General features: G+C 44.3%; 2 protein-coding genes across 3 annotated transcripts; both read left to right on the top strand.

Annotated features, from left to right (window-relative positions):
• The first annotated feature begins 17,850 nt into the window (after nucleotides 1-17,850).
• LOC122938983 (proto-oncogene Mas-like) lies at nucleotides 17,851-20,931 on the top strand. The gene is made up of 2 exons (XM_044294892.1): nucleotides 17,851-17,922; nucleotides 19,112-20,931. The coding sequence occupies exon 2, from the start codon at nucleotides 19,141-19,143 to the stop codon at nucleotides 20,134-20,136; it is 996 nt and encodes a 331-aa protein (XP_044150827.1). The 5' UTR covers nucleotides 17,851-17,922; nucleotides 19,112-19,140; the 3' UTR covers nucleotides 20,137-20,931.
• An 11,018-nt stretch (nucleotides 20,932-31,949) lies between these two features.
• LOC122938310 (mas-related G-protein coupled receptor member H-like) lies at nucleotides 31,950-71,599 on the top strand. 2 transcript variants are annotated; one of them, XM_044293731.1, is made up of 2 exons: nucleotides 31,950-32,032; nucleotides 69,992-71,599. In XM_044293731.1, exon 2 carries the CDS (start codon nucleotides 70,018-70,020, stop codon nucleotides 71,026-71,028), a length of 1,011 nt encoding a protein of 336 aa, XP_044149666.1. In that variant the 5' UTR covers nucleotides 31,950-32,032; nucleotides 69,992-70,017; the 3' UTR covers nucleotides 71,029-71,599. The 2 variants fall into 2 exon arrangements, with proteins under 2 accessions (XP_044149666.1, XP_044149667.1); XM_044293732.1 differs by lacking the exon at nucleotides 69,992-71,599 and adding an exon at nucleotides 49,229-51,783 and having other exon boundaries at nucleotides 31,953-32,032.
• The last annotated feature ends 490 nt before the right edge of the window (nucleotides 71,600-72,089 follow it).

Genomic DNA, 72,089 nt, shown 5'->3' with positions numbered 1-72,089 from the left:
ATGCTTCCAGTCAGTTAAGCAACACCCTCTCTTCCACCAAGTCCAGTCTCTGTAGCCGAGAGTCTGGTCAACCGAATACTCACTCTGATCATCCTTCCTCCCACCATGGAGAGGCTTGCCAAACGAGTGATCCTACACTCGGATATTCCGAGGAGCTCTTTCCAGCGCCACTATTACGTTTGGCCCTCATGCCCAGCACGCTTGAAGAGGGACCTGAGATATTGTGCCCTGATTCCCAACCTCTTAAGCCTTCACAGTCTCAAGAAGATGACGGCGATGAATGGCAATCATTTGTTCACGAGGTGGATGATGATGAGACACAGTTGTCAATCACTGAGGTTGTGGTTAGGTCAAGTCAGGAGGATGAGCAGAGTGAGGAAGTGAAAGAGGAGATGCTTGACGATGAGGTCACTGACCCAACATGGGAAGGTGAAAAAAGCCGAGCGAGGACAGCAGTACAGATGGGGATGGATCCGCAACACCGAAAAAGTCTGGAAGAGGCAGTGGGGTTGCAAAAGGGAGAAGTCGTCCCACACCAAACAGGCCCGCAACCGTTACACCGAACACCCCTATGCGTAAATCTACCTTGCCAAGGAATAGGTGTTTTGCACTAGGGCGCTTTTTTCATGAAAGTGCAGACGACAAAAGAGTGGTAGTTTGCAACCTGTGCAGTATCAAAATGAGCCAGGGCGTGAACACGAGAAACCTCACCACCACCAGCATGATCCGCCACATGGCATCCAAGCACCCTAACAAGTGGGCCGAACGCCTGGGTACACAATCTGGGTCTGCGGGTCACAACACTGCCTCCTTTTCCCCTGTGTTACGCACTGCTGGCCAATCCCCTGTCAAAGGCGCAGGCCCAGATGCCCCTCGCCCTGCACCTGGACCTTCGCATGAACCAGCAACAACATCCACTTCCCTGTCCCAGCACAGCATCCAAATGTCCATAACACAGTCATTTGAACGCAAGCGCAAATACCCACCCACAGGCCATAGCACTAAATGCACAACTTTCCAAATTACTGGCCCTTGAAATGTTGCCATTTAGGCTTCTGGACACTGAGGCCTTCCGCAGCCTGATGTTGGCGACCGTTCCTTGGTACGCAGTCCTCAGCCGCCACTATTTTTCACGGTGTGCCGTGCCCGCCTTACACCAGCATGTGACACAGAACATCACCCGTGCCTTGACCAATGCAGTTACTGGGAAGGTCCACTTAACTACGGACACATGGACAAGTGCTGGTGGCCAGGGACACTAAATTTCCCTGACTGCACACTGGGTGAATGTTGTGGAGGCCGGGAGTGAGTCATACCCTGGGATGGCACAGGTGCTACCCATGCCCAGGATTGCGGGCCCTACGTCCATCAGGGTCTCCACCAGCAGCTATGCTACTGGCTCTTACCCCCACTTCTCCTCCTCCTTCGCCGCCTCCTCCTCCACTTCCACCTCCAGCAGCAGTCAGCCATCAGTCGCTAGCTGGAAGCAGTGTAGCACTGCTGTGGTTAAGCATCAACAGGCCGTGTGCTGAAGCTGATCTGCTTGGGGACAAACAGCACACCGCCGCAGAGCTCTGGCAGGGTATAAGGGACCAGTCTGAGCTGTGGCTCTCACCACTCAACATACAACCAGGCATGGGTTGTGTCTGACAATGGCCGTAACTTGGTGGCGGCTTTGCAGCTTGGCAACCTGACACACATCCCATTCCTAGCCCACGTCTTAAACTTAGTGGTTCAGCGGTTTATCAAAACCTATACCCAAAGCTACTAGTAAAGGCCCATTTCTGCAAGTCGGTCACAGCTTCAGCCGGTGTCGCGGCTGTTTGTGAGCAACAAGAGTATACAAAGAACAAAGAGCTACTGACCGGACCCAAACTAGGGAATAGAAAGGGTGACCCCTGTCAGACTGCTAAAGCACATGCCCGGATCCAAATGGTGGAACGAGGCATGCCCGCGTACCTAAGACTGATGACCACTGTAACCCCTACAATAGTGGAAGGGGCATGGCCACCGGTGCCCTGCTCAGTATATGGAGGGAACCGTGGCCACCTCAGATCCAGTCAGAAAATAACCAGGTACACAACATAGTCTGCACACTTAGCTGAAGGAGCTGCAGCCGCAGAGAAGACGGATCCAAGGACAGCTGGCAATATCCGGAGTGCTTGCTGCAGCAGAACACAGGTCCAGTGAACTGATAGCTTACAAGTGAAGATACTCAGGCAAGAGCTACAACTGAAATGAGAAATATAATCCACGCCCTACAATAGGAGGAGGGGTGATTTAAAGGCAGGGAAATCAAATGCAGGAGGAACAGCTGGGAGTAAAGACCTCATCACAGGGGTGGAGAAACATCGCAGTGAGAACTCCTCCAAGCTCTACGTGACATCATCACAGGGGTGGAGAAACAGAGCAGTGAGAACTCCTCCAAACTCTAAGTGACATCATCACAGGGGTGGAGAAACAGAGCTGTGAGAACATCTCAAAGCTCTGGTAGTGACAGTACCCCCCCCCCCCCCTACGGGTGGACTCCGAGGACCCACCTTCTCAGGATGAGCCCTATGAAATGCCCTGATGAGGCGAGTGGCTTTAATGTCCGACACCGGAACCCACATCCTCTCCTCAGGACCATAACCCTTCCAATGAACGAGGTACTGAAGAGAACCGCGGACAATGCGAGAGTCCACAATTCTGGAAACCTCAAACTCCAGATTGCCATCAACCAAAATCGGAGGAGGAGGCAAAGAGGAGGGTACCGTGGGCTGGACATATGGTTTTAAGAGAGATCTGTGAAATACATTATGTATCTTCCAAACCCGTGGAAGATCAAGACGGAAGGCAACAGGATTGATGACTGACAAAATTTTATTAGCCCAATAAACTTGGGACCCAATTTCCAGGAGGGAACCTTCAGTTTAATATTTCTTGTAGACAACCACACCAGATCACCCACATTCAGGTCCGGACCAGGCACACGTCTCTTATCAGCCACACGCTTATACTTCTCACTCATCTTTCTAAGATTACTCTGAATCTTTTGCCAAATGGTAGACAAAGACGAGGAAAATCTCTCCTCCTCAGGTAAACCAGAAAGAGCCCCTCCCGAGAATGTCCCAAACTGCGGATGGAACCCATATGCACCAAAGAATGGTGACTTATCAGAAGATTCCTGACGACGGTTGTTCAAAGCAAACTCAGCAAGAGGGAGAAATGAACACCAATCCTCCTGGTTCTCTGCCACAAAACAGTGCAAATATGTCTCCAGATTCTGATTGAGGCGCTCAGTCTGACCATTCGACTGCGGGTGAAAAGCAGAAGAGAAGGACAGCCGAACCCCCAGGCGGGAACAGAAAGCCTTCCAGAACCTGGACACAAACTGCGTGCCTCTATCGGAAACAATATCAGAGGGAATGCCGTGCAATTTAACAATATGGTCGACAAAAGCTTGCGCCAACGTTTTAGCATTGGGTAAACCAGGGAAAGGAACGAAATGAGCCATCTTGCTAAAACGGTCCACGACCACCAGGATCACCGACTTCCCCGAGGAACGAGGAAGATCCATGATAAAGTCCATGGACAGGTGTGTCCAAGGACGGGAAGGTATGGGTAACGGGAGAAGGGAACCTGAAAGTTGTGGACGAGGGACCTTAGCGTGAGCGCACGTCTCACAAGCAGCCACAAAACCCTCCACCGACTTACGAAGAGCCGGCCACCAAAATCTCCGAGCAATGAGATCTACCGTGGCTCTACTCCCGGGATGACCAGCAAGAACCGTATCATGATGCTCCTTGAAGAGTTTGTGACGTAGCTCAGGAGGCACGAACAACTTCCCAGAAGGACAACGGGCAGGTGCCTCAGTCTGGGCAGCCTGGACCTCGGCCTCCAAATCGGAATATAGAGCAGAAACAACTACCCCCTCCGCCAAAATGAGTTTCCTCCTCCCGGAAAACAGAGAGAGAGAGCATCAGCCTTCACATTTTTGATCCCAGGGCGGAATGTAACGACAAAATTGAATCTGGAGAAGAACAGAGACCATCTGGCCTGTCTCGGATTCATATGCCTGGCCGACTCCAAGTATGCCAGATTCTTATAGTCGGTAAAAACGGTGATAGGGTGCCTGGCCCCCTCCAACCAATGGCGCCATTTCTCGAAAGCCAACTTGATGGCCAACAACTCCCTATCTCCCACATCATAGTTTCTCTCTGCCGGGGAGAGTTTTTTAGAGAAAAAGGCACAGGGTCGCCATTTGGCAGGAGAAGGGCCCTGGGACAAAACTGCACCCACACCCACCTCGGAAGCATCCACCTCAACAATAAAAGGTAAGGAAACATCGGGATGCACCAAGACGGGAGCAGACGCAAAACTCTTTATTCTTAGAAAAGGCTGCAAGTGCCTCCTCCGACCAAGAGGAAAAATCCGCCCCCTTTTTTGTCATGTCAGTAAGGGGTTTGACAACAGAGGAATAATTCAAAATGAACTTTCTGTAGTAGTTCGCAAAACCCAGAAAGCGCATCAATGCCTTCTGATTCTCAGGAAGCTCCCACTCAAGTACAGCACGGACCTTCTCCGGATCCATGCGAAAACCAGAAGCAGAGAGGAGAAAACCCAGAAATTGAATCTCCGGTACCATAAAAAGACATTTCTCCAGCTTGGCGTACAATTTATTTTCCCGCAGAATCTGCAGAACCTGAAAAAGATGATCCTGATGGGTCTGAACATCAGGGGAAAAAAATCAAAATATCATCAAGATACACCAATACAAATTTCCCCATTAAATGGTAGAAAATACTATTAACAAAATGCTGAAAGACGGCCGGAGCATTCATCAGGCCGAAAGGCATAACGAGGTTCTCGAAATGCCCGTTAGGGGTATTAAAGGCCGTTTTCCATTGATCCCCCTCTCTGACCCTGACCAGGTTGTACGCGCCTCTCAAATCCAATTTGGAAAAGACCTTGGCCCCAACAATTTGGTTGAAGAGGTCCGGGATCAGAGGAAGGGGATAGGGATCGCGAATCGTGATACGGTTCAGCTCCCTAAAATCTAGGCAAGGTCTCAGAGAGCCATCTTTTTTTTAAACAAAAAAAAAAACCCGCGGCAACAGGTGACTTTGAGGGACGAATATGCCCCTTATCGAGACTCTCGGAGATATAGGTTCGCATTGCGATTCTTTCCGGTTGTGAGAGATTGTAGAGGCGTGCTTTTGGCAGCTTGGCGCCGGGAATGAGGTTAATGGGACAGTCAAACTCCCGGTGAGGAGGTAGCTCCTGAACACCGCTCTCGGAAAACACGTCCGAGAAATCAGAGAGAAATGATGGCACAGTTTTAGTAGACACCTCTGCAAAAGTCGCTGTGAGACAATTCTCTCTACAAAAGTCACTCCACTCATTTATTTGCCTTCCTTGCCAATCAATAGTGGGGTTATGTCTAGTGAGCCAGGGTAACCCCAAAACTAGAGGAGAAGGCAATCCGTTAAGGACAAAACAAGATATATCCTCCACATGAGTGTCACCTACAGCTAGCTGGATATTGTGAACAATGCCCTTCAGAGATCTCTGCGAGAGTGGAGCAGAGTCAATAGCAAAAACAGGTATATCTTTTTCTAATGTGCAAACCTGAAAACCATGCATGGCTACAAATTGAGTGTCAATAAGATTGACGGCCGCTCCACTATCGACAAAAATCTCACAAGAAATGACTTTGCTCTCTAGCGCCACCCTGGCAGACAGGAGAAAACGGGAACTGCAGGTCAGAGGAAAAGCATCAATTCCTACATCAACTTTGCCCAAAGTAGAATGAAGAATAGCAGATGAAGCAGAATTTGATGATTTACCTCTTGAGGTTTTTCTCTTATTATCGCTCTTAGTACAGTTCAGGAATCTCCTAGACGGACAAACATTTGCCAAATGACCTATGCCCCCACAACAAAAACACACCATATTCTGAGAACTAAATCCTCTTTTATCAGGGGCAAGTCGACCTAGCTGCATGGGCTCCTCCTCAGAGGGGAGTGAGACAGGATGAGGCCCCTGCACACTGAATGAGTCCGCACCATTGCCCCTAGACTGACAATGGCTGGACAGAGAGGTCTCGTTTCTTTCTCTTAGACGCCTGTCAAGGCGTACCGCCAATGACATGGCAGACTCTAAGGACGTTGGTCTCTCATGGAAAGCAAACGCATCTTTCAATCTCTCTGAGAGACCATGACAGAACTGACTCCGGAGTGCAGCATCATTCCAACCTGAATCAGCTGCCCATCTCCGAAATTCAGAACAATAAAGCTCCGCAGACAGTTTGTTCTGGCATAAAACACGTAAGTTCGATTCGGCCAGAGCAACACGATCCGGGTCATCATATATCTGCCCCAGGGCCACAAAAAATCTTTCCACGGATCGAAGGGAGGGATCCCCTGATGGCAGTGAAAAAGCCCAAGTCTGAGCATTACCCCTGAGCAGGGAGATGACAATCCTCACCCTCTGCTCCTCCTTACCAGAGGAGTGGGGACACAAGCAAAAATGGAGTTTGCATGCCTCTCTGAAGCGAACAAAATTCTCACTGCCCCCGGAGAACGTTTCCGGAAGTGAGACCTTTGGTTCGCAACAGACTCCATGAGCCGGAGCAGAGCCCAATGCTTGAAGCTGAGTCATAGATTGACGGAGATCCGCTACTTCCAAAGAAAGACCCTGCATGCGGTCAATCAGGCCAGAAAGCGGATCCATGTCAAAAAGGACGGTTTTGGTGGATTATAATGTCACGGCTGTTTGTGAGCAACAAGAGTATACACAGAACAAAGAGCTACTGACCGGACCCAAACTAGGGAAGATAAAGGGTGACCCCTGTCAGACCCTCAAAGCTCTCCCTATGCTGCTAAAGCACATGCCCGGATCCAAATGGTGGAACGAGGCATGCCCACGTACCTAAGACTGATGACCACTGTAACCCCTACAATAGTGGAAGGGGCACGACCACCGGTGCCCTGCTCAGTACATGGAGGGAACCGTGGCCATCTCAGATCCAGTCAGAAAATAACCAGGTACACAACAATGTCTGCACACATAGCTGAAGGAGCTGCAGCCGCAGAGAAGACGGATCCAAGGACAGCTGGCAATATCCGGAGTGCTTGCTGCTGCAGCAGAACACAGGTCCAGTGAACTGATAGCTTACAAGTGAAGATACTCAGGCAAGAGCTACAACTGAAATGAGAAATATAATCCACGCCCTACAATAGGAGGAGGGGTGATTTAAAGGCAGGGAAATCAAATGCAGGAGGAACAGCTGGGAGTAAAGACCTCATCACAGGGGTGGAGAAACATCGCAGTGAGAACTCCTCCAAGCTCTACGTGACATCATCACAGGGGTGGAGAAACAGAGCAGTGAGAACTCCTCCAAACTCTAAGTGACATCATCACAGGGGTGGAGAAACAGAGCTGTGAGAACGTCTCAAAGCTCTGGTAGTGACAGCCGGTCTGTCAACGCTGCAGCAGCCCTTGCGGCTTCCAGCTCACCAACTGTTGTGCGAAGTGAGCACGTACTGGAACTCTACGTTCCACATGTTGGCCAGGCTTTGTGAGCAGCAGAGTGCAGTTGTGGAATACCAGCTGCAACATGGTCGTCGCCTTTCGAGTCAACTGCCACTATTCACAAGCAAGGATGCATTGATGTCAGACCTCTGTGAGGTTTTAAAAAACTTTGATGAATCCACACAGATGGTTAGTGGCGATAACGCTATTATTAGCGTAACCATCCCACTGCTGTGTCTACTCAAACGATCGCTGCTCACAATTAAGGACGACGCTCTGAATATGGCAGATGAGGAAATGGGGGAGCAGATTACACAGGGTGAAAGCCAGACCACCTACAGTTCGTCTTCTCAGCGTGAATTGGACCATGAAGAGGAGAAGGAGCTGGAGACAGTTGCCTCTGCTCCAGAGGGTAGTACCCATGTAACTTTAATTCCATCTGTTCAGTGTGGATGGGCAGAAGAGGAGGATAAGGAGGACATGGAGAGTCATCCTGATGTTGACATCGACGTCTTCATGTCTTCATGTTAGGCTGCCTTTCCCACGACCCTCACATTATACGCATTTTAGATAACACGGATTACTGGGTGTTCACCCTTCTCGACCCCCGCTACAAAGAAAACTTCTCATCTCTCATTCCTGTGGTGGAGAAGACGAGTAAAACGGTGTAATACCAGAAGGTACTTGTTGAGAGATTGCTCCAAAATTTTCCATTTGACAGCGTGGACGGCAGAGTCCGTACTTCCTTAGACAACCGAGGAATGGAGACAAGGGGAACACACAGCAGTTCCAACAAAGGCAGGCCAACACTCTCCAAGGCATGGTACACTTTCATGACACCCTGCCAGCAACCTCACCCTGAAGCGCGGCTTAGTGGTACAAGGAGGGAAAAGTTTTGCAAAATGGTGAAGGAATATATAGCAGGCCGTGTCAGCGTCCTAAATGATCCCTCAGTGCCTTACAGCTGGACCCGTGGCACGAACTTGCGCTCTACGCCTTGGGGGTGCTGGTCTGCACTGCCGCCAGCATTTTGTCTGAGCGTGTATTTAGTGCTGCTGGTGGCATTATAACAGATAAGCATAAGCGCTTGTCCACTTGCAATGCGGACAGGTTGACTCAGATAAAAATGATCAACCAATATTAACCGGACAGAATAAATATCGAATAAATTGAAAAAACTGACCCCCAAGGAGTCATAATAATCACCAAAAAATGAAACTGACTTTTGTATATATGAAAATCCAAAAGACTTTATTATAGATATATATGAACAATACATACATGCATGATAAAAGAAGGCAGCACAAGGCAGGACACACAGATGAGGAGCAGGACCCAAGGAGAGGCCGGGAGATCAGTGCACGAAAATAACAACAGGGAAAAAAGAATGCTAGCTAAAAAAGCATACCTCAAAACCTCATGACAGCAACGCCCCAAACAAAGTGCAAAGGAGGCAATTGTAGAGATTGAGGTTAAAGTACAAGGACAAGATTAAACATACCCTGAGTGGTGCAAAGATCTCTTCGCCGACTCCTGACCCAACGCCGTTTCGCCAGTAAACCTGGCTTCTTCCGGGGATAAAAATGAACAAGGCCTGGATTGCCCCTGACAGAGGAGAGCTGAGCTGATGATGAACATCAAGGCAATTTCAATCTATAATTTATAATGTACTCAATCTACTGTAGTATATTCCCATGCACCTTTTCCACCATAAAAAAGAGTATATGGTTGAATCTTGTTTTCTCCTCCTCATCCCGATTGTATATAATCCCTCCAATTAGCTCAACTGCAGGCCCTCAACAATTTTTTTTTATTGGGTCAGCTGAACAGCATGCACTCGCATATAATGTTTTAGAGCATCAGCTGTACAGCATGCACTCGCATATAATGTTTTAGAGCGTCAGCTCACCTGATGGCACTTGCAAATAATGTTTTAGAGCATCAGCTGAACAACATGCACTTGAAAATAATTTTTAGAGGGTCAGCTCACCTAAAGGCACTGGCAAATAATGTTTTAGAGCGTCAGCTGAACAACATGCACTTGAAAATAATGTTTTAGACTGTCAGCTGTACAGCATGCACTCGCATATAATGTTTTAGAGCGTCAGCTCACCTGCAGGCACTCACATATAATGTTTTACATCGTCAGATCACCAGCAGGCACTCACATATAATGTTTTAGAGCATCAGCTCACCAGCAGGCCCTCAACCCTAATGTTTTAGAGGGTCAGATCAGCAGCAGGCCCTCACATATAATGTTTTACAGGGTCAGCTCAACGGCAGGCCCTTGCATATAATGTTTTACAGGGTCAGCTCAACTGCAGGCCCTCACATATAATGTTTTAAAGGGTCAGCTCAACTGCAGGCCCTCGCATATAATGTTTTACAGGGTCAGCTCAACTGCAGGCCCTTACCTAAAATCTTTTACAGGGTCAGCTCAACTGCAGGCTCTTGCATATAATGTTTTACAGGGTCAGCTCAACTGCAGGCCCTCGCATATTATGTTTTACAGGGTCAGCTCACCTGCAGGCCCTCACCTACAATCGTTTACAGGGTCAGCTCACCTTCTGATGATGACAGCGAAGTCTTGCCTGTTGGTAGTCTGGCACACATGGCTGACTTAATGTTAAGCTGCCTTTTCCATGACCCGTGCATTATACGCATTTTAGACAACATGAATTACTGGTTGTTAACCCTTCTCGACCCCTGCTACAAAGATAACTTCTCATCTCTCATTCCTCTGGTGGAGAGGACAAGCAAAACGGTGCTATACCAGAAGGTCCTTGTTGAAAAATTGCTCCAAAGTTGATAGGGCAGACATCCAAATGGATAGTCGCCGTCACGTGAACATGCCATCACCTAGAAGTTATCTAGAGTTAACAAAGCGGCAGCAGGCCCTCACCTACAAGTCCAGTTTCAGTAGCCAAGAGTCTGGTCAACACAATCCTCACCATGATGGCACACTGGGTGAACGTTGTGGAGGCCGGGAGCAAATTGGCTGCTGGCACCAGACTTGCCCTCCAATAGATCCTCGTTAACGGAAAGTGTACTCATTCCAATAATAGGGCCGCTTAGGAGTGCTGTATTGTTATTTATCGCCACTACCTCCCCAAGTCGGGAGTGGGCAATTGCTGCGCGCCTGCTGCCTTCTTTTGATTCATCTGCTTTAATAACTTGACCCACCGTCTCTGGGTGGTTCACAATTTCACAACAAAAATGGGGCAACAACAGCCAATCAGATTTCAGCCATTGACCTTCCTTGGATGTGGTATCCCTTTCTCAAGCTCCCTCTCCGGCATTGAACCCTGATTCCCCGTTACCTGTGATCACCATGGTAGGCGCAGAAAACAACATCGAAAGTTGACAGGGCAGACATCCAAATGGATAGTCGCCGTCACGGGTGCGTGCAATCGCCCAGAGTTATCTAGAGTCACCAATGCCGCAGCAGGCCCTCGCCCCTAAGTTTTTAGATGGTCAGATCAGCAGGCCCTTGCTCCAAATGTTTTTGAGGGTCACCAGCAGGCCATCAATCATAATTTTTCAAGGGTGTGTATGATGCCCCCCTTGTAATTTTTGGCAGGCCTTTCACTTAGTGCATAGGCTTTATGAGTGTAGGAGTCCCACTACCTGAACAATTGTACCACAGTGTGAATGAGGCCCTCCTTTATGTGATATACAGGCTGTTTCGGAGTGCCTCTTGCATGTAATTTTTTGCAGAGCTTGCACTTTATATACAATTGAATATACTGGAAAGAATGTTTCCTAACAATTTTTCCTGTAAAATAGATTTTTTGGGGGGTTTTGTCAGTCTGTAAAAGTGACGTAAAACTCGGACAACATGGTTCCCAGCAGCGACATTGGTGTACAAGATGCATCCAGACATGGTCCCCCTGCTGTTCCTGATCGATTTCAGAGGTGTTTCCATCACTTTCAGATCTTTTCCTATGAACCAGGCACCCTCCCCTCATCCGAGCAGGGGGTGCCGGGTCGCCTCCCATTGACTTCCATTATACTCAGGTGCTCGGCCGAGCACGTGGATATTGCGATGTGTTCAGACCGAACACTCGAACACACGAACACTTTGGTGCTCGCTCATCACTAATATGTTCTAAAGCCTTTTTTGGCATGTATTAGTAGAAAAAAATAAGGGCTTATTTGTCGTTCAGCGGTGCGGTTATCTGTTCTAAAGCATTTGGCATGTATAAGTGGAGGAAAAAAGGGCTTATTTGCCGTTGTGTGGTGAAGTGAGAAAATTACACAATTTTTTGGGGTGTATTAATTTCCTTTTTATTTATTTGATCTAACCGTATGTCAGACAGAGAAATGACAGGCCCTGCACAGGGGAGGGGCAGAGGCCTTAATGTTTCTGGCGCAGGCACAGGTCACAGCATAGTAAGGGTGTGTGGCAGCTGGGGTCACTTCGAGAGGCCAGAGCTCCCGGTGTCATCTAGCGGTCATGTCTTCACCATCAACCAAGCGGTTCTTGAATGGTTGACTCGGTCATCCACTTCATCCCAAGTGACATCAGACACCCCCAACCAAGAGTCGTTGGGTTCGTTAGACACAACCCTTAGTTGGCATGGCCTGGGAGCAGGCCCTGTGCCCTCAACCTGCCTCTGTCCTTTTCTGTTCCCTCAGCCAGACAAGTATTATATGCTGTGGACTCAACTCCACTACACAGCAAGGACGAGCTACTAGAGGAAAGTCAGCAGCTACTGCCTAGCCAGGATCTGGAGGAGACATCTGCCTCTTCCTCCGGTAGGTGGACAAGTAATGATGAGGATAGTGGCGTGGGAGCCAGTGTTGTGAGTGGTCAGGCTCCTGGCACAGAGACCTTTGATGAGGACATCAGTGACGTGCGTTTTCTTCCCTATTGTCACTGCCACTGGGGGGGTGGCACCCCCTGGTGGCGAGTTTGAACAGTGCACCACCGCCCATTTACCATGTGCTTTTAATTAGATAGATTGTACAGCTGTATTCTACTTTGCCCATATTGCAGGCTGACAGCCTGGGAGAGGCATTATTAGAAGCCACCTTGTCGTCTGGTAGATGGGCCCAACATATTTTTGATCACTTATATGTGCAAAGAGCTTCTAACTGCCCTTGCAGTAAGTATGGCCACCAAGAAGCTATTTTTTATTCAGTGTTTGCTTATATCTTTGTGCAATTGATTAGCAGTGTGCCGTTACTTATAGTTCTAACAATCCATTAGTGACGTGCAGACAGTACTCAATGATGATGTAGCCCATCGCAATTGGGAGCCGGGTGACGAAGGGGCTTCATCATCATCTGGAGAAGAGGGTGGCAGCTTGTGCGTGAGGCAGCGGAGGAGCCAGCAAATCGGGAGCGTGGCCGGGAGTCAGCAGGGGGCAGCAGTGGGAGTTCGGGAGCCAAATGTGCCTGGGGAATACCACCCGCTTCGCAGGAGCCTACCTGCCTGGAAAGTAGTGGTGCAGGGGTTCATGGAGGCAGCGGCAGTAGCAGTCAGTCAGTGCAAAGTGTTGAGGGTAAAGTCACCTACTCGGCAGTGTGGCAGTTTTTTGTTAAGCCACCGGAGGAGGTGAACATGGCCATTTGCCGAATCTGTGGGCAGGGTGCCGATGTTGTCACCTCGGCCCTGCGTCAACATATGCAGCATCACCATAAAGTGGCCTGGGAGAACTGTGGCTCCAATGTGGTGGTCCAGGCTGCCGCAGCAACAGCTGCGTCACCCAGTGGCACGCACCAGATTTCAGGCAGTCAAGGCTCCACCACCTCAGCCGAAGGGAGCTGTCTGTCCTTCCCATCATCTAACGGTCCTGATGCTCCTGCTCCTCACCCTCCTACTCCTCGTCAGTCATTCCATCAGCATGCGACGGAAGAGATTGCCAAGAGATAACAGTATGTGTGCACTCATCCAACGGCGCAGAAGCTGAACGTGCTCCTGGCTAAGTTGCTGGTGCAGCAGCCCCTCCCCTTCCAAGTGGTGGACTCTGCACCTTTCAGAGAACTGATCGCTTGTGCCGAGCCGAGGTGGAGAGTCCCAAGCCATAATTTCTTAGCCAGAAATGCAGTACCAGCCCTGCACAAATATCTAGAACAGAAGGTGGGCCAGTCTTTGAGCCTGTCGGTGTCTGCCAAAGTGCAAGGCAGTGCTGACGTGTGGAGCTGTAACTACGTCAAGGACAATATATGTCCTTTATGGCCCACTGGGGAAATATGGTTCCTGCCCAGCCAAATCAGCAACTTGGCCAGTTGATGCCGCTTCCGCCTCCACATTCTCACGCTGTTGGTCCTGCAACAATGTCTGCCTCTGCCTCCTCATCCACCACCGTGTCCTCAACCTCCACTGCAGACACAATTCACAGTGCTCCTCCAGCATACCACATGTGCAGGGCACGGCGGTGTCACACTGTTCTACACCTTGTTTGCCTGGGCAAATGAGGTCACACGGGGAGGAAATGCTCTGTGACCTTCATCAAGAAATCGAATCCTGGCTTTCTCTGCGACAACTCAAAATCGGAACCATGGTGACCGACAACAGGAAGAACATGGTGTCAGTGCTGTGTCAAGTAGGGCTGAGCCATGCTCCCTGCATGGCACACGTGTTCAGTCTGGTTGTGAAGTGGTTTCTGAAGTCTTCCAGCCATCTGCAAGACATTCTAAAAATGGCCGGAAAACTTTGCATGCACTTTAGTCACTCGTACACTGCAAAGCACACCCTCCTTGAGCTGCAGCAGCAGAACGGCGTCCCCCAACATACTGTATGCTGATATGCGACGTTTCCACTCATTGGAATTCCACCCTCCATATGTTGGAACAACTATACGAACAGAGAAAGGCCATAAACGATTTCTTGATCATCCAAGCGGACAGGGGTACTCCCCTGTGTAACTTTGATGTCAGCAAGTGGCAGCTCATGCTTGACACCTGCCCTTTCAGGATGCCACGTTATTGGGTCAGTCGCTAGGACTACGGGATGAACAATGTCATTCCAATGCTTCATATCCTGGAACAGATGCTGGTAAATCTGGTTGGTCAGGGGACTGGAGACGTGGCGCCTACAACTCACGGCCACATGAGCTCTGTGGGGGCCTAACTGGAGGAGGAGGACATTGGAGCACAAGCAATGTGCAGCGAAATGAGTGTTTTTCCTACCCAGGTGACAGGAAAGGAGGAGCAGGAGCAGCCGGAAGAGCAAGAGGGAGATGAGAAGATGACCCAGGCACACCATGGCAGTGGAGATGGAGGGAGGGGGTCCCTCCGAGTCACTTGCGCAAATGGCCCTCTGCATGTTCACTTGCTTGGGTAGTGACAGCCAAATTGTCACTATTTGGCAGAGGGATGACTTCTGGATCTCCACCTTGTTGGACTCTCGCTACAGGTCCAAAATGGGGGCCTTTTTATACCCGCTGAGAGGGAGGAAAAACTGAACTACTATAGGGACATCCTATGTAGTCAGTTGGCCGCTGCCTATGTGTGCCATCGTCCATCCACTTGCATGTCTGACCCGGGGCCCCCCCTATGTGCTCTCATTCCACTGCCATAGCTGCTGTGGTGGGTAGGAGCAGTACCAGCTCCATCAGCAGCTTGAGTCTACAGTCAATGATGAGGAGCTTTCTTCACCTGCCTAGTGAAGATACTACTAACCAGCACCAGCAGCTAGACCTGGAGTAGGACCTGAACCAGCAGCTGGTGGCATACTTGGACAGCACCCTGCCACCCCTCTGGACTACTGGGCAGCCAAACTGGATTTGTTTGCCTTGAAAATTCTGCCCTGCCCGGCCAGTAGTGTGGCATCAAAGCGGGTGTTTAGTGCGGCGGGGGCCATAGTTACCCCAAGGAGAACTCGCCTGTCCACCCAAAATGTGGAGAGACTGACCTTTGTCAAGATGAATCAGGCGTGGATCAGCCAGGATTTCCACCCACCAATGCCCGATACATCAGATTAGATCATCGATGCTACCTTACCCAAACCTTGACAAAAGAGACCAGTTTCTTCTGGCTACCTGCCTCAGCAACTATTCTGATGCTGCCATCCACCTGATGCCACACATCTGATGCCAACTGCTCCTTTTTACACCCACCATCGTCAGTGGGTACTGTTATTGCCACCCACCTCCCCACTCGGTCACCGGGTCACTCTGTGGTCTCCTGATGCTGCTGCCACCTCACCACTCAGGTCTCCTCATGCTGCTGCTGCCACCACCTCTAAACTATGTCACCTTTCCACTCTGTGGTCTCGTCATGCTGCTGATAACTGAACACTATGTCACCTTGCCACTCTGTGGCCTCCTCATGCTGCTGTTGCCACCTCCACACTATGTCACCTTGCCACTCTGTGGTCTCCTCATGCTGCCGCCAACTCACAACTCTGTCTCTGGGACACTCTGTGTTCTCCTCATGCTGCTGCCACCTCAACACTCTGTCATTGTGCCACTATGCAGCCTCCTCATGCTACTGCTGCCACCTCCATACTATGTCACCTTGCCAATCTGTGGCCTCCTCATGCTGCTGCTGCTGGCACCTCCACACTATGTCACCTTGCCACTCTGTAGTCTCCTCATGCTGCTGCTAATTTAACACTATGTCACTGGGCCATTCTGTGGCTTCCTCATGCTGCTTCCACCTCAACACTAAGTAAATGGGCCACTATGTGGTCTCCTCATGCTGCTGCTGCTGCCACCTCCCCACTATGTCACTGGGCCACTCTTTGGTCTCCTCATGCTGCTGCTACCTCAACACTATATCATTGGGCCACTCTGTGGACTTCTCAGGCTGTTTTTCCACTCTCCCCACACCATGACTGGGCCGCTATTTAGCTTTTTTGGCCTGGTTGATATAATCATTTATTTTACCCTTCTTCTGATCTGTCAGAAGGAAAGAAAAATGAGACGCACAATGGATCCTGTCTGTGTAGCATCTGCAAGGCCTGTATGGTCCCATCAGAATTGGCTTATGATTTGGTAGCCAAAAGGTGTGTGTACAAAAGGAGTGGGTACAAAACACAGAAGAGATACAAATATTCAATTCACGTGTCATCTCTGTTTTGGATCCACTCCTGTTTTTTTTTGTCTTTAGCAATACTGATGGATTACTAACCAAATGCTGACCGAGTGAAGGCGGATGCTCAACAGACAGAATTCGTTTTTTGGGGGGTTATTGTTCTGACGGATCAGAGGAAGGCCAAAATAATCAGTTACGTCAACACAAACTTACTGCTGACACCCTCTCCACTCTGTCAGGGGGGGGGGGGGCTTTACTTGTATAAGTGTTTGATAGAACAGGTTCTGTAGAAATCTATGTGGAAACAGCTGACGACGGTGTAAAAGGAGTGTACTCTTTCACGCTACAGTAGGACCTTGGGCCTCTGCATGGTTCTTTATTCCTGGCGCTAACATCGACCAGTAAGGCTGAATTTACACTTGAGTTATTTGGTCAGTTTTGACCCCGTAACTGCCCAAATAAGTGAAGTGTGCAGTGATTCTAAGAGCAACGCCTGTGATGTGCGTGTCATACTGACTCACAGTATAGTTTCACTACCACAGCCGACTCCCTATGCGTGTTACTGCAAGGCACGGTGTTCTACACTACTATACAGGCTCTCTGAAGCCAGGAAATAACTTTTTTAAAGCAATTCGCCCCGAATACATTCGGATAGAATCTTTTCGTAAAATTCGGAAAACCGGCTGATCATCTCTAATAGTAATCACTGCCCAAAACACTGACTGTTTGAATAAGGCCTTGTAGTGGAGTCCATTAGTTGTCATGTTTTACAGATAACTTTCCTTCTTTTAGACTGGGGATATACAACAATTTTACTGGTTTACTGGCTAAATTTTTTCCTACTGCATTTATTCTACTTTAATATCTAAGATAGACTGTTTCCTTGCTATTTAAGTCAAATTCTGTGAAAACATTTTTAGTACCTGTCATGTGTCAGCTGCTCCTGTCCCAACCATCTCTATATGAATATTCTCCTATAATATTATCCCACTTTATTTTTCTACAATGTCTGCATGACGATGTTTCTGCTCAAAAGTAAAACTCTATAATCTGAAATATGCAACAGGAGGTTGTCTGGGTACTGTCTATGAGGAATGCCCTATTCTGGGTGAAAGTGTCCAGTGTTGATGGTTTATTTATTTTGGTGAACCATTTTTCATTTTCCCATGGATATTTTTCATGGATAACGACAGTCTGGAAGTGACCTACATTCAGACATACCTTTATGAAGTTTTGTCTAATACAATTACTATACAAATGTTGCTTAATCTTGGAACTTTGCATACACCTTCTGTTACGTCAGGTTACCCGCCTATGTTGTGTAACCTGTTATAAGAGCTGCTGAGAAGACACAAGCAGTCTCCCTGTACTCAGAGTCTGAAGATGGATTGATCTCTGTATGACTGAGAACAAGACATTAAGGTTAGCTTTACGTTCTCATTTTGTGGTCTATAGTGTTTATTCATTTTTAAACTTTTTTTTTTTATCTCTATGTACAAAAGTAATGTCTAAACTCCCCTGCCATTCATAATTTTGCCAGGGAAAGGTCGAGGGTAGGCTGAAGTAAACTTAAGATGTAATGAGTGTAGGACCTCTGGACTTTCAGAGGGGGATTCACATTTACTAAACAGGATACATTTACAATGTGTACTCATTTAAAGGGGTTGACCAGTATTTATTAACTGATGGCTTATCTTCAAGACAGGCCATCACTAGTTGATCGATGGGGGTTCGAAACCACGTATCAGGGCCAGAAGTATGCATCAAGACTACACAGCACTGTCAACTGTTTAGTAGATGGAACTCGTTAGTTAGTGCTGCTTCCATTGAAGTCAATCTGAGTAGTGCTGCAGTTGTGAGTTCTGTCTACTATAGAGTTGATGGTGCTGTGTAGTAGCACTGGAAATACACCAGAACAGCTGATTTCTTACCTAAGCACTTTTTTAGCTTCTATGCAGCCCATATATCTCTGTAGCTACAGATTTGAAACACGTGTGTGCTCTCCAATCCTGCAGTCATGTGTTACTACTTTCTATCCACTAGCAATAAATATACAAAGAGGTCGGGCAACATTTACCACCGGGGCTCCTTCTGCGTCTGGTATGGGCTCTCTCTTACACACAAATGACAGTCCATCTATTATACAAAAAATATGCACTAAAAACACAACTATATACTTGTTCACTTTAATCTTCATGGAAAACAATGTAATGGAAACTTACATTACATATCCAGGATTAGTCCATAAAGTGCATAATGTCCATAAAAATACATACAATCGTAGCAGTTTAGAAGGAGGGGTCCGTTTCTATACTCCTTACAAATAAGACTGCAGGATCAGAGTAAGCAGAGTCTGTTTTAGTCTGTAGCCATGGAGACAAATAGGTCTGCATATGGGCTGCAAACACAAAGTAGTAATCAAAACTATATACTTCATTCTTATTTTAGATGAACCACACACGCACATTTCTTCTTTAAAAATGTAACACACTACAATACAACAGGAGTAGGAACAATTTCTGAAGAAGTTAATCTTTTCCAATCAAAATGTATAGTTAAAAATATATTTGATATATGATTGTGTTTAATTTATGTAAATCTCTGAACACAGGTTTTTAAGAAGACTCCACCATTCAAAAAATGAATAACTCAAGTCTAACTCTGAATGTCACTGAAGCTGATGGTTCCTATCCAGAAAATACACAACTGTCTTTCGCTGCAGCTTCTGTCATTGCTATTGTCTTCAGTGTCATCGGCTTGGTTGGAAATTTTATTGTTTTCTGGTATCTTTGCTTCAAGATCAAGAAAAACAACTATACCATTTACATCATCAATCTGTCAGTGGCGGACTTCATCTTTTTGCTTTTCCACATAGTTGTACTAATATTGTTCTTTCATACACTAACAAGTGCAAATCCAGACGCGGAATGGAAAGATCCCTTTTTGGTATTTTTGGAAGTATTTTCTAAAAGCGGACAATATTCTGGAATGTTTATCCTCACAGCTCTCAGTCTGGAAAGATGCCTTTCTGTCCTATTCCCCTTTTGGTACCAATGTCAGCGACCTAATAATTTGTCCATTATCATCTGTGTTTCAGTTTGGATTCTTGGATGCACAGAGAGTCTCATAGATAACTTGGTGTGCCCAGCAGAAGCTTTTTATGTACAGAATACAGCGTGCACGGCAGTTCAGATCATTGTTTTTGGTTTGGCCATTGTTATCTGCTTACCAATTATGGTGATTTCTAGTTTTGTCTTGCTCTTCAAAATAAAGAGGACCTTTAGAGCCCAGTATCCACCAAAACTCTACATTATCATTCTTGTTGCAGTTTTTGTATTTATCATTTCTGTTATCCCAATCCATTTTGTCTGGTTTTTCATGTATTTCCAAGTGCTAAAATCAGATGTTGCAACGATTGGCTTTTTTTTTGGTAGTACATATTGTCTGGTCTTAAATTGCACCATTGACCCTTTTATTTACTTCATTGTTGGGAATAAATGGAAGAAGAAAACTAATCACTCTATCAAAGATGCCCTCGAACAAGCCTTCAGAACAGAAGATGATGAAAATAATGACTCAAACAGCAATAAGACAAGCAACATCTCAAGCCAAAGCAATCTTGCAAGTACATTTTAGGAATTGTGCTCCTGCAATAACAACTTAAAGCAAGGACTGGGACAAGCAAGGCTTCTGCTCAATGAAAAGGATCTAAACCATGAGATGCATCTGGTATTGCAGTTCAGTCTCATTCAAGTGAAAAGAGTGGCACTGTTTCTCGAAAAGCAGATATTCTTTTCTAAGAGTAGGCAACCCCTTCCTGTAGTGGTAGGTGGGTGTAAATGCACTATAATGCACTATAATGTCTTAACTTCCGTTAACCCATTAATGACCAGACTATTTTACACCTTAATTTACAAGATTTGTTTTGTATTTCCATCTCATTCAACAGCCATAACTTTTTTACTTTTATGTTGACATAGCAATATGAGGGCTTGTCCCCCCCCCCCCCCCCCCCCAGAATGAGTTGTATTTTTTCAATAGCTTAATTATGGGGTGTATACAACTTATTGCTTAACTTAAAAAAAATAAGGAATTCTGCATTCTTTTTTGTATCATAAAATGTGTGCTATTCATCTGCATAAATAACTTTACCTTCATCCTACGGGTTACAATTAGTGTTGAGCAAACTTCTGTTTTCAAGTTTGGCGTACAAGGTTCGGGATATCTAAGAATTCCTTTATGGATTCTGCTACCACGGACCATAACTTATTATTCGTGGTAGCGGAATCCATAATGAAATTCTTAGATAACCCAAACCTTGTACACCGAACTTGAAGCTCGCTCATCCCTAATTACGATGATTATGGTATTACCAAATATGTGTAGATTTTTATGTTCTTCTGCTTTTGCACAATAAAACTTTTTTATTGCATTGTATCATACCTGTTACTATTACACTAAAAGAAAGTCTATTAGACTAACAGACTTGTATAGATGGCAGACCCGAAGGAGATTGTTAGGCCCTGGGCTGCCATAACAATCCATCAGCACCTCATGATCAGGTTCATTGTGGGAGGCTTGTAGGGATGACAGTACAACTGTCAAACCCCTTAGATGTTGTGGTTGCTCTACTGCCGTTTCATATCCTAATGGAGAGTGGCATGTTCATTAAGATGTAGAAAGTCAGTGTAGTGACTGGAAATGGATGAAAGGGTATTCTACTCCCAGATATTTATGATATACTCACATTTGATCCACACCGATCTCTAGCTCTATCCCGTCTCAACCTATCCCTCCAGGTTGCGAGAGGTGGCTGGGTTTACAGAAACAGCTAAGCTCACTGAGCAGCACTGTTTTGATAACTCCTGTAGAAGTGAATGGAAGTTAGAGAACTGGCGTAGCACAATTAATGATGCTGCTTCTCCATATCACATCTCACTGCTGTTTCTATAAACCTGGAGGTCTCTCATAGCTTGGACAGCAGGACAAGATGGATGTCTGGATTTTTAACACCTCTATAATTTTTGTCCACTGAAGAATCTTTAATGGTGTTATTTTTAATTTTCCAGGCCAATATCTTTATTTAAACAAAACCGCAATTTTCCCAATGGCTACTAAGGGTACTTTCACACTTGTGTTTTTCTATTCTGGCATAGACTTCCGTCCTAGGGGCTCTATACTGGAAAAGAACTGATCAGTTTTATCCCCATGCATTCTGAAAGGAGAGCATTTAGTTCAGGATGCATCAGGATGTCTTCAGTTCAGTCTTTTTGACTGTTCAGGACAGAGATAATACCGCAGCATACTAGGTTGTATCTCCGGCCACAAAAACTGAAGACTTGCACAGACCGAAAAAAAGGTGAAAAAAATACATACCAGATCAGTTTTTCCAGATGACACCGGAAAGACGGATCCAGCATTTCAATGCATTTTTCTGACTGATCAGGCATTTTTAAGACTGATCAGCATCCTGATCAGATAACCACGAATCACAGCAGGTCACCATCAATTAGAAGTGCCTTATATTGCTGAGTACATCGGAAAACATGTGGCAGTTCGTGTGTTAACGTTTTCGGCACATAGAATTCGTCAGACACTATAATTACAATAGAACAAAATTGATCAAAACTGAAAAATTACTATTACAAAGACTGACGTAACATAGAGATGGCTGTGTACAACGGAGAAGAATTCACTCCACGGTAGTCACAATTAAATAACAAAATATTATCTTTAAATATATTTCTAAAGTACTTATAATGATCTCCCATTTTCAACTGAAGATTAATACAGATGCGTACACCAGGCTGAATACATAACAAGAGAAGATTGTCGCCGTGCTGAATACAAGACGCTAGTTCCCTGGTACAGATTATTGGGGCTTAGTAAAAAACAAGGTTATAAAGATACTGGAGAACTCTACTCTTAGTGAATGTTGCGCTGAATACATAACCTGAGGTAAAGTCAGAGTGCTCAGTACATGATATAAGGCAACATCAGAATGCTGAGTATATAATTTAAGGTAAAATCAGGGTGCTGAGTACATAATATAGGGAAAGGATAGGGTGTTGAGTACATAATATAAGGCATAGTCAGAGTGCTGAGTATATCGTGTTAACTACATGCATCATGCTGTTATGTCTATTGGGAGTCCGTAGTGAGGATATGGTGGAGGCAGCTTGACCAGTGTTAACAAAAATTAATTAAGGACAAAAACCATACCACAATTGTATACTGTAATTTGTATGGGTCTACTCAGCATTTGTATACGGATCAACAGGGAAAGAGTATGGACCAAGATGGTAATGATACCTTCAAGCAAAATGTTGTAGGGTAGTGTGTAAATAGGACAATCTACATCCTGTTGTGTCCGTATACAAAGGGTTGGGTATTAAGTACAGTAAAAAACACAGGGCGTGTATATCGGCCATGATCTCCAAGGAAGGGACTTACCTGTACGCAGTAGGTAACAGGAATTTAGGCACACCAAACAGAACGGTGCATAATCGCACCAGAGGTGAAAGGGTGTGTATCGCCCACATATATAGTTTCCATCCTATTCATACTAAATAAGTTTTCACCTGACCTCAAATTTCAGTAAACTCATGGGTAGCAGATTGCAGGCAATTAGTCAGCAGGCAATGTACCTCTGTAAGAAATTATTATATATAAATGTCACACTCTAGTGTAGGAGGGAAACCCCCACACAAAACATAGGAGGGAAAGGAAATAAGGCCTGAAAACTAGGGAAGTAAGATGGACACCTCCTAGTAAAAACCCTAATCAAAGTCCTGACTGACTACCAGTATGAACAGACCCCAGAGGTAGGTGAGTTCATACACAGGAATACCTAAAGTCCTATCTAACCCTAAAGGACCCAGGTACTAATGACAGGAATGAGGCACCCTGTGTCTCCAAAAGGAAGGATGAACGTGAGTCTCCCTAAGGCCAAACAACAAAGAAATGTAACATATAGAAAAAGCCAAAATACAAAGGGAAAGGTAACATTTAACTTTCAAGAAGCTATGGCAGCACCAGGAACTTAGCCGAGATCTCAAAGATCTTCTGCCACTCACTCAATGTCGCTGGGACACCCGTATGTCTTGATACGTCCGTGATAATAAATATCTATTAAATATACACTATATATAATACACCCTCTTACTGGGACTGATTCTAAAGTTAGGTGTAATAAAAAGAAGCGTATAAAAAAGGTATATTGTACAGTGTGGAAAATTGAAGATTTTCCTAGCTATTGTGTTTGAAAATATAGATTTTATTAAGGATATGAGGCGAGTATTAGAGAACATATAAGCAATATGAGGATAAACTCCGCCCTCTTTCTTTAGTGGAATAAGGGCTCTTTCACACTTGCGTTCTTTTCTTCCGGCATAGAGTTCTGTCGTCGGGCTCTATGCCAGAAGAATCCTGATCAGTTTTATCCTAATGCATTCTAAATGGAGAGAAATCTGTTCAGGATGCATCAGGATGTCTTCAGTTCCGGACCGAAACGTTTTTTGGCCGGAGAAAATACCGCAGCATGCTGCGCTTTTTGCTCCGGCCAAAAATCCTGAACACTTGCTGCAAGGCCGGATCCGGAATTAATGCCCATTGAAAGACATTAATCCGGATCCGGCCTTAAGCTAAACGTCGTTTCGGCGCATTGCCGGATCCGACGTTTAGCTTTTTCTGAATGGTTACCATGGCTGCCGGGACGCTAAAGTCCTGGCAGCCATGGTAAAGTGTAGTGGGGAGCGGGGGAGCAGTATACTTACCGTCCGTGCGGCTCCCGGGGCGCTCCAGAGTGACGTCAGGGCGCCCCACGCGCCTGGATGACGTGATCACATGGCACGTCATCCATGCGCATGATGTCATTCATCACATGGCACGTCATCCATGCGCTCTGATGTCATTCTGGAGCACCCCGGGAGCTGCACGGACTGTAAGTATACTGCTCCCCCGCTCCCCACTACTACTATGGCAACCAGGACTTTAATAGCATCCTGGCTGCCATAGTAACACTGAACGCATTTTGAAGACGGATCCGTCTTCAAATGCTTTCAGTTCACTTGCGTTTTTCCGGATCTGGCGTGTAATTCCGGCAAGTGGAGTACACGCCGGATCCGGACAACGCAAGTGTGAAAGAGCCCTTACATGGATAAACAGTTAGATAATGAAAATCACAGGAAAAGGAATTTCTCTGCATCGGGTCCGGGTATGGAGAGTCTATGGAAGGAAGTCCGAAGATTCTCGTGGAATGTCTTTATTCAGAGATCAGGTAGACGATGGATATTTCCCAGAAGCCTAAAGATTATTTTTTATTGTTGGTAAGCTGAAAATTATAAGATAAAAGCGTAGGGATGGGTTAAATAGGGTGGGATAATGCTCGCCTCGTGTCCTTAATAAAATCTATATTTTCCAGCACAATAGCTAGGAAAATCTCCAAATTTATTACAGTACACGAGGCTCGTAGAAACATGAGAAATAGGATGAAAATAAAAAGGTTCGGAAAGTAGACTCAGAGGACCAGTTAGCAGCTTTAAGAAGATCAGTCAAAATTATTTTGCGATACTGGCCAGCATTTCTGATCTCGTGCCACCCAGGCGGTTGATGTATTGGATGGCAGAAATGTTGTCCATCCGGAAAAGTATACAACAATGAGACCTGTTGGCTGCGAAGCTCTTGAAAGCAAAGAACCCGGCTAGAAGTTCTAAGCAGTTGATGTGTAAAAAAGCTTCCGAATGAGACCATTTGCCTCTTGTGGAATTGGATCCACATCTGGCGCCCCAGCCAGAAAGACTGGCTTCCGACTCTATGACAAGGTCTGAAACGGAGTTCAAGATCGTCTTCCCGTTCCACTCTTGAACGTGTTGGAGCCACCTGAGAAGTTCTTCTTTGGCGTCTGAATAACCCAGACCGTTCCAAAAGTGCAGAATCTTCAGCCGCTGAAGCGCCTTATAGTGTAAAGGGGCTGGAAATATGGATTGTATGGAGGCCGATAGGAGGCCAACTATACGAGCAATGGTCCAAAGGGAAATTATATGTTTGTTGAGAATCGAATTAATCTCTTTCTGGATTACCTTCAACTTCTTGGAAGGGAGGCTCAACATGGCCGATTGGGTATTGATCATAAAACCCATGAGGGGGTTAATATAGATTTCTCATAATTGATGAGAAATCTGAGGTCCGTTACAAGAGATAAGGTCCAATTCATGTGAAGATGTGCCAGTGATATGGATTCCGCTTGAATCAGTATATCGTCCAGGTAGATAATGAGATGCACTCCACGGAAATGAAGGGAGAGTACTACCGGTTTCATTAGTGTGGTTAAGCACCAAGGGGCTGAAGAAAGGCCGAATGGGAGACAGGTAAACTGCCATCTCTGACCTTCCCAAACAAATTGGAGAAATGGCTGAGAAGAAGGATGGACTGGTACCATCAGGTAGGCATCCCTTAGGTCTATTTTTACCAACCATTACCAACCAATTGTTTTTTAATAAAAGGTCACAAAGTAAGTGAATCCCTTAACTTTTGAAGTGTCTGTATTGTATGAAATTGTTCAATAGACGTAAGTTTATTACTGGGCGAAATCCGCCGTCTTTCTTCTTGACCAGAAACAGGTTGCCCATAAACCCGGAAGAATGGGAGGGAACTTGAATTATTGCCTGTTTGAAACATAATTCCTTGATTTCTAGGTCTATTGATAGTCGATCTTCGGTCGAAAATTGTATGGGATGAGGGAGGTGTGATTGTACAGGACATGAAGTCTATTTGGAAGCCCTGGACCGTATTGAGGATCCAGCAGTCTGCAGAAATCAAAGCCCAATGATGGGTAAAATGTTAGAGTCTGCCTCCTAGGGGTATGAGAGAAGAATGAAGGGAGTGTTGACTTACCGCCAGATGCTCTCGGACGTGTGAAACCACGTTGTCCTCGGCCACCCCAAGATCGTCCCCGATAGGGGAAGAATGGTGGAAATAGGCTAGGTGGAGCAGCGAACGCTGTTCTCTCAGGTTGGTAGGAACCTCTGTTTCTATCATTTTGGTATGTCCGGCTGGGAAAGAGGCTCCTAATTCCTTTACCGGCATGGGTAAAAACCTTGTTCTGAAATACTTTCTTTAAATTGGTCTGTGCCCGGTCTATAGAGGAAAATATTCCCACATAATTATTAATTTCTTTTATGAACGGTTCACCGAAGAGAGAGATGTCCGTGGGAAGATTTGGCTCTGAGGTAGCCAATTAGGACAGTTTGGGGTCTCAGCTCATCAGCACTGAACGGCATTGTTCCGCACAGAGTGGCATTAGCGTTGCCTAATAGTACCATGGCTCTTTGATACCAACCTTTCATGGTAGGTATATCAATAGTAGTTCCAGAGACTGCTGCCTCTTCAGTCAAGTCAAGTATTCTGGTAAGAGGTCCTAAAACATCCAGGAGCTTATCTTGAAAGGCTCGGTTTTTTCCCAATTTTAACAGGTACTTTATAAGGATACCATCTATGTCAGGAGTAGCAGCTGTGTTTCCCGGTAATGTAGGTTGCGGGCCTTCAGCCCTTAATTTGTTTCTAGAGGCACGATCTAGCCCTTTTTTGATAGGGAAATAAACTATTGGACCTGTGGATTGGGGACCCATTCTCCAGAACGGAGATGCTTATTAAGGAGAGGTCATAGTAAGGAGTCCCCATGCCATCTAAAATTAAGGACTCTGACGAGGGAGGATCTTGAGAGACACCTTCCTCAAAGTCTGATTCTTCCTCCAGGTCAAAATAGCCCTCATTGTCTGAAATATCGGACTGATCTAGAGACAACCTGTCCGAAGACTCCATATATGAGTCTGGTTTAAGTCTTTTAACAGCAGTCCGAGCCCATCTATTTGTATCGTCCTCATGGGCGGAGGGTCTTGGATGCATAGCATGAGTATCAGTATGGGTACTGCACGATAGCCGTGAGTCGTCATGAATTGCTTGACCTTTCTTGGTTTGAGCAGACTTCGTCTGTGTGTTGGGAGTATGGTCGTCATTCATTAAATGCCATTTGAGGGCAGGTTTATGTGATTTTTTAAAACCTTTTGCCAAATTGGTTATAGAGTCAGTCGCCGACCAAAACACCTTAGATGGAGTTTGTGGTGTAGCTTGAGGGGATTTTGGAGGTGACGACTGGGCAATCACCCTAGTGACCGACCTGGAAATTGTCTCTTGTACAGATGACATAGCTGAGCGCACTGCCTCCTTATATGTGTATATATCAAAAGTATTTTTATCAGGTGAGGTATTCTAAGGCAGAATTAATGTATATATAGAGAGAGCAGTCACTAATATGGCCACAGAGAGTAGATTATGAGGAAACCTGTGAGGTAAAAATCTTTCTACGCCGCAGATTAACAATGTCCTGAGAGCAGCGCTTGCACTGACTAGAACAGGCGGGAGACGAAGGCTGACGACCAACCAACGTCGGAAAGGAAAATTAGGACAAATATGTTAAGTAAGAAAGATGAAAAAAGATGAATAAAACCACAAGTTAATTCAGGAGGGGGTAAGAAACAAGGAGTGAATATAGAAAATAAGGACAATAATGAGCAAATATGATAGAATGATATCATTAATATAACAAGAAAACTTTCACTCAGATGTTATCACTGCGGACACAGCTAAAGAAAGAGGGCGGAGTTTATCCTCACATTGCTTATATGTTCTCTAATACATCCTCATTGGTTACTATATGTTCAAGCATGCTAGGTTGTACCTAAACAAGTTTTTTCTTTATATATTGTTATTTAACTCTTTAGCTGGGGATTCAGTAAAAGAAAGTTACGCATAATGGGAGCCTCGTGTACTGTAATAAAATTGATGTTACAATTATTATATTGATAAGTAGATGTGGAGATAAAATGAAACAAAAAATTTACATTACAGAGAGATTTCTATACAACAATAGTTACAATTAGTTACACAGTTTCAAGATTACAACATAATGCTACGCCAGTCCCAACAAGACTATTTGGTATCTAAACAACAGCATTATTATAACTTTACAGTAGATAGTGACCACCCATGGGCTTTTCTAGGGCTCTCCACCAGTCTCTCCTCTCCTTTCTTCTCTCTTTTCATTTTGTCTCCCTTCCTTTTTCTTCTCATCCCTTTGGGTCTCAAATCTCAGCCTTTTTACAATTTTAAAAGCCAGTTCTAGAATCTTCTAGAATATGGCTTGGCTAATTCTGATTGGTTGTCGCGTCTGGTTACTAGCAATTTCCAGTTAACTCTTAAAAGCAGCTAGATGTGGTATCTCTAGGATTTTTCAGCATCTTTCTGCCCACCTGGCCAATGTACCGCCTACTGGACAAGTTGTCACACTTTCTTGCTTTAGGAAATAGCTGACTAAGGCTACTTTCACACTGGTGTATTGGTTTCCGTTTGTGAGATCCATTCAGGGATCTCACAAGCGGTTCAAAACGGATCAGTTTTGCCCTTAATGCATTCTGCATGGATAAGGATCCGCTCAGAATGCATCAGTTTGGCTCAGTTTGGCTCCATTCCGCCTCCATTGTGTTTTGGAGGTGGACACGCAGCGTTTTGGTGTCTATCTGACGAAACTGAGCCAAACGGATACTTCCTGACACACAATGTAAGTCAATGGGGACGGATCCGTTTTTACTAACACAATATGGCACAATAGAAAACTGATCCGTCCCCCATTGACTTTCAATGGTGTTCAAGACGGATCTGTTTTGGCTATGTTAAAGTGTAGGGGATAGTCTCTTTTCAGGGGGCCACACTTACAGATATCTTCGCAGGCACGATTATAATGTCCAAACTTTTGCTTTATTTCAGATACAGGTTAAGAAGTCGCAGCTTCAACTTATCACATGTGGCAGCCACACAAAATAGCAAACCCTTGCCCGGCTAGGCTCTAACTAAACACATAAGCGTATCCCTGACCCACCTACAGAGCCCTGTTCACACATGGAACACAAATGCGGCTTTCCTCAACCATTCAGTCCAGCAACCTCCAGGCTGTGACACTTCAATACCTTTTGGGGGATTGTGGCCCAGTAGTCCTCCCGACTCTGGCCTCGTGATCCTTGTTTCACAGGCGTCACCGCGTCCCCCAAAGTTCAGGCTATCGCCTAGCCTCGTGGCCCCTCAGCCCACCCGGCTGAGACCACTCACAGAGAGCCTCACCAGGCCACACCCAAGATCCAGTAGCAGGATTAAATAGGATCCCTGGACATGAGCATGCCCTAGGTCCCGGACTGGAGCATGGGGAACAGGCCCCCACCCAACACATTGCCTGTTCCCAGTAAAAACCCTCCCTGAAATAGCTGAACCAGCTACACTATCTATATCGTGTCCCCCAACTACTTTAGCGGACACCTGGATTAGGGCTTTTACTCCACCAAAGCCAGGCCCCTTGGTGACACGCTCCTGGTGCAAACAACACCTCAATGTTCACATTGCCACATAAAGATAATACAAACGGATCCGTTCTGAACGGATGCATGCGGTTGTATTATCAGTGCGGATCCGTCTGTGCAGATCCATGACGGATCCGCACCAAATGCGAGTGTGAAAGTAGCCTTACTACAGTATTTGTTGCCCTTGAAATGCTAATGAGCTTTGTCCAGAGAGACAATACAGTGTTGACACTTAGAGAAGAACGTGTCTTTATCCGAAAGGGTCAAAAGCTGACATATAACAAATTAATGTAACAGAATAATAAAATATCCAAAAAATATAGACACAAATTAACAGAAAGTCGCAGAAAACCTCACATAAATACAGGATACTCCCAGACCTTTATCTGTGAGAATCAGAGTAAGGCTTCATGCACACAGCCGTGTTCCGCGGCTGAGAGCGGACCGTGGAAACCCGGCCGGGATTCCTCCTGACAGCATGAGCGCACGGCGTCATTGGTTGCTATGACACCATGCATTTCATGCAGCCGCTGCTGTACAGTAATACATTATACTAGTGTATTACTGTACAGCAGCGGCTGCATGAAGCGCACGGCGTCATAGCAACCAATGATGCCGTGCGCTCATGCTGTCAGGAGGAATCCCGGCCGGGTTTCCACGGTCCGCTCTCAGCCGCGGAACATGGCCGTGTGCATGAGGCCTATGACAAAGGAGCTAGATATATAGTAATAAAGTACATACTATTCAGACATACAGTCACAGTTCTGATTCATATAAATATAATGCAATAAAACGCTTAATTTACTTCTAAAAATCTATATTTCTTACACGGCCACGACTAAAGCTCCATCAACCAGCACAGAAATAACATGATAAGTTCCACTGGTAGACATACTTCCCATGTCTGTATCGACTGTCTAATCATGTCCCAATATTTCAGGGTCACAGGGCAAGACCATAAACAATGCATGAGAGCCACTCTAGGCAACAAGCACTTGGGCTTTGGGATCATGGGTGGAATAATGTGTGCAGATGTAGTTTCTGATCATTTGGATTCCATTTTGTTTGTTAGATAATCATCATATGTGGGTGAACTGAAGATTTGTTTGGAATTTATTGTGCAAGGGAGTTAGGTGTTGTCTGCATATTTTGTCAAGGTTATTTTGGGATTCTGATTCATTGTGGATCTGGTTATTGGCATCTCCAAGGTCTGGGTTGAGAAACAATGCGTACACAGTGACAAATATAGAGCGCATGCACTGGCTATATTCCACTAGGGAATGCAGCTCAATGTTTAAACAGTATAAAAGTTGGATCTTACGAGGGGACACCTTGCATAGGAGCATAATCAGGACGTCCCAGCTGATGGGTTGTTGTCAGATAATGTCTGCTCTATTGGTGATGTAGGTTCTTATGCTTTGTATATAGATAATTGCAAAAGAAGGACATATTTGACTGATTACTATTGCCTTAATAAAATATACCCCAAAAAATATATATATTACAATTCTCAAACTGGTGTGTGTGTAGTCTCTCTTTAAACAGTATCCGAACCCAAAGTAAAACACAGCTGTCACGTGTCAGTTGTGCTCCTGTCCCAACCATCTCCATATGAATATTCTCCTTTAATATTATCCCACTTTATTTTTCTACAATGTCTGCGTGACGATGTTTATGCTCAAAAGTAGGAATCTGTAATCTGACATATGCAACAGGAGGTTGTCTGGGTACTGTCGTTGTAATAGCTATGTTTTCTGTCTATGAAGAATGCCCTATTCTTGGTGGAAGTGTCCAGTGTTGGTGGTTTATTGTTTTTGGTGAACCATTTTTCATTTTCCTAAAAAAAAAAAAATCTTGGATAAATGAAAATAGTTACAACGCCTGTAACGTAATGACAACCTGGAAGTGACCTAGATTCAGACATATTGTTATGAAGTTCTGTCTCAAACAATTATTATATACATGTTGCTAAATTCTGGAACTTCCCATATAATTTCTGTTACGTCAGGTTACCCGCCTATGTAGCATAATGTTATAAGAGCTGCTGAGAAGACACGGGCAGTCCCTCTGTACTCAAAGTCTAAGGATGGATTGATCTCTGTATGACGGAGAACAAGACATTACAGGTTAGCTCTATGTTCTCATTTTATGGTCTATAGTATTTATTCATTTTAAAACTTTTTGGGGGAAATCTCTATATACAAAAATAATGTTTTAACTCTCATGTTATTCATAATTTAGACAGAGAAATGTTGGATTTAGGCTGGGGTCAACAAAAGGTTTAATGAGCGTAGGACCTTTCTTTTCATCCAGACATTAATAGTGGCAGAAAATGACATTTGTTATGGCACAACTATTAAAGGGGTTGTCGGGGTTCAGAGCTGAACCCGGACATACCCATATTTTCACACAGGCAGCCCCTATCTCATGCTCCGATGCGCTCCCTTGCCCTGTGCTAGATCGCGCAGGGCAAGGGCTCTTTTGTTTACAATAACACACTCCCGGGCGGAGGCTTCTGCCCAGCAGTGTGTTCAGTGATGCCACCAGCTCAGATGGGCCTGCTTTAGCGCTGCCCTAGCGTTAAAGCCCACCCATCAATGCCGGTGACATCACCAGGCTTCCTGGCAGCCCCATGGAGAGCCCGGTTCATCACTGGAACTCCTGAAAATGCCTTTGCATGAACTGCTCCGATGCTTAAGTCAGGGGGGCTGCCTGGGTAAAAATTGAGGTATGTCCGGGTTCAGCTCTGAACCTGGGCAACCCCTTTAAGTGTTGCATATGTTGTAAAAGTTTCAGAAAATTGGTGTAAAGACACAAACAAATTTCCTCTTCATACATACTAAATAAGCAATTGGATCTATTCATGCATCAGTTTTTGGTTAATGGGACATAGTAACAGAGTAATATAGTTTATAAGGCCAAAAAAAGACATCTGTCCATCCAGTTCGGCCTGTTATCCTGCAAGTTGATCTAGAGCAGAGGTAGGCAACTCCCAGTATGAATATTTGCTCTTCTCTTCTAAGAACTCTCATAGAAATGAATGAAGCATGCTGGGAATTGTAGTTTCACAACAGCTGGGAGTCAGAGGTTGCCTACCCCTGATCTAGAGGAAGGCAAAAAAAAGTGAAATAGAAGCCAATTTTACCCACTTAGAGGAAAAAAATTCCTTCCTGACTCCAATCAGGCAATCAGAATAACTCCCTGGATCAACGACCCCTCTCTAGTAGCTATAGCCTGTAATATTATTATATTCCAGAAATACAACCAGACCCCTCTTGAACTCTTTTAGTGAACTCACTACCTCCTCAGGCAGAGAGTTCCATAGTCTCACTGCTCTTACAGTAAAGAATCCTCTTCTATGTATGTGTACAAACCCTCTTTCCTCCAGACGCAGAGGATGCCCCCTTATCACAGATGATGGGAGAGATCTCTGTACTGACCCCTGATATATTTACACATAGTTATTAGATCTCCCCTCAGTCGTCCTTTTTCTAAACTGAATAACCCTAATTTTGATAATCTTTCAGGGTACTGTAGTCCCCCCCCATTCCAGTTATTACTTTAGTTGCCCTCCTCTGAACCCTATCCAGCTCTGCTATGTCTGCCTTGTTCATAGGAACCCAGAACAGTACACAGTACTCCATGTGTGGTCTGACTAGTGATTTGTAAAGTGGTAGGACTATGTTCTCATCACGGGCATCTTATGCCCCTTTTGATGCAACCTATTATCTTATTGGCCTTGGCAGCAGCTGCCTGACACTGGTTTCTACAGCTTAGTTTGCTGTTCGCTAAAATTCCTAGGCCCTTTTCCATGTCAGTGTTACCCAGCGTTTTACCATTTAGTATGTACGGGTGACTTGCATTATTCCTTCCCATGTGCATAACCTTATATTTGTCAATGTTAAACCTTATCTGCCACTTCTCTGCCCAAGCCTCCAATCTATCCTGATCCCTCTGTAGCAGTATAATGTCCTCTTACATGTTAATTACTTTACACAGTTTAGTGTAGGGCTGCAGTAAACGATTATTTTAGAAATTGAGTATTCTATCGATTATTTTTACGATTAATTGAGTATTCTAATAAGAAAAAATGAATTAATAGACAGTTTTCCTTTATAAAAACTCATAAGACCCCCTGCCATCAGTCCCCAACACCCTTCGTTCCCCCCTGTGCGATCATCCCAAGTGCATCAGTTCCCCTCAGTGCCATCAGCTTCCCCCCCCCCATTCAATCAGCTCCCCCAGAGCCTTCAGCTCTCCCCACTCAGTGCCATCAGCTTCACTCCCCCACCCCAGTGCCATCAGCTCCACTCCCCCAGTGCCTTCAGCTCTCCCTACTCAGTGCCATCAGCTCCACTCCCCTTTGTGCCATCGTCTCTCCCCCCTTGTGCCATCATCTCTCCCCCTTGTGTCATAGTCTCTGCCACTGGCACTATTGATGAGGCACTGTGACTGGCGCTATTGATGAGAGCACTGTGACTGGCGCTATTGATGAAGGCACTGTGGCTGGCACTATTGATGAGGGCACTGTGGCTGGCACTATTGGGGGGGCACTGTTGCTGGCACTATTGATGACGGCACTGTGGCTGGCACTATTAATGAGGGTACTGTGTCTGGCACTATTGATGGGGACACTGTGGTTGGCACTATTGATGAGGTTACTGTGGGGGCACTGTTCCTGGTGGCCTTTTGACTGGAACTATTCATGGTGATTCTCTGTTTGGAGCCATTCATGGGAGCAATCTGGTTGGCACTATACAAAAGGGTCCTCTAGCTGCCATTATATATGGTGACACAAACTGGCACTAGTCATAAAAGCACTCTCACATGCTTTTTTATATTGTGGGAACCCTGGCTGGCTCTATTTATGGGCACCTTTACTTCTTTTCTTGTTTTATCCTGGGATCTCGAGGACACGCCCCCTGCAAGCTGGAGCTGCAGCTTCCACACAGAGCTTCTGTCCCAGCACCCAGAGCTGTGCCCGTCCATGCAGCCCTCCCTTCTTCTGACACCCGGAGTGCACAGCGTTAGACGCGCCCCCACCCCCTTGCTGTCACCAACTCACATTTCCAGCAGGGGAGCTGCCGACACTCCACCGTTTTGCGCTGCTCTGGGCCTGACGTCACAAAGCTCATCAGGTCGTGGCGTGTGTATGTCAGGAGGTCAGTGCAGCGCGCCACCATGGACGTGTCGTGGAGCGTCTGGAGGCCCCCTGCTCGAAAAGGTGGGTATTGCGGGCCAGCGGGAGGCCACGGAGCAGGGGTAATAGCAAGCTCTTCACTCCCGCTCCGTGGTCACGTGAAACAAACAAATCCTCGATGCAAAATATTTGCATCGAGGATTTTTAGTGTCGAATTACTCTATTTAATCGAGTATTCGTTGCAGCCCTAGTTTAGTGTCATCTGCAAAAATGTATACTTTACTATGCAAGCCTTCTACAAGTTCATTAATAAATATATTGAAGAGAATAGGGCCCAATACTGACGCCTGAGGTACTCCAGTAATGACAGTGACCCAATCTGAGTGTGTTTGCTATAACTGAGCCAGTTACTTACCCACATACAGACATTTTCTCCCAGTCCAAGCATTCTCATTTTATATACTAACCTTTCATGCGGTACACATGGAATTGTGAGCTCTGCTCAGGGCCAAGTGGAACAAGCACATTAAGCTGACCAAACCAGCTGAAGATGGGTAAAACCTCAAGAGACCGATCCAGAGACACCCCTGGACCACTTAAAACTGGACCCAGCCAGGGAGAAATGGACAAATTTGTCCGAAAACAAACTGTACTGGCCGGAAAGCATGGAGCTAAGATGGCTGGCGGTCAGGAGTATTAACACCCAAGCGGCTGGTTACAGATATGGAGGGACTCTGATCACCTTGTCTTCACTCAGAGACTCACTCAACTTCTCTTGAATTATTATTAAAACTCAGGGACTCACCTGGATATGGACTCTCAAGATTTAGAGATAAGTAGAGGTTTAACTACATACTAACTAAAAAAAATAAAAATAAAAATGTTATATTGTGTAAGACAAAGTGATATAAGCATTTATATCAAGGCTGGGACCCCCACATGTGTACCCATTTTTTATATACTTGCTCGTTTAGCACACTACGGACTCTGGTTTTGGTCCCCCCCCCCCATCTAACAGGGGCATCGCATAGATGCTGCTCCTGGGAGATACATTGCGATTTGTATGGATTTTCTCACAAGTTTTGAAAAGTACCTGCTTTATAAGGGCTACAGTTTTTTTGTTACCCCACATTCACTACCCCATTCCCCTTACTACTTCCTCCTCTCCTTCGGGAAAAAAGAAGAGGACCTAGATCTTGATGAAATAATTGACTATGGCTGACATAAAAATATGTATTTTTAGCGTTAGGGGGTTGAATGCACCACCTAAGAGAACACAGATCTGCCAATTTCTTAAAAAACAAAAGGTGAATATTGCTCTCCTACAAGAAACTTACTTTAGACAAGGATATATTCTACACTTATCTCATATGGTATTTAACCAATGGTTTCACAGCACCTCTTTATCTCAATAATGATACACAAAAATACACCTTTGGTGGTGCAGTCGACTCTCGCAGATGATGAGGCACGTTATTTGTTTATAAAAGCGATATTGGGAACACAAAAAATAACAGTGAAAAACATGTATGCTCCCAACATATCTAAAGCTGATTGGATTAAAAATACACTGTCCATATTTCAAACATTCGCTGAGTGAGTGATAATTATGGGAGGAGATATAAATGTGGCTCTAGACCCCACGATAGATACATCGGGAGGTACCTCATCGGTATCTCAAATAGCTTTACGAAAAATTAAAACACAACTTGCTAACACAGGGCTTGTAGATGTCTGGAGAGCATTGCACTCAACAACTAAGGAGTACACCTTTTACTCGGTAGCTCATACATCCTACCAAAGGTTGGACTACTTATTTGTCCCCCCACATTTACTTTCCAGGTGCTCCCGGACATCTATAGGCAATATACTGCTATCAGACCATGCCCCGGTGTTTGTGGAGATTAGAGTGGCTTCCCTTTTCAAAACTTACTTTACATGTAGACTAGACAAAACTTTGCTAAGTAATCAAGAAAATATGAAAGCAATTCTAAAACATATAGAAGAATACTTATCTTTCAATGGGGGGGGGGGGGGGGGGGGGAGCAGTGCAATCAGGTCTCGTCTGGGAAGCACACAATGCAGTTGTCAGGGGCCACCTTATCTCCCTAAGCTCTTACCTTAAAAACCAAAAGGGAGGTACAATTATAACATTACAGAGAAAACACTCCATAAAAGACATATTAACCTAGGGGTGCTGGAACGCCTCAACCAGCTACGATCGGAAATAAAAAATATTCTGAATTCAAGGACAGATAAACTTTATCTGTCTGCTAAATTCAAATACTATGCCCATGGAGACAAGATCTCAAAATTCATGATGGCTAGTTTGAAAAAACGGGAAACACACTCATATATCCATTCTATTAAAAACGCTTCTTCCCAGACATTAATGTCCATCGACCAAATAGCTGCAAGATTCAGTGAATATTACCACTCTCTATATAACCTTAGAGAGCAACTGGGCCCCCGAGAAACTATAGAGAGGGAAAAAAATATAGGACAGTGGCTCTCAAATATTTGCCTTCCCTCCCTTACACCTAGGCAGACTATATCCCTTAAGTCTCATGCACACGACCGTGCCGCTTTTTTGTGGTCCGCAAACCGTGAATCCGCAAAAAATGGCAGCCGCCCGTGTTGCCTTCTGCAATTTGCAGAAAGGGCGCCGGCAATATAAATGCCTATTCTTGTCCACAAAGCGCGGACAAGAATAGGACATGTTATATTTTTTTTGCGGGGCCGCGGAACGGAGCCACGGATGAGGACAAAATGGCGGCTCGGATGCGGACCCAAACAACGGTCGTGTGCATGAGACCTGACACAGCCTTTTTATTTGCAGGAATTGGAGAAAGCTCTTAAATGCCCAGGACCTGATGGGCTACCCTTTACTTACTAAAGTACATTCTCTACGTTGCTACAACCTAGATTTCTGTCAGTTTGTAATGAGGCGTTAACTAAAAACACATTGCCCCCTCAAATGCTATAAGCTTTAGTCACTATCCTGCCGAAAGAGGGAAAAGACAAAAAAATTCAAAAAAAAATCATACAATGTGATTTCCTTATTTTTTTTAATTTTTTTTTATTATTCTGTCTTTCAGAGTGAGAATGCACCTACAATGTGAATTTCAGACCCCTCCATGATTTCTAAGTGGGTTTTGGCGATCCTTTCTAAACAGACTGTAACCTTGTACATTAACTGCCCAGTCATAGCTATCATCCAGCCATGTCTCAGTTATTCCATCCTATAACATAATTATCCTCCCCCCAGTCCCTAGTTTAAACACTCCTCCAATCTTCTAGCCATCATCTCCCCCCAACACAGCTGCCCCTTCCCCATTGAGGTGCAGCCCATCTCTACGATAGAGTCTATAGCCGACAGAGAAGTCAGCCCAATTCTCCAGGAACCCAAACCCCTCTCCTTCACCTGTGTGAAGTTGGCACCCCATGTTCTTAAATTTCAAAAAGAAATACACCTTTCGTTTGTGCTGCGTTTGTGCTGGTTTGTGCCGCAAAAATGAACGTTTGTGCCGGTTCAGTTCCTGAGATATTGCGCGTTAGATTTTTATGAAGCCCCGCCCATTTTCCACCCCATGTTCTTAAATTTCAAAAAGAAATACACCTTTCGTTTGTGCTGCGTTTGTGCTGGTTTGTGCTGCAAAAATTAACGTTTGCGCCGCTTTGGTTTCCGAGATATTGCGCTCGATTTGCTGAAACCCCGCCCACTTTCCACCCCATGTTCTTAAATTTCAAAAAGAAATACACCGTTCGTTTGTGCTGCGTTTGTGCTGGTTTGTGCTGCAAAAATTAACGTTTGCGGCGCTTTCGTTTCTGAGATATTGCGCGCTTGATTTGCTGAAACCCCGCCCACTTTCCACCCAATGTTTTTAAATTTCAAAAATAAATACATCATTCGTTTGTGCTGCGTTTGTGCTGGTTTGTGCAGCAAAAATTAACGTTTGCGCCGCTTTGGTTTCCGAGATATTGCGCGCTTGATTTGCTGAAACCCCGCCCACTTTCCACTCCATGTTTTTAAATTTCAAAAAGAAATACACCATTCGTTTGTGCTGCGTTTGTGCTGGTTTGTGCCGCAAAAATTAACGTTTGCGCCGCTTTCGTTTCCGAGATATTGCGCGCTTGATTTGCTGAAACCCCGCCCACTTTCCACCCCATGTTTTAAAATTTCAAAAAGAAATACACCATTCGTTTGTGCTGCGTTTGTGCTGGTTTGTGCTGCAAAAATGAACGTTTGCGCCGCTTTGGTTTCCGAGATATTGCATGCTTGATTTGATGAAACCCCGCCCACTTTCCACCCCATGTTTTTAACTCTGACTCTAGACCCCCCAGGTGTGCTGCAACTTGCCCCCCTCCCGCCCCCTTTCACAACTTTTTTTGGGGCACAAGCATATTATATTTTTTTTCTGCGTACTCTGACTGTGGCCGGGACTCTTAGCGTCACTGTTAGCGCATCGCACGCCCCACCGCTGATCAACTTCGGACGGTTGATCAGCGAGTTTGAATAAAAAAAAATATCAAATTTTTGGGCCTTTTTTTTATTTTTTTGTCTGTAAGGTTTAGGGTAAGTTCCCGAACACCCGTCCCCCCACACACACGCACACCAAATAAAGTTTATCACACACACACACACTCCCCTTTGGCCTGTCGGATGTTCTAGGCGGCATATGCCCAGCTTGCCTCCGAGTCCGAGAGCCCCAGTGAGGACGAGGATAACCCCACTTTCCTTTTGTCATCCGCGTCCTCCTCATCATCTAACAATGATGATGAGACCCCAAGGCGGCGGAGACGCCGCCAGGTGGAGCAAGGAGACCGCCATGCTAGGGACCCTGTGGCCCACACTAGTACGAGAAGCTCTGGGGCTCGTACTAGTTTTCCGGCCCACCAGTTAAGACCACCGGAGCCCCCTACCGGTGAACTTGTCTGGTATACCCCAGAGCGTTTTGAGCCCATGATTCCTGATTTTGTAGGCCAACCAGGAATCCAGATTTCCACAGTGGGCTTCACTGAATGCGACTACTTTAGTCTTTTTTTCAGTGACCCCTTTGTGAATCTGATGTTGGAGCAGACGAACCTGTACGCCCCACAGTTCATTGCTCAACATCCGGGCTCCTTTTTGGCTAGGCCCGGTGGCTGGACTCTGGTCTGTGCAGCCAAGATGAGGACGTTTTGGGGCCTCGTGCTGCATATGGGCCTATTCAAGAAACCTAGTGTCAGGCATTACTGGAGTGGGGACATCCTCTACCAGACCCCACTTTACAATTATGCAGATAATGCAGCATGTCCCCCCCAAGGTGATCCTGCCTATGACCGCCTGTACAAAATCAGGTCGGTCATCGATCACTTTGGGGCCAAATTTGTGCAGGTCTATGTACCTGGAAGGGAAGTCGCGGTTGATGAGTCTCTCATTGCTTTCAAGGGGAGACTCATTATCCGCCAGTATGTTCCCTCTAAGCGGGCGAGGTATGGCGTGAAGCTGTACAAACTTTGTGAGAGTACCTAAGGGTGCACTTACAAGTTTCGTGTGTACGAGGGGCGAGATTCCCGTATTCAACCCCCAGAATGTCCCCCCACTCTGGGTGTTAGCGGGAAACTTGTGTGGGACCTTATGCACCCACTGCTAAATAAGGGTTACCACCTTTGCGTGGATAACTTTTATACTAGTATCCCCTTGTTCCAGTCTCTTGCCGCCAGATCCACATTCTCTTGTGGGACTGTGCGGAAAAATCAACGCGGCCTCCCTGGCCACCCCCTCCAGGTACCTATCCCTAGGGGTGCGACCCGTGCACTTACCAGTGGAAACCTGTTGCTGGTCAGGCATAAGGACAAGAGGGATATCCTTATGCTGTCCACAATTCACGGTAACGGCATCACCCCTGTCCCTGTGCGAGGTACCGCGGCAACGGTCCTCAAGCCCGATTGTATCGTCGCCTACAATCGTTATATGGGAGGAGTTGATCTCTCTGATCAAGTCCTTGAGCCATATAACGCCATGCGCAAAACCCGGCATGGTATAAAAAAGTTGCGGTCTGCTTGGTGCAGGTTGCCTTGTACAACTCTTTTGTGCTGTCCCGGAGCGCTGGCAACACAGGGACATTCCTCCAGTTCTATGAGGCAGTCCTCAAGGACCGGATCTTTTCTGACCGGGAAAGAGCAGGCCAGAGTACCTCGGGAACTGGAGGCGCCCAGATCATCCCTGGCCAACACTTTCCAGGTGTGGTCCCCCATACTGGAAAGAAGGGACGAACCCAAAAAAGGTGCAGAGTGTGTCACAGGAGGGGGATACGGAAGGACACCACAACTCAATGTGACACGTGCCCCGATCATCCGGGCCTCTGCATTATTGGTTGCTTCAAGGAGTACCACACTTCCATGGAGTACTACATTTATGTTCCTCTTCCCCATTTTAGCCCCTGACAATCGGATATAAAACTATGGGGATACTAGTATAAAAGTTATCCACGTGCAGGTGGTAGCCCTTATCTAGCAGTGGGTGCATAAGGTCCCACACAAGTTTCCCGCTAACACCCAGAGTGGGGGAACCTTCTGGGGGTTAAATACGGGAATCTCGCCCCTTGTACACACGAAACTTGTAAGTGCACCCTGAGGTACTCTCACAAAGTTTGTACAGCTTCACGCCATACCTCGCCCGCTTAGAGGGAACATACTGGCGGATAATGAGTCTCCCCTTGAAAGCAATGAGAGACTCATCAACCGCGACTTCCCTTCCAGGTACATAGACCTGCACAAATTTGGCCCCAAAGTGATCGATGACCGACCTGATTTTGTACAGGCGGTCATAGGCAGGATCACCTTGGGGGGGACATGCTGCATTATCTGCATAATTGTAAAGTGGGGTCTGGTAGAGGACGTCCCCACTCCAGTAATGCCTGACACTAGGTTTCTTGAATAGGCCCATATGCAGCACGAGGCCCCAAAACGTCCTCATCTTGGCTGCACAGACCAGAGTCCAGCCACCGGGCCTAGCCAAAAAGGAGCCCGGATGTTGAGCAATGAACTGTGGGGCGTACAGGTTCGTCTGCTCCAACATCAGATTCACAAAGGGGTCACTGGAAAAAAGACTAAAGTAGTCGCATTCAGTGAAGCCCACTGTGGAAATCTGGATTCCTGGTTGGCCTACAAAATCAGGAATCACGGGTTCAAAACGCTCTGGGGTATACCAGACAAGTTCACCGGTAGGGGGCTCCGGTGGTCTTAACTGGTGGGCCGGAAAACTAGTACGAGCCCTAGAGCTTCTCGTACTAGTGTGGGCTACAGGGTCCCTAGCATGGCGGTCTCCTTGCTCCACCTGGCGGCGTCTCCGCCGCCTTGGGGTCTCATCATCATTGCTAGATGATGAGGAGGACGCGGATGACTAAAGGAAAGTGGGGTTATCCTCGTCCTCACTGGGGCTCTCGGAGGCAAGCTGGGCATATGCCGCCTAGAACATCCGACAGGCCATAGGGGAGTGTGTGTGTGTGTGATAAACTTTATTTGGTGTGCGTGTGTGTGGGGGGATGGGTGTTCGGGAACTTACCCTAAACCTTACAGACAAAAAAATAAAAAAAGCCCCAAAAATGTGATTTTTTTAAAAATTCAAACTCGCTGATCAACCGTCTGAAGTTGATCAGCGGTGGGGCGTGCGATGCGCTAACAGTGACGCTAAGAGTGCCGGCCACAGTCAGCGTACGCAAAAAAAATATATATAATATGCTTGTGCCCCAAAAAAAGTTGTGAAAGGGGGCGGGAGGGGGGCAAGCTGCAGCACACCTGGGGGGTCTAGAGTCAGGGTTAAAAACATGGGGTGGAAAGTGGGCGGGGTTTCAGAAAATCAAGCACGCAATATCTCGGAAACCAAAGCGGCGCAAACGTTCATTTTTGCAGCACAAACGCAGCACAAACGCAGCACAAACGAATGGTGTATTTCTTTTTGAAATTTAAAAACATGGGGTGGAAAGTGGGCGGGGTTTCAGCAAATCAAGCGCGCAATATCTCAGAAAACGAAAGCGGCGCAAACGTTCATTTTTGCGGCACAAACCAGCACAAACGAATGGTGTATTTCTTTTTGAAATTTAAAAACATGGGGTGGAAAGTGGGCGGGGTTTCAGCAAATCAAGCGCGCAATATCTCGGAAACGAAAGCGGCGCAAACGTTAATTTTTGCTGCACAAACCAGCACAAACGCAGCACAAACGAATGGTGTATTTCTTTTTGAAATTTAAAAACATGGGGTGGAAAGTGGGCGGGGTTTCAGTAAATCAAGCGCGCAATATCTCGGAAACCAAAGCGGCGCAAACGTTAATTTTTGCTGCACAAACCAGCACAAACGCAGCACAAACGAATGATGTATTTATTTTTGAAATTTAAAAACATGGGGTGGAAAGTGGGCGGGGTTTCAGCAAATCAAGCGCGCAATATCTCGGAAACGAAAGCGGCGCAAACGTTAATTTTTGCAGCACAAACCAGCACAAACGCAGCACAAACGAATGGTGTATTTATTTTTGACATTTAAGAACATGGGGTGGAAAATGGGCGGGGTTTCAGAAAATCAAGCGCGCAATATCTCGGAAACGAAAGCGGCGCAAACGTTAATTTTTGATGCACAAACCAGCACAAACGCAGCACAAACGAATGGTGTATTTCTTTTTGAAATTTAAAAACATGGGGTGGAAAGTGGGCGGGGTTTCAGCAAATCAAGCGCGCAATATCTCGGAAACCAAAGCGGCGCAAACGTTCATTTTTGCAGCACAAACCAGCACAAACGCAGCACAAACGAACGGTGTATTTCTTTTTGAAATTTAAGAACATGGGGTGGAAAATGGGCGGGGCTTCATAAAAATCTAACGCGCAATATCTCAGGAACTGAACCGGCAGAAACGTTCATTTTTGCGGCACAAACCAGCACAAACGCAGCACAAACGAATGGTGGATTTATTTTTGAAATTTAAGATCATGGAGTGGAAAGTGGGCGGGGTTTCAGCAAATCAAGCGCGCAATATCTCGGAAACCAAAGCGGCGCAAACGTTCATTTTTGCAGCACAAACCAGCACAAACGCAGCACAAACGAATGGTGTATTTCTTTTTTAAATTTAAGAACATGGGGTGCCAACTTCACACAGGTCTCTCCTTCCTACACCAGTTCCTGAGCCACTTGTTAACCTCCCTAATCTCCCGCTGCATTTCTTGTGTGGCTCGTGGAACAGGTAGTATTTTGGAAAACACTACCTTTGAGGTCCTTGCCCTAAGCTTGTGACCTAAATCTTTAAAATCATGGACGAACAGTCCAATCCTATGTTTGGGGCGGAAGAGATGACTTAAAAATAGCGAATCACCCAGTTTCTTTTTTTTCTGTTCTGGCATTCACCACGTAGGAGATTTTAAGGGGGTGATTTTTACTTAATATTTTGTTTTTTTTTAACTTTCTTTTTTTTTTATGTTTATCTATTAACAATTTCCCCCCTTAGGAGCTAGAATCTGGGATCTTTTAATCCCTTGTCCTATTCACCCTAATAGAGCTCTATTAGGGTGAATAGGACTTCACACTGTTCCTGCTGCCCTGTGCATAGTACACACAGCAGCAGGGAGACTACCATGGCAGACAAGGCTTCAGTAGTGTCCTGGCTTCCATGGTAACCGATTGGAGCCCCCGGATTATAATGCTGGTGCTCCAATCAGAAGCTGCCACTGCCACCAATGAGGAGGAGGGGAGGGGACCCTGTCGCCACTGCCACCAATGTTTTTAATACTGGGGAGGAGGGCGCATTGCACCACCAATGATAGGTAACTTTTAATACAGGAGGCAGGTGCCGGCAGCAGAATCACATAGCCAGCACCCTGCCTCTAAAAGAGAGCTGCGATCAGCGGCAGTTAACCCCTCGGGTGCGGCACCTGAGGGGTTAACTGTGGCTGATCGCAGCGCCCTTTCATAGAGGCAGGGTGCCGGCTATGTGATTCTGCCACCTGCTGTATTTGTATTAGAAGTTAACTTTCATTGGTGGCGCAGTGCGCCCGCCCCTCCTCCTCCTCCCGTCTTTCCTCATTGGCAGCGGCGGCACAGGGGGAGGGAGAGACTGCTTCCTTCTCCCCTGTGCTGCTTAGGGAACTTGGAGCGTGCTGACAGCAGTAGCAACGCAGCCCAGTATAAAAAAAATGGAAATCCTGGTATCGTATCGAAACTAGTACAAAAGTATCGATTGGGTATCGTAATTTCGATACCCGAAACAACCCTAATAAGAATCTAACTTACTGTAGTCCCCTCCTAAAGTCCCTGAATCTCAAGTCACGTAATCTAAAGTCACACACTTAATACAAGCACACACTTGAAATCAAACACATGAACGCTCACAAACTCGTGTTGTTTGTCTGCTTGTATAAGTGCAGCTCTCAAACCAGACTGCTTTTTTTCCTGTGGATTCAAAGGACTGAGCTGCCCTCAAGACTGGCTATTTAACTTCTCCTAATTAGATAGCCACACCCTAATTACCCACCTGTGCAACACCCCGGAGAAGGAAGAGAAAAATAAATAAATAAATAAATATAATCATAGTATACTCTCAGCTGCTATGAAATAAACCTGGCAGCAAAAGCAAGTCACAGTGTATAAACTACACTGTTCTGACTTGGTATAGAGTACAATATAGTCAGGCACAGACACTCAGCAATGCGCACAAATAATTTAGCTCTCACAGATACTCCCTCACAAAATCTAAAGTCACACACTTAATACAAACACACACTTGAAATCAAACATGCGAACGCTCACAAACTTGCGTTGTTTGTCTGCTTGTATAAGTGCAGCTCTCAAACCAGACTGCTTTTTTTTCTCTGGATTCAAAGGATTCCCACAGCTGGGACCCGCACCTATATCGAGAACAGAGCCCCAGAAGTAAAGGAGGGCGCGAGTGCTGGCCCCATAGAAATGAATGGGAGTGGGGGCTGCACATGCGCGGTACGCTCCCATTCACTTCTATGGGGAGCCGGCTTGGTGGTGGCCGGACCAAAATCCTCCAGCCACAACCTTGCGGGGCTCCGTTCTCTACATAGGTACCCCCATTGTCAATGATGAGACAACCTCTTTAATGGTGAATGAACTGAGGTAACATCATTCTGGGTATTAGTAGGTTCATTCATCATAAGAGCTATAAAAATTGCTGTATTTGGGCCTGATAATAGAAATAAAGCTTCATCTCTGGAAAAGACGCGACTTAGGATTGCCATTAGGCCCCATTCACACATCCGCAATTCCGCTCCGCATTTTGTGGAACGGAATTGTGGACCCATTCATTTCTATGGGGTCGCACAATGTGTGACCCAGATCCGGAATTGCGGACCCGCACTTCCGATCCCGAAAAAAATAGAACATGTCCTATTCTTGTCCGCAATAGCGGACAAGAATAGGCATATTCTCTTAGTGCCGGCAATGTGCGGTCTGCAAAATGCGGAACGCACATTGCCGCTGTCCATGTTTTGTGGATCCTCAAAAAACACACACGGATGTGTGAATGGACCCTTATCATTCATCATCACTACAACAACAAACACCGGCAAAAACATATGTGTGAAAGCACCCCCCCAGACTAACAGTAGTATAAAATGGCAGCATTCTAATTAGTTTACTGAAAAATTAAATGTTTCAGTGCTTCTATAAAGCCCTATTCAATATTAATATAGTACAGCTGAAACATCTCATCCGTATGGGTGAATAGTCATTCTTTTGCACTGAACTGGAGTATTACCTTTTTAAACTACTATTGGTTAGTGAGGAACCTATAGTCGAGGTACCAGGGGCTTGCAACCCCTTTCTACATTGGTCTCTTATAGGCTTGCTATTTTTTGCTTGTCTTTATACTCATACGAGTGCCAGCATTGTGCTTGACAAACTGGAATGTATGAAGAGGACTCATTGCTGATCAGATCAGATTCAGCTTAGTGACTTTTACTCAGCTTAGCTTAGCTCAGCATAGTACAGCTCAGAATACAGTAGCAGTATTTCCCTAAGTCATGGGTGGTGGTACCAGGTCTACCCCACCAGCCTGAGAATGAACACCCTAATTGGGTGCCTATAGCCCCTGGCAGTAAACTGGCTGTGTCTCACAAATCCCATTTGTTGTGATTAGAAATGAGCAAAGTTTTCAAAAATTCATTTAGATCGCTTTTTGCCAAAATTTTTTTTAAAAATGTGCTTTTTTACTAATTACTTTGTCATGAAACGCATTAAATCAGGTCTTTCCTGGCCTTGACCATACTGTAGTTACAGCTCCACATGTTAGAGCTGGCAGGAACTGTACCAGGACTGACCCATCTTCTACTCAATATACGTTTGCAGGGCTGGTACAGCTTTTTTAGAGAAGTATTGAAATGTAGGATGTTCACAAATGCTATGAGGGCGAGTTAGAAAAATTGGGATATAGATCAAGAGGGAGACAGATGCTGGGTCTCTTCCCCTATTTTTCCCTATGTTCTAATTCTCACTGAAACCCTCTCTGTTATGTCCCTGGGTGTCCCTTTTCAAATAAGGCGATGACTGCCCAGCTTCCGGAATTAAATTCAATCACTTTGGACGTGCTGTCTCCAGTTTATAATTTTTTAATTTTTTCTCATCTTTTGTTATGACTGCCCAGCTTCAGTCAGAGAAGAACACACACAATGGTACACACGTAAATACCAAAAAACACTCGTCCCGACGCATTTCAATAGCATTCAGCCAAATCATCAGGGGACAGATAAATCCACAAATAGTAACAGTAGCCAAGTAAGTCAAAAGTTCAGGTCGCTTCCGAGTTCACTAAAACAACCGAACGTTGGCCCAATAAAACTGAAAAACATTGGTGGCTTGAATAAACACTCAAATTTCATCTTGCAAATTACTTAAGAGTGCCGTGACTGTTTTATTGGTACCATTTTGTGGTACATACGCCTTTTTGATCGCTTGGTGTTGCACTTTTTGTGATATAAGGTGACAAAAATTGCTTTTTTTGACACAGTTCTTTTTTTTATGTTTATAGAGCCGGTCGTTACTGATGCAGTGATACCTAATAGGTGTAGTTTATTTATTTATTTCATTTTTTAATCTCTTATAAATGAGCGGATATGGGAAAGGGCAATAAATTTTATTTTTTATTTACATTTTATTTTATTTTTTTACTTTTTTTATTTTCACACTTTTTTATCAAGTCCCACTTGGATCTTGAAGATCCAGTGGGGCTGATGGCTGTACTATGCTTTGCAATGCTCTTGCAGTGCAGCAGCCCAATGGTTGAAAGAGGGAGCCCCCTCCCTCCCTCCGTTAACCCCTTGGATGCCGCTGACATCTAAGGGCTTACAGCAGAGTGTCAGCATACAGCTGACACTCGCTGCTGATGGCGGCAGATCAGGAACGGAGCTGCCGCCATCACAAATAGCAGAGGGACAAAGTAGGGGGACCCACCAGGGCTGGGGAGGGTGTTCGAAATGGGGGCAGGGCCAGCACAGATTGGTGTAGGGCCGGCACAGAGGAAACACAGCCACAACGTATGGGCACCAGGGAAGACATCACATCAAGGGGCAGACAGGCCACAGGAAGACATCAGGGGGCACAGATCGGGGTACACATATTGGAGGCACACAGCAGCGAGTGCCTGATTGGAAATCTCTGATCTGCAGAGTGCAGATCAGAGCCTGAAACCGGCATTTTTACACTGTCGCGATCCGATTGGTTAGTCTGATTGGTCCCTTGCTGGCATTATTGGACTGTATGCTGTCCGTTACAGTGGCTGTCCAGGGGCAGAAGCTTTAATCCAAGCATTTTGCAGCGCTTGGATTAAAGAGCTGCCAGAACGTTTATATACGTGCTAGCTGCACGGGACATGTGCACATAGCCCGTATATAGCCGTATGGCAGTTGGAATAAGGTTAAACAATACATTCTCTTTAGATAGAAAGATCCTTCCTGCTCAGTGATCACCTCCACACTTCAAATAGAAGTTGTAAATAGCTCTTCACAAATCCTCTGATTGTAAATATGAGAACCCCCTGACTAAATAACTAAATATCCTCTAGTGTTAGATCAATATAATGGCAATGTATGAACATTACACATACACGTGTATATATATATATATATATATATATATATATAATGCTGCTATATGATTGTGTTTAGTTTATGTAATGCATTTAAATCTTTAAACACAGGTTATCAAGAAACTATCACCATTCAAAAAATGAATAACTCAACTACAACTCTGAATGTCACTGAAGCTGATGGTTCCCATCAAGCAAATACACAACTGTCTTTCACTGCAGCTACTGGCATTGCTATTGTCTTCAGTGTCATCGGCTTGATTGGAAATTTTATTGTTTTTTGGTATCTTTGCTTCAAGATCAAGAAGAGCAAGTATACCATTTACATCATCAATCTGTCAGTGGCGGACTTCATCTTTCTGCTTTTCAACATAGTTGCACTAATATTGTTCATTCATACACTAACAAGTACAAATCCACAGACGGAATGGAAAGATTCCTTTTTAGTATTTTTGGAAATATTTTCTAAAAGCGGACAATATTCGGGAATGTTTATCCTCACAGCTCTCAGTCTGGAAAGATGCCTTTCTGTCCTATTCCCCTTTTGGTACCAATGTCAGCGACCTAATAACTTGTCCGTTATCATCTGTGTTTCAGTTTGGATTCTTGGATGCTCAGAGAGTCTCATAGATAACTTGGTGTGCCCAGCAGAAGCTTTTTATGTACAGAATACAGCGTGCACGGCAGTTCAGATCATTGTTTTTGGTTTGGCCATTGTTATCTGTTTACCAATTATGGTGATTTCTAGTTTCATCTTGCTCTTCAAGATAAAGAGGACCTTTAACGACCAATATCCACAAAAGTTCTACATTATCATTATTGTTGCAGTTTGTGTATTTATTATTTCTGTTATCCCAATCAATTTTGTCTGGTTTTTCATGTATTTCAAAGTGCTAAAATCAGATGTTGCAACAGTTGGATTTTTTTTTGGTAGTATGTATTGTCTTGTCTTAAATTGCACCATTGACCCATATATTTACTTCATTGTTGGGAATAAATGGAAGAAGAAATCTAGTCATTCTATCAAAGATGCCCTTGAACGAGCCTTCAGAACAGAAGATGATGAAAATGATGACTCAAACAGTAATAAAACAAGCAACTTATCAAACCAAAGCAATCTTGCAAGTGCATTTTAGGATTTGCGCTGCACTGCAATAACAACCTAAGGCAAGGACTGGGACAATCAAGGATTCTGCTAAATGAAAATTACCCTAACCATGGGATGCATCTGGTATTGCAGTTCAGCCGCATTCAAGTGAAAAGAGTGGCACTGTTTCTACGGAAAAACAAACAAACATACAGACCTTATTTCCTAAAGATGTGCAACCACAGTGAAATTTCTCAGCATTTTAGTGCATTTACACCGACCCAGTCGTGGTGGGTGTGTGGTTTTAAATGCACTATAATACAGAGAAAATTCATGAGTTTAGTTAATCCTTTAGTGACAAGACTATTTTAGGGCTGATTCAGACCACTGCGTTCAGACCCGGAAATACGTGCTATTTATCGGCAGCTTCTCCCAGACTAACTTTGGCTCCCTGACCTGAACTAACTGCATCATAGTAGTTTAGGATACAGTCAGTTCCTATCTGATCAAGTGTTCATTGTACTGTCTTCGCATCATTATGTGAGCAATGTACAGTAGAGCTTGGCCACCAGCATCCTGTCCTAGAATGTGATCAGGACTGGTCGCTTCCACTTGCAGTGCTGCCTAGGGGGGTGAGGTGACTGGGCCTCAATACACACTATGCTCTGGCATTATTATATACTACAGAGAGAGACCAGTATGCTAATCTGTGACAATATATATATGTTGTCTGGAGGGTATTATTTCTCCCACTGTGTGTGTATCGTACGTTTGCACAAAATTGTAGGCCAAACAATGCCCTTCTGGGATTTCTAGGAAAGATATTCAAATTTACTTTTCTAAGCCTATCTGATGCTAGCAGATGTTAGACATGATAATTTGACAATAGTCATCGCGTATATTAACTGGTCTCCATAATAGAAATAGTATCCTCCCAGAGGTCCCCCCAAGGCCTTTTAACTAGAGAAGCTGTTTCTATCTGCTGGCTTAGCTATTTTCCTAGTTTTACAACATAAGCATGTTTAAAAGGCTGGAAGGCACCCCTGCCGATCTGTTGCGCGATGATGATATTTACCTGCTCACCGTGCAGCAGATAGCAGCTGCAGAATTGATTTGTTGGTCCTTAGTAGACAGGATTGCATCTATTATAGAGCAGTGTAGTGTGTAGTGAGGCCCCATACCCCTGGGCAGATCTGCAAGTGGAGGCAACAACCAGTCCTGCGCACATTTTAGGACAGGTTACCGGGGGCCATTTTAAATAATTCCAGAGGAACCTCTTTAAAGTCCAAGAATTTATATATATATTTTTTTTCATTATTCCACTCAAGAACCTTTTCTGTTAACATAGCCATATGAAGGCTAATTTTTTATTTTATTTTTTTGCAGGATGCGTTATATTTTTCAACAGCTCAATTTTGGGGTGCATATAACGTATTAATTAACTTATATAAAAATCAACAATTCCGCAATTTTTTTTTGGCTTTATAAAATGTGTGCCATTCACTTTTCTGCATAAATAACGTTATTTTTATTCTATGAGTTACAACCATTATGGTATACAATAAAAACACTTTGTTTATTGGAGTGTATTATACCTGTCTGTATTGCACTAATAGAAAGTCATTTAGACTAATAGGCTTCTATAGATGGTGGACCTGAAGGACATTGCTAGGCCCTGAGCTGCCATCACAATCCATCAGCGCTCCATGACCATGTTATGGGGGTTTAGAAAGATAATAACAGTCCAACTGTCAAACCCCTTAGATGCTGTAGTTGTTGCCCTGCTTTTTTATGTCCTAATGTAGAGAGGCATGTACACAGTCAGTATAGCGACTTGAAGCAAAAGGTATTCTGATCTCAGACATTAAAGATATATCCACATGAAACTCCTGTAGAAGTGAATGGAAGTTAGAGAACCAGCGTAGCACAACTAACTATGCATTTTTTGCATCTCGCTAGTTATAGACTTAGCTGTGTTACGCTGTTTGTGTATCTCCCATAGGACAGTGAGCGCTGCTGTTTCCATAAACCTGGCAGTCTCTGAAAGGTTGGACAGCAGGACAAGTTGTATGTCTGGATTGGTAACACAAATCACTGCAAAAAATGCACCAAAATGTTACGCAAAGGCTGTGAGTATGTTTCTATCTCTGTTCAGACCCTGTTCACACACCACGGGCAGTTTAGTGGTAGGACCCCATGCTTGCTGAGACACCGTGACCTGGTGCATGAGGGGCTCCGATATGTTCCTGACTGGAAGATATTGGCAAAGTTCTCAGCTTTTAACATCGGCCTGAGGAATTAGCTAGTATTGTCAGTTGCGTATCATTTTGGTGCATTTTTTGCAGTGATTTGTGTATGTATATATTTTTTCATCTGCACAATGTATCATTTTGTGTAAGATGTTCTTGTGGTGCATGCAGTCCGCCCTGGCATCCTCCATTGTACGCATTTTTTGCTGGGGATTGCCGTTGTCTGCGGACCGCATGAGTTTTTTCAGTAAGTTTTTGGATTGGTAACACCCCTTTAAATTTTGTCCACTAAGGCTGTGGTAGTCATCTAGCCACTCATGGTAGAAGTTAAGTGACTGCAATACAGTAAGAATAGTTACAAAGAAACTGTACTTGTCTGATGTAAATGAAAGTAATGTTGGGTGGATATTAATTTCAGTTCATACACAACTTAGTTAATGTGCATTTATTTTATTTTAATAAATGTTTTTATTGGTTATAGACATCTGAGTATACACCAATAGGCATAATAAAGTTAACAATGTACAATGCAAAAACACCTCAGCACGCCTGTACAGCATTATAAATGTTGGAGACAAATATAGAAATACAACCTGTAGTATACAGTTACTGGAGGTATTCCCGGATTGGAGAACAACTCCTCAGTGAGGTGTAGAGAAGCATAGAGACAGAAAACAAAAACAAAAACAATGGGGTGGGGGGGGGGGAGGAAAGTCTGAGGGGATGAGGGTAAAGGGTACTATCTTTCCATACTCTTGCATTATCTCATATCAAGTTTGAGGTCTCAAACTCCTTCATAGAACTACTAGTTATTCTGCGAATCCTCTAAACAACTTCCACGGTCCCCATATGTCATTGAAACGTTGGGGTGACCTAGAGTCCCAGTGTGCAATTTGTTCCAATCTATAAATCTGATCACTTTTCATAAACCAGTGCTGCAAAGGAGGGGGATCTGTCTTTCGCCAGTATACTGCTACTAGTAAGCGGGCCGCCGCTAACAATGTTCCACATAAAGTAGAAGATGTTTTCGAGTTAATGTGCATTTAGATGTGTCGAGGACCAGCAGATTGTCGGGAAAGAATCGTTCCTTTACATTTCACATTTACACTTACATGCAGTGATTACCTCCATGGTATGTGTCCAAGCTGTCACTGTTGCGATCATACATCGTCCTCATAGAGCTGCGTTGTGGGCAGCAGATCACTGTTTAAACAGCAGGATCTGCTGCCTAGAACCGATAATTTACGTTCCAGCATGAATGACAGCTGCGCTCGTTCATTGGGAGATCTGTGGCTCCTTTAGGCGGGCAGATTGGAGCGAGTGTTCGCAGGACCGGTTGTTCCCAAGAATCTGCCCGATTATTGCCCAGTCTAAATTCACATTTACGCTTCCAATGGGTCATTTAAATGGGCACATTGTAAAGATTGATTTTCCATGTAATGGGCTGCAGAGGAATTTAATATTGGCTACCCTACTTCACTGTAGTTCACATCTGATCATTGGGACAACTGATCTTCTTATTAAGCCTTTTAACAAAAAAGAGTTGTCATAGGTGAACAAAAAATTGATAGATCAACAACCTAGATACTTGTAGTCTTGAAATTTTGGCTGGGTTTTCACGCTCAGGTTTTTTTATGCAGTTTTATGAGCCAAATCCATGAATGGATTGTAAATGGAGCTCACCTCGTACAGACATGCTGAAGTGTTTTCTAATGACACTCCTCTGCCCACAGCAGTGTGTGTCTATTCCCACATTACTATATTCCTTCCGCATTCCTTCAGCTTATGGGTATGATATGTGCTCCATTCCAAGGCCCCTGTCTCAGCTGTGATCTCTACATTCAGATGTAGCCAACATTATCTTGACTGGCTTACCACAACAAAATCACATTACAGTAATACAGCAGTAATACAACAATCGCAACCTGCTGACAAGATAAGGCTGGCTACATCTGTGGCATAGTGCTTCACAGTGCTGATAACTGACAGGACGAGAAAGGGGCTCCGGCTCTGTGCTCTGTATTCTGACACAACCCGTCCTGCATTGTGATTGGGACGGATTCCTTGTTTAGGAACGTGACAGCAGACATTTTAATCCCTCCCTGGCCACCTCCTAGACAAAATAGGCCCTTATAAATGAAGTCGTTTTATACTAACATGTTTTATTTTTTTTGTATCTTCAGTGAATCAGTGTTTTTTTTTGGCCAAAGAAGTCCTTTGCGGTGGTTTGAAATGTATATTTCTATATGTCTAATTTATTTTGACAGCATGCTATTTAAGAGGACCTGTAACCTTTCCTGACATGTCTGGTTTAGCAATTATTTGCATTCTCCACCATTTTCTGACCCATTCATTTCTATGGGGCTGAATTTTTTACAACTGTTCTGCAAATTACAGAGAAAGTCCTATTCTTGTTCATATTTTTAGACGATAACAGCCCTTGCAATTGATGGGTGTGAGAAAAATACAGAACGCACGCAGAAGGACCCCCCCTCGCAGCTCATCTGGCCCTGGGCCCGTCTGCAGCAGCTGGCTTCTCCTCTGTGTGGTCCTGGTATCTTCTCTCTGCTTCAGACAATCGCTGGTTTGAGGACCGAATTTTTCGCCCTCTAAGACGCACCTAGGTTAGAGGAGGATAATAAGAAAAAAATATTTTCCATTACACCTCAGGTCAGACCAGCAATCAGACGTCAGATCAGACCCCCAATGCCTCAGATCAGACCCCCATGTCAGCCATCAGTCCCCCATGTCAGCCATCATGCCCCCATGTCAGCCATTAGCCCCCCATGTCAGCCATTAGCCCCCCATATCAGCCATTAGCCCCCATGTCAGCCATCAGCCCCCATGTAAGCCATCATGCCCCCATGTCACATTTTTGCCCTCCTCCATGTCACATTTCCCCCCATCCTTTTTACATAATCCCCTCTGTCACATCACCCCCATGTCACATTTCTCCCCCATGTCAGATTTCTCCCTCACCTATGTTACATTAGCCCTCCATGTCACATTCCTCCCTCTCCATCCATGTCACATTTCTCCCCCTCCTTGTCACATTTTACCCCCTCAATGTCACATTTCTCCCCCTTCATACCATGTCACATTACCCCCTTTGTGTCACATCATGATCACATAATTAGCCCCTATTGTGTCACATTTCTCCCCCATGGCACATCATTTCCCCCCGGCCAGCCCTGGCCCCATCCACATGTCACAGACTACAGATATTGTCCCCCCTCCGATCATGTCAAGGTCACCATCCCCCCCCCCTCCATTTATGATTGTTGTTTGTATAATAATTTTTTAAAAACACATTTATGCCGTGCACTCTGGTGCTAGTGCGCTCATCACCTACCCACCTGTCCTGCTGCTACGGCAATCTGGCTGTGTGTGAGTCAGACTCACAGACACAGTCAGCTCCCTGCTGACGCCCGCCGCTGCTGCGCCACTCGCCAGTCACACCCCCCTGGCCTGACCCTGTGACCGTGTTGCCGTTGCCGTAATGTTAATTTTTCCGCCCTCCCCCAGGGTGCGCCCTAAAGCAGCCACTTGGTATGCCTTATGGTAGCACCGGCCCTGCTAAGGCTGAGTTCACATTTACGTTTAGTTTTCAGTTCTTCTGATCTGTCAGAAGAAGACAGAGAGGGAGAAAAAACAGGATCCTGTAGAAAAAACGGATCCTGTTGCATCGGTTGTCATCTGCTTGAGACATATCCGTCTGAGATCGTTTTTTTTTAGATGGAAAAATTCTAACAAACAGATTTCTGACGGAAATGGCTCAAACGGATGACAACTGATACAACAGGATCCGGTGTCTTACATGATCCTGTAAAAAAAAACCTATGCAATCCTATGCATAACTGATGTAACAAAATCAATTTTTTTTTTTTTTTTTTACAGGATCCAGTTTATTTTATTTTTTCTTCTTCTGACTGATCAGAAGAACGGAAAGCTAAACGGTGATGTGAACTCAGCCTAAAACTGACATGGCAGGAGAGTAACATAGTAACATAGTACATAAGTACATAAGGCCGAAAAAAGACATGTGTCCATCCAGTTCGGCCTGTCATCCTGCAAGTTGATCCAGAGGAAGGCAAAAAAAAACCTGTAAGGTAGAAGCCAATTTTCCCTACTTTAGGGGAATAAAAAATTCCTTCCCGACTCCAATCAGGCAATCAGACTAACTCCCTGGATCAACGACCCCTCTCTAGTAGCTATAGCCTGTAATATTATTACGCTCCAGATATACATCCAGGCCCCTCTTGAATTCCTTTATTGTACTCACCATCACCACCTCCTCAGGCAGAGAGTTCCATAGTCTCACTGCTCTTACCATAAAGAATCTTTTTCTATGTTTGTATACAAACCTTCTTTCCTCCAGACGCAGAGGATGTCCCCTTGTCACAGTCCTCGGGATAAATAGATGATGGGAGAGATCTCTGTACTGACTCCTGATATATTTATACATAGTAATTAGATCTCCCCTCAGTCGTCTTTTTTCTAAAGTGAATAACCCTAATTTTGATAATCTTTCAGGGTACTGTAGTTGCCCCCATTCCAGTTATTACTTTAGTATCCCTCCTCTGGACCCCTTCTCCAGCTTTGCTATGTCTGCCTTGTTTACAGGAGCCCAGAACTGTACACAGTACTCTATGTGTGGTCTGACTAGCGATTTGTTAAGTGGTAGGACTATGTTCTTATCACGGGCATCTATGATGCAACCCATTATCTTATTGGCCTTGGCAGCAGCTGCCTGACACTGTTTTTTGCAGCTTAGTTTGCTGTTTATTAAAATTCCTAGATCTTTTTCCATGTCAGTGTTACTCTTTAAAAAATGTAAGATGTTACAATTTTTGCAATTTTAATTATTATATATTTTTTTTATTGTAAAGAGCCTTTTGCTTTTATTAAACAAGCAAGGTTTGTATAGACTCTGGTGTAATAAGGGTACCAGAACATAAGGAAACCCTCACAAACTCTCACAAACTACACCACTCAATGTATTCAACAGGGTGTAGTAAGTATTTTGAACTCACCTGAGCTCAAAATTTGATGCCCGTTTATTCAGTTTTTTTTTTTTCTTTTCTGTGTTTAGAAATACCCATGTATACCCCCTAAAACTGTGGCCTGGCCACACAGTAGGGCACAACAGTAAAGGACAAAAAACACACAAAATAAAAGCAACCTGCAAAATATGATAAATACATGGATGTACATGGCCACAACTAAATGGAAAAGAGAATAACAGCACTCTCATAATACTAGACATAAAGATAATATATAAAACTTTACATACAAAACATTGAGGTTCTTAGGAAATATATTCTGATCAAACCAAGAGTTACCCTCAAAGTTATTTATCATATTAAAATGGGGTATTAGTTTATATATAATCTTTGTGTCTAGTACTATGTGAGTGCTGTTATGTTAGGGGAATACAAACACTTTTCACATCAGTAAGAAAAGTGGTGACCATTTTACTGCAGAAGAATAAAAATAAGACAGTAAAAGAATGTTATATATACAGACATATAAAACGTTCTGCATAATGCATTAGATAAAGGACAAAGTTAAGCGGTTATGTGCCTCTACAACAGTGTACTTGATGCACCCCACTCCTTTCCCTACCACTGGATATCTTATCTAATATTGAAAGTAATCAATCAGTGGAGGAGGATCTTTGTATTTTTGAAGTGACCCAAAGAACCATTGAGATCTTCCTGCAGATACAACTCAGCATAATAAAAAAGGAAGTGCAGAGACTGGGCCACAGGAACTTGTAAGAGTGTTGGTGGCCGGATAGGTGCAGTAGTCTTACTCAGAGTTCTGAAGCTCGATGGACTGGCATGGAGTGATGGGAAGTGCACACAGGTTCTTCCCTTTGGGGCGCACTCCAGTTGTCGGGATTCCCCTGCCTGTGGCGGTTGAGGTGCCCTTGATGTTGATGTTTTACGGTGCAAGGCAAGGTCTCTGTTATCATGATGCTAGCTAAAGATGAGCGAATTTTGTTCCGATCTGAATTTATTTGTGGCGAATTGCGTTAATAACTGCTATTTCTTTGGCTGCAGAGAGCATTTACAGTGGTGTAGAAAACTTTGCCTTGTAGTAACATGCATAGGGAGTCTGCTCTGTTGTGGTAGTGAAACAATACTGTGAGTCAGTATGACATGTAGATGACTGGCGTCGCTCTTATAATTACTGCACACTTCACTTACTTGGGCAGTTACGGGGCTTAAACTGACCAAATAACTTAAGTGTGATCTAAGGTTTACAGGTCAATGTTAGCGCCAGGTATAAAAACCCATGCAGAGTCCCAAGGTCCTACTATAGCGTGAAAGAGTGCACTCCTTTTCCCCAATTCACTGATTACACATAGATTTCTACAGAACCTGTTCTATTAAACGCTTATACAAGTAAAGCCCCCCCCCCCCCCCCGAGTGGAGTGGGAGTCAGCAGTAAATTTGTGTTGACGTCACTGATTATTTTGCCCTTCCTCTGATCCGTCAGAACAATAACCCCCAAAAAACGGATCTTGTCTGTGGAGCATCCACCTTCACTCGGCCAGCATTTGGTCAGTAATCCATCAGTATTGCTAAAGCAAAAAAAAACACGTGAATGGAATATTTGCATGTCTTCTGTGCTTTGTACCCACTCCTGCTTTTGGCTACCAAATCATAAGCCAATTCTGATGCAAAATATGTTGTGCGTCTCATTTTTCTTTCCCCCTGACAGATCAGAAAAAGGGTCAAATAAATGATAGCCAGGCCAAAAGGCAAAATACTGGCTCAGTCATGAAGTGGGGTGGATGGGAACAGCATGAGAAGTCCACAGAGTGGCCCTATGACATATTGGTGAGGTGGAAGCAGCATGAAGAGACACAGAGTTGCCCAATAACAGAGTCTGGAGGTGGCAGCAGCATCAGGAGGAGGCCACAGAGTGGCACACTGACAGTGTGGAGGTGGCAGCAGCATCAGGAGGCCACAGAGTGGCACAATGACAGAGTGTGGAGGTTGTGGCATCAGCAGCTTCAGGAGGAGGCCACAGAGTGGCACAATGACAGTGTAGAGGTGGCAGCAGCATCAGGAGGCCACAGAGTGGCACAATGACAGAGTGTGGAGGTGGTGGCATCAGCAGCTTCAGGAGGAGGCCACAGGCTGGAACAATGACAGTGTGGGGGCTGTAGCAGCAGCATCAGAAGGAGGCCACAAGGTGGCACAATGACAGAGTGCGGAGGTGGCAGCAGCAGCATCAGGAGAAGGCCACAGGGTGGCACAATGACAGTGCGAATGTGGCAGCAGCAGCATCAGGAGGCCACAGAGTGGCACAATAACAGAACATGGAGGGGACGGCAGCAGCAGCATCAGGAGGAGGCCACAGGGTGGCACAATTAAGGTAGGCTCCTGCAAAGCGGGTGGGCTACCCTGGGCACGTTTGGCTCCATGCCTCCCACTTCTGCCACCCTGCTGATTCCGGGCCACGCTAGCGACTTTCATTGGCCCACAAGCAAGAAGCATAGAGGAATCATTCATGTTCACTACTCAGATGGAAAAAAATTGATGACTATTCAAAAAAACTAATATAGCACTATATATTAGCTATATTGCTCTATATTCTTTTTTTGAATATTTGCAATTTTGCTATATATTATTTTTTTAGAATATTACGAATATTCTAAAAAACTAATATATAGTAATATAGCGCCAGACACTGATCCATCCCTACTATATCCCAAAATATACTATCTTCTACATATTCGCCCACAAGCTAAAACTCTTATAGGGCGAAAAATGTGTTCTGGGGAAATACATATTTTTTAATAGTCAGGAATCGGATGAGTTAAAAATAAAAATATAAGTGTTACTCAAAAAAACATGTGTATAGTGGTGGTAATAAGATAGGGGCGCTCCCACTGGCAGTTAGAAAAACAATCATGGATGTGAGGGAGCTTAAAATATAACTTTTACTAGTATACCTTTTAAGAGAAAAAGGGCCACGTACAGATAATGAGGATATGGCTTAAAAAGTATGGAATAGTCTTACCATTCCGACGCAACCCTCATAGTGACCAACTGAGCATGGTGGAAGGAATACACTTGTGCCGGTTGCTGGATGTGGTCGTTGGTAATTTGAAGCTGTAGACAGTGCTTGGAACCAATATCCCTAGTAATCCCTGATTGGGGATGGGGGCATTGCTACTGTGCACCTGCCTGTCTACACAGAGTTCCTACCCCGCAAGGGGCGGCCCTGTCTGGATACCTTACCCTAAAATGGGGAGGTATCCCTAAAATGCCCTGATAGTTCCCGACGTGTCACGTTTCAAGCGGTCTATCATCAGGGGAAAAATCCAAAGTATGCAAAAGGCAATCCTGCAGGAAGAATATAATCAACATGAGGATCTAGACAACATAAAAAGAGGTTCACATGAGCTGAGAACTATGAAGAGACAAAACAGGGACATACCTGAGATCAGTGGATCTTAAGGGTACAAAGAAGCAGGACAGCAATGGTCCTATTAAATGGAAGGCCCCACAAGTTGTTAGGGGGCATCCTCTGGGGCAGCCGAAATGATGTCTTCAGCTGCACGCCAAATGATCATATGGACGCTGTATTTAACAGCAAAAAGCGCGCCCTGTATCTCCCGACCGCCTCCTGAAGTCAGATGATCCGGTCACGTGACCAAGACGCCACTCCCCACCAGCCGGCGCGGCTAACGCATGGAATGCAGCGCACAAGTCAGTGGAGCGCAGCGTCAGGTCACGTGGGGCGGCCAAGAGGTAGGGAAGAGCAATGCGCTCATTGCTAAGCAGATGGGTGACACCGGTGAGTGCTCTGACGTCAGGTGCCTGCTGCAACAGAGTGGGCATAATAGCCGACGCTCGTATAAACATTTAGTGCAAGCGGTCAGGGTGAGAGGCATACCAAAGAGCAAATGTGTTTATGGACTTGAACAAAAGAGTGGCAGACATTAATAAATAATGAAGGGGGGGGAGGGGCTATAAGCAAAATTCCCTCAATGGGTACTTGAGCTGTTCCCCCTGGTAAATCGGAGTGTCTTATGTGATTGGGACTACAGGGGTCAAATGGGAAGGTTGCCCATTATAAAAAACAGCCAAAATGTAACTTCTCATTAAGACCTGAGGGGGCCATGGTTTTGAGATCATATATCCATCTGGCCTCCCTTTGTAATATAATTTTATCCCAGTCACCACCCCTTGTGGGTGGATTTACTTTGTCAATGGCCATGAAAGAAAGACGTCCACAGACATTATGAGAGATGTGGACGTGTTTCGTCACAGGAGTGTCTTTGAATTTGGCCACATCATTGAGGTGTTCGCCTACTCTCCTACGGATTTCCTGGATAGTCTTTCCTATGTATTCTTTTCTGCACTGGCAGACAATGCCCCCGCGATGACCTCGCGGGTCTTACAGTTGATGTAGTCACGAATGGCAAACTCCCAACCAGTAGCATTACTCACAATTGATTTGCCAGTCTTAATGTATGGGCAGGCAATGCAACCGCTGCAATGACAGCCCGATGATGGTTGTGGGGTGCATTGGCTTTGGACCAATCGATCCCGTAGGCTCCTGCCTCGTCTGTAGGATATGCTTGGAGAATCTCCCAGCACCTCCCTCAGATCCGGATCCATCAAAAGGATGTGCCAGTGTTGGTTGATTATGCCTTTAATGGACTTGGCTTCGCCATCATACGAGGTTATCAGGCGAATCAGTTTGTTAGATGGTACTGGTTTCTGTATGGGGGTGAGGAGAGTAGAACGTTCTTCCAATAGGGCTGATCTAAATGCTGATTTAAGCACGCGATCAGGATAACCTCTTGCCAAAAATCTTTGGCGAAGATCAGCCGCTTGGTGTAAGAATTCTTTCTTACTGGAACAATTCCATCTTAAGCATAGATACTGTCCCTTAGGGATCCCGCGTTTGAGATGGAGCGGGTGTTCGCTTTCCCATCGAAGGAGTGAGTTGGTCGAGTTAGGTTTTCTATATAAAGATTTATTCAACTCACCCATCTGGTTCTTAGTAATCAGGACATCCAGAAAGGGGAGGGCCAGTTCATCTGATTTGTGTGTGAAACGGAGCCCTACCTCATTCTTGTTATGGTCCTTCACAACGGACTCAAAGGACCGCTTACTGCCATGCCATATGACAAAAATGTCATCAATATACCGTGCCCACAGTCCTATAGGCTCGGTATAGAGGATACTATCATCTGTGAAAACCAGAGTGGCTTCCCACCAGCCCAGGAACAGATTTGCGTACGAAGGGGCACAAGGGCCCTGATTATAGTGAATTCAAGCAGCTGAAGAATTAGGTGACTGTGGGCATGGTACTGACAACCTCGAGTTTGGAGGAAAAATTGTACGGCCTTTAGACCCAAATTGTGAGGGATGCTAGAATAGAGCGCTTCCACGTCGATGCTGGCAATTAGGTCATTAGCATCGACGTGGACCCCTTCCAGACGTTTTAATAGATCCATAGTATCGCGTGTGTAGGATGGTAGAGCTACATAAAAGGGGCCAGGATCTGATCTATGTATAGGCCCACATTCTGACACAAATTGCCTTCCCCTGATACAATGGGGCGCCCTTTGAGGGGTGATACCCCTTTATGTAACTTGGGCAAGCAATAGAATGTTGCCTGCCTAGGAAATGTAGGAAACATGAAATGGTATTCATCCCTTGTAATCAAATTGGATTTAAGGGCATCATCCAAGATGTCCCTAAGCTCATGTTTATATTCCTCAATGGGATCTCGAGATAAAATCTCATAGGTGTTAGGGTCCCTCAGTATTAATTCACACATCTGTCGGTATTGTTCGCTATCCATGACCACCACATTGCCCCCCTTGTCAGATGGTTTGATTACCACTGACAGGTCGTGTTCCAGGTTGGACAATGCAATGGCCATGGCATGATCACAATTGGATCTCTGTTTGGAAGAGGTCAACTCCCCAATCTGAGTAGTTACCAAATCCCAAAATACGTCTATACAGGAGACCTCACTGGTGGGAGGAGGCATTTTGTTGCTTTTGAGTTTAAGGTTAGAGAAGGGACCAGTGCCTTCGCTTAGTGGAAGCTCGTTACCTAAATCAAAGAGAAGATGTACATCAGACAGAATATCAAAGGGTATGCCGAGTTCACGACACTGCCTCCTGTCTTGGTGCCGAAAGTGTTTATGCCACCGAAGTTTCCGCACGAATAGATTGATGTCTTTCACTATGTGGAATTTATTAAACTTCGGTGTCGGCACGAAGGACAGGCCCAGTTCTAGAACTCGGATCTCAGTCTCATCTAAAGGCCGTGAAGAGAGGTTCACTACTTGCGGGCCTCTGGGTCGCGGTGGTTGTGAGCGATTTCTCAGGGGATACACTGGGGTCTGGTTGGTGGTGCCAAGGTCGGTTGTGACCTGATTGCTGGGGCCTAAAAAACGAGAATCCTGATCCCTGTATCTGCCGCTATAACGACCTCGGCCGGTACCCCCTCCTCTACCTCCATATCTACTGCGGGTATTATAACCACTTTCTTTGTCTGAATCGGAAAGATCAATCTCAGTAGAAGACGGGTCAGTGAGGCCACCAGTGATATTCTTTTGAGTTATAGAGGTGTAGATTCTATTCACTTTAAAGTCCGCTAGGTCCCTAATGAACTGACGGTGCTTCCTTTCTTTCAAGTGATATTGAAACTTTTCAAGGGTATTTTGCAATTGTTTTTCTTTATTCACAAATTCTGGTTCCTGAGAGAAGGTCTGAACTATTTCTATGTTCTCGTTCAACTTTTTGTTATGTTGTTCTAGACAGTTTTTCTCCTCTATAAGTAGTAATTGCATTAGACGCAGGGAACTAGGTAGCCTCCTTTTCCCACTTGGTCAGGAATCCGGGATTCCTGAAACATGGCGCTGGTAGTATTGAGATGCGGAGACCCCTAGGCACTATTTTGTGTTTCAGGTAATTCTCTAAACCTTGTGCCTCCCACCAAGAGGTGATTTGGTCTTTATATGTTGTGGTGAGGTCTTTAAAAGCTGCCTGAAAAGAAGGAGTATATTTCTTTTGTTCAAATTGTTTTTCTGAAAAAATGTCTTTTGCCTCCACCAACCAATTGTTGGCGTCGAAACCTGTCGATAGAAAGTCTGCCATGCTATTCAACAATTAGGAAAAAAACATGTGTATAGTGGTGGTAATAAGATAGGGGCACTCCCACTGGCAGTTAGAAAAACAATCATGGATGTGAGGGAGTTTAAAATATAACTTTTACTAGTATACCTTTTAAGAGAAAAAGCACCACGTACAGATAATGAGGATATGGTTTAAAAATGTAACTGCTCATTAAGACCTGAGGGCCATGGTTTTGAGATCATATATCCATCTGGCCTCCCTTTGTAATATAATTTTATCCCAGTCACCACCCCTTGTGGGTGGTTCCCTGCACAGTCTACAGCTCCAAATTACCAACGACCACATCCAGCAACCGGCACAAGTGTATTCCTTCCACCATGCTCGGTTGGTCCCTATCAGGGTTGCGTCGGAATGGTAAGACTATTCCATACTTTTTAAGCCATATCCTCATTATCTGTACGTGGCGCTTTTTCTCTTAAAAGGTATGCTAGTAAAAGTTATATTTTAAGCTCCCTCACATCCATGATTGTTTTTATAAGTGTTACTCACCTCATAGTTCCCCCCTCCACTGCTCCATAATGCACTGCAGTCATGGTCCTGGCTTGAAACATGGGAAAAGGCTGGAAATGTAGGTACAGCTAATCACTGCCTATTAGCATCATTGTGATGTGTACTGTTAAAAAAATAAAATAATAATAAATAAAAATAAAATAATAATATTCGTCATTCATTAAATATAGTGCCATATATTCGAAATGACGAATAATATTATTATTTTTTTACACAGTACAAATCACAATGATGTATACTTTGTAAAAATTAAAAGGAAAAAAAAAATCTATTTCAATTCAACCAAAATGAAGCACAGCTGCATTCGTTATGTGGGGACATTTTACCGACAGTTCTATGTAACTACAGAACTCATGGTGCCTTCAGATTAGACTCTAAACTGCACTCTTCTGAATGACAGTGAAGGTGCTCCACTTTGCCTGTCAGCCCCATCCTAATGAAGTCTGCCCCGGGCTGTGTGACACTACCCCCCTTCCCCCCTTGCCCGGGTGTAGACAAGCCTTGCATATAAAGGCTTATTCTGCATCATGACCTGCGATTGATGATCCGGTCAGCACACTGGAGGCAACCGCCGAGGACCCCGCCAGTAGTCAAGCGGCCAAGTTTTCACTAATAGGAAGGTGAACTAATCCCAGCGGTTGAGCTAATCACAAGCTGGCTCATCAGTGCCTTCTGTGCTCAGACGGGCACAGGACAGATGAGTCCTGCCGTTGGCCGGAGCACAGGGTGTGTGTTGTGCTGATCATGTATGGGTGGGGAGAGCGGCGGTACCCATTCCTCCTCACAGACAAAAGAAGGATGACAGAGCCGCTGCAAAACACCACCACTCCCACTCCCCTCTGGCTGGAGGAATCAGCACACGGTGAGGCTGTCTGCCCTACCGTAGAGTTCTGCCACAGACTCAATGAGCCCGATATGGAACCTGATAGCTGACCGATGCAGGCGGCGTGTCTATTTAATTTAGTACAAATTTTTCAATAAATTACGTCATGCGGTCGCGCACGCACTCGGCCATTATGTTCCTGATTTTCAAGTAAAAATCGTGATGTCGAATATAACGAATATTCAAATTCACGAAAATATCACGAATATTCTAAAAAATCTCGCCCGTGTGAATGGGGCCTTAATGTTTGTATCCACTGTTGCAGGCAAGACCACAAGCAATGTATGAGATGCTGTTTGGGCAAGAGCACTTTGTTGGTTAACCTGCCTGGGGCTCCAGTGTGCAAGGGTTTATTAAAAACATAGTCCAATGCATGATGATATAATGTGACTCACCATTTTTTACTGGCTACCACCTTGTGGACTCGGCACTAGCCCTACAAAAGCTTCTCAGCAATATAAGTTTCCTGGCTATCATAAGAACAGTCTCAGAAAATTCTGACCCCTGTTTTGCATTGCCTACATAAATAGTTCACAACTTACCCAGATAATGCCAGACATCACCTTCATAGCGTCATACAGTATCCACTTAATGTCGTGCAATGCCCAGAGAGTGCCATATTCTGTTCCCGCGGCGTAGCTATAGGGGAATCAAACTAAATTTTTATCGTCAGGGCCTCGTCAGTGTTATAAAATAACATTATATACAGAGACGCTGTAGCAAATGGACAGAGCAGATACCAGGCCTGGTCTGAAAGAGGTCTGAAGTCAACATAGTAAAGGCTACAGACAATGGGGGAGATTTATTAAGACTGGCATTGCGTAAACTGCTGTTAATTTTAATGCGCTGGTGTGAGATGTGCCTTTTAATAATTGTGGCGCATGTAATGAGCTGCAGTTCCATGGTGCACATGTTGCTAAATGAGTTAGGCCAATGGGGTCCCACCTGCAGTCTGCTTTTTCCAACCCATGCCTCAGAAAAGTGTTGAGGCTGTTGTAAAAAAAGCAAAAAAGTAGTAAATTTTGTTGCAAATTGCCGACTTTTAACAAGAGAAAAAAGGCGTAGAGCCATAATAATCTCCCCCATTGTGTCTTTTTTGACAAAACACTGCATGGTCTAGGTGTGGTGTTTTTTCAGACACTCTCCTTTAGATATCTCAAAGAAGAAAAAAAATGAAAGACGCATGGTATTTTTACGGCAAAAAAAGTTAGGAAAATACTACAGTATGTATAAAGGAAGCCTAATTTGCTTACTAGTTACAAACATGCTTTAACAATCTGCCATCACAAGATGTTTCTTAATTTTCTAATAAACTGTAAGTTTTATAATAAACAGTAAAAGTATTTTATAATAATAAGTACATATGCTGAGCTGGAAATTCAAATGTCCTGTAGACTTTATTGTTAAGTGAAGCAGCTCCACCTACAGTATATACAGTACCATAAAAATACTTAGAACTGTTAGGAAGGCACTATAGTACTTGACTGAAAATCCACGGCTGTGTGAAGAAGAAGAAGAACATTACAGGTTAGCTTTTCTCTCTGGCTTTCACATTTTATTGTTCTAACCTGACATTATTTGCCTAATATAATATTGTTGATTTGTAATTAAGGTACGTACGTTCATCTACTCTATTCCTCCCTATGTATGCCTCATCTCATATTGTACAACACAATAATTTCAGGTATGCTGCTGTCTCCCATTATATATACCAGTGCATCCTGAAATTAAAAAGCAGAACAAAGTGAAGCCTGGGATTTTGTTAATTTTGATGTTACCTACCTATTTAAAGGGATATTCTAGTTTTATGGCATCTGTTTTAAAACTTGTACACTTTGCACATCTTCAGATGTAAGCAAATAATCTGTATAGTCAGTCTCCACTAGCTAAATATAGATTACATTACAGAGCATTACAGTTGTTATGTTACTTTGAGCTTACTATGAGCTTTTTGTTTTGTTTTAAAAACAGTTTTTATTCGTTTTGTTAACATACATGCAAACAAAAACATACAAATAATGCTAAGGAAGTATTTTCCTGAATATATACCAAAATATATAAATGCCAAATGGTACAATAAACACTGTAAACACTAGAGCACACCACAAATAACCTCGAATGGCATTTTCTTTGTATATATAAGCGAAGGTCACAGGTTAGGTTACTTTTTGTTTTAATTATGTGTTTTTGTTTGACAAGAATGTCTATATACAAATTTAAAATATATTTATTTAACAAGCAATTTGGCTAAATTGGTTGACCGATTCAAGTCCGGTCCAAATCTATTCTACCCAAATTGAAATTTCATAAAAACCTCGTATGCATGTATCAAATAAATATTAAATTGGCATGCCTCCATGTCTGACACAAAAAAGGAAAACCATATTTTTTGCTTTATGTACTATCTTGAGATCGGAAGTTCTAGGTGCATAAAGAGTTTACTAAACTATGATAAAAGATATATACAGACAAAGATTAAATAAAGTAAGTCACCAAGAGTCAAAACAGATGGGTGGGCTCCATCGACCAGTGCCCAACATGGCACTCGGCCTACGCCCATATGATACAAAGAGAGATGATGGCAGCAAGACATTGCTGATGATGTCTTTAGTGGTGCCAAGCTCTCTGTTCTAAAACTAAGGGGGTCATTTATGAATAGATATATGCCAATTTTTGGTGTATATCTGTAGCAAATTTGGTCGCAATGGGGATTTGCGGTTGAATCTACGACTTCTTCCCCATCCACGCCAAGTAGTGCATTTCTAAAAAAAAGGGGCATATCTCATTTATCATTTTCTGCACCTGTTTTAGGTATAGAAAATTATCTAGATCTACGCCAGCAAGGGAGCTAGTGTGGATTTAGGCTGGTAGCGGATGCGCCTAAGTTGTGTAGAGGCCAGCGCCCCATGACCCCATAATTCTACTCTCCTTTCTGCTCTTAGCCCCACCTAAAGGTCAGTACGAATATACAATCTACATACTGCAGAAATGTGGGCAGGAACAGACTTCACTAAATAAATTCACTAAATTGTTTACACTTTATAAGAGTTACCTGATGATAAGACACACCTAGGTTTTAGAGGAGGAAAATGAAAAAAAATATGTCTCATCAGAACACTTACCTCTACTGCTTCGTCAATACTCTCCAAGTCATAGTACACGCACTACATCTTGATGCTGTACACAGTCAGGACAGTGCAATGCGTGCCCAGAGAAAACCAGGGAGAGGTGAATAGCATCAGCACTTCATTCCCTGTGACTCCTGCATATTAGGAAGCGCTTCCATAATAGAAGTGTCTACTAGTATCCACTTTATAAGACGCACTGCCATTTCCCCCCAAAAAGTACATCTTATAAAGTGGAAAATATGGTATAAACTATACCATAGATTTGTGATATGACATAGGATATGCCATAAGTCCCTGTTAGATGTGGATTGCAAGGGATATGTCTAGAAAATGTTAAAGGTTAAAATTTTAAAGGGGTTTTCTGTGAATTTTATACTGATGACCAATCATCTGAATAGATGATCAGTATCTGATCGATGGGGGTCCGACACCCGGGAACCCTATGATTAGCTGTTTGAGAAGGCACCAGTACCCGCAGTAGAGCCATGCCCTTCTCTCGGCTTACCAAACACAGCAATGTACATTGTATAGTAGCTGTGCTTGGTATCACAGCTCAGACCTATTCACTTGAATACGGCTGAACTGCAACTAGGCCATCTGACTAATGAATGTGACATCACATGGTTGAGGCTAAGCTGTGAGAAGGGTGCGGTGCTACTGTCAGCACTGGTGCCTTCTCAAACAGCTCATCGGTGGGGTCCTGAGTGTCTGACCCCACCGATCAGATACTGATGAATTATGCAGAGGATAGGTCATCAGTCTCGGAAATCCCCTTTATTTAATGTATTCTGCATCTTTCTGATAATTATTAAAATTGTGCTGTTTCTTCATAGGTTGAAAAGGAGACTTATGTAGGACAATGTCACAAACCATGAATAATACAACTGCAAATGCCAGCAATGAAAGCAGTACAGCAGAGAACAGTGTTGATCATGCCTATATTCATTTTACTATAGCAGCTCTCATCTGTATAGTTATCTGTCTCATTGGCGTGGTAGGAAATGTTACAGTATTTTTGTATCTTTGCATGAAGATCAAGAAAAACAAGTATACCATTTACATTATCAATCTGTCGGTGGCTGACTTCATCTATTTGGTATTTAGTGCATTAACACTAATGATGTACGTTAATACACTATTGAATAATAAACCAGATTTTCCAGGGAAAGAATCTTTTTTAACATTTCTGGAAATCTTTTATGACTGCGCACAATATTCAGGAATGTTTATCCTCACAGCCATCAGTCTGGAAAGATGCCTCTCTGTCTTATTTCCAATCTGGTACCAATGCGATCGGCCTCGGAACTTGTCCACCATCATCTGTGCTTCAGCTTGGCTCATTGGATGTTCAGAAGGTCTTATCGAGAATTTGGTGTGCACACAAGAAGCTTTTACTGGAAGGACTACAGAGTGTACTGCAGTTCAGATCATGACCTTTGGTTTATCCATTGTTATCTGCTTACCTATCATGGTAATTTCTAGTTTCATCTTGCTTATTAACATACGGAGAACATTCAGCGACCAGTATCCAATGAGACTCTACATCATCATTATCGTTGCTGTTGTTATATTTATCTCATCTGTCATCCCATTTAATGTTACATGGTTCTTAATGTATTTTAGACTACTACCATCAGAAGATCATATACTTGCTATTTACTTTGCCAGTATTTATAGTACCGTGCTTAATTGTACACTTGACCCATATATCTACTTCCTTATTGGAAAAAAATGGAAGCAGAAGACTAGACAAACTATTCAAGATGCCCTCGAAGAAGCCTTCAGAATAGAAAATCATAAAAATAACAACGCAATAAGTAATAAAACAAGTGGCACATCCAGCCAGATTCACCTTCCAAGTACTTCTTAATTATGTTTCCATGGTCGTCCTGTACTGCAATAAATAGTAACCAGCTGCACACAAATGTATTGCTCAATGGATCATTATCATTCTACTGTTTGACTATTCACAGTCATTAACCTTTGCCAGTACAGCCCTAAGAAAATCCTTGCCGTTGAAATACTTTATATTGAAGACTGTTTACATTGGTATTTTTAGGTTTCGTCACAGCACTTTTCTTGCCATCAAAAATATAAAACTGCATCTGTCATGGAAATCCATAGTACTACGTGTCTGGATAAGGTAGTAAAAAGAGTGTTTTATTTTATATGATAATTGTTCCACCAGTGAAAAACGACATGGATTTTTAAATGAGAAAAATTGACACTATTTTTCATTTCAGTAGTTTTTTTCTTATGAAAAATGGTTTCATCTACTTATGCTTTGTTGTCATTGTGTTTTGCTTTTTTAATTCAAATTCTAAACAATAAAAGTTATGTTTTATATTATTATTGGGCACATGACAGTATATTGGGCACTGTACAGTTGTATACGCTATTTTCACCTGTCTAATATAATATATGATGTAAATTATGTCATATCTTGCACTCATAATTTTATTTTCTGGCTATTTCTAGTATATTGTATAGTAGGTTTTAAATAAGGAGTGTGCCATAAATTTAGAGGGGATTTTGAAGTGGGATTTTCTGTACTGTGAAGTATCATGGTAAATATAAAATTTACAATAGGTAGTATATGCTGCTGATTTTATAATCTGTAGCACGTTTCGTGGTCTCATGTGACCATATTCACTTGCCTAGTATTGTATTTTTTTGAAGATTTAGGCCTCATGCACATGAATGTATCTTGTTTCCGCGTCCATTCCGTTTTTTTCCGGATAGGATGCAGACCTATTAATTTCAATGGGTTCGCAAAAAATGCAGAAAGCACACCGTGTGCTGTCCACAACAGTATGTCCGTTCCGTAGCCCCACAAAAAAAATAGAACATGTCCTATTAATGTCCATTTTAGGCATTGTTACAATGGATCCGCAAAAAAAAAAACTAAAAACGGATGGCATACTTTTTTCT

Source organism: Bufo gargarizans, chromosome 5 (assembly GCF_014858855.1).
Source record: "Bufo gargarizans isolate SCDJY-AF-19 chromosome 5, ASM1485885v1, whole genome shotgun sequence".
Taxonomy (NCBI): domain Eukaryota; kingdom Metazoa; phylum Chordata; class Amphibia; order Anura; family Bufonidae; genus Bufo; species Bufo gargarizans.
Note: the sequence above shows the minus strand (reverse complement) of the source record. Positions and strands in the feature narration are given on the sequence as shown.

Coding starts and splice junctions, on each gene's coding strand:
- LOC122938983 (XM_044294892.1), top strand. CDS start 19,141: ATGAATAACTCAAGTCTAACTCTGAATGTCACTGAAGCTGATGGTTCC.
- LOC122938310 (XM_044293731.1), top strand. CDS start 70,018: ATGTCACAAACCATGAATAATACAACTGCAAATGCCAGCAATGAAAGC.